The 72,089-nt window shown below is 33.4% G+C and overlaps 7 protein-coding genes across 8 annotated transcripts in view; 4 read left to right on the top strand and 3 right to left on the bottom strand.

The window, feature by feature from the left end:
• LOC136200627 (dirigent protein 22-like) overlaps positions 1–108 on the bottom strand; it is a 745-nt gene extending 637 nt beyond the window's left edge. Inside the window, exon 1 of the mRNA XM_065991035.1 lies at positions 1–108. This exon is cut by the window's left edge and continues 637 nt beyond it. Coding sequence (XP_065847107.1) covers positions 1–17 — 17 coding nt within the window. The 5' untranslated portion in view covers positions 18–108.
• Positions 109–2,241: 2,133 nt separating this feature from the next.
• LOC136200626 (probable carboxylesterase 18) lies at positions 2,242–3,420 on the top strand. Its single transcript, XM_065991034.1, has one exon. The coding sequence runs from the start codon at positions 2,322–2,324 to the stop codon at positions 3,372–3,374; it is 1,053 nt and encodes a 350-aa protein (XP_065847106.1). The 5' UTR covers positions 2,242–2,321; the 3' UTR covers positions 3,375–3,420.
• Positions 3,421–8,802: 5,382 nt separating this feature from the next.
• On the bottom strand, positions 8,803–10,777 carry LOC136235509 (2-methylpropanoate--CoA ligase CCL4-like). Its single transcript, XM_066025220.1, has one exon. The coding sequence runs from the start codon at positions 10,662–10,664 to the stop codon at positions 9,006–9,008; it is 1,659 nt and encodes a 552-aa protein (XP_065881292.1). The 5' UTR covers positions 10,665–10,777; the 3' UTR covers positions 8,803–9,005.
• A 17,096-nt stretch (positions 10,778–27,873) lies between these two features.
• Positions 27,874–36,126, top strand: LOC136235581 (sucrose-phosphate synthase 4). The gene is made up of 14 exons (XM_066025367.1): positions 27,874–28,210; positions 29,809–29,898; positions 31,137–31,360; positions 31,518–31,581; positions 31,665–31,864; positions 31,940–32,420; positions 32,639–32,764; positions 32,897–33,028; positions 33,113–33,289; positions 33,527–33,580; positions 33,663–33,725; positions 34,297–35,139; positions 35,470–35,597; positions 35,697–36,126. The coding sequence occupies exons 1-14, from the start codon at positions 27,998–28,000 to the stop codon at positions 35,974–35,976; spliced, it is 3,075 nt and encodes a 1,024-aa protein (XP_065881439.1). The 5' UTR covers positions 27,874–27,997; the 3' UTR covers positions 35,977–36,126.
• A 429-nt stretch (positions 36,127–36,555) lies between these two features.
• On the bottom strand, positions 36,556–42,943 carry LOC136235060 (uncharacterized). 2 transcript variants are annotated; one of them, XM_066024580.1, is made up of 12 exons: positions 42,720–42,943; positions 42,462–42,548; positions 41,114–41,247; positions 40,261–40,319; positions 40,123–40,177; positions 39,982–40,026; positions 38,881–38,920; positions 38,592–38,629; positions 38,413–38,520; positions 37,798–37,845; positions 37,387–37,506; positions 36,556–36,906 (listed from the first exon to the last, which is right to left on the bottom strand). In XM_066024580.1, exons 1-12 carry the CDS (start codon positions 42,766–42,768, stop codon positions 36,838–36,840), a joined length of 852 nt encoding a protein of 283 aa, XP_065880652.1. In that variant the 5' UTR covers positions 42,769–42,943; the 3' UTR covers positions 36,556–36,837. The 2 variants fall into 2 exon arrangements, with proteins under 2 accessions (XP_065880652.1, XP_065880651.1); XM_066024579.1 differs by having other exon boundaries at positions 38,413–38,517.
• A 4,216-nt stretch (positions 42,944–47,159) lies between these two features.
• LOC136234861 (glycerophosphodiester phosphodiesterase GDPD4) lies at positions 47,160–52,478 on the top strand. Its single transcript, XM_066024349.1, has 9 exons — positions 47,160–47,487; positions 47,575–47,661; positions 47,741–47,838; positions 48,722–48,782; positions 49,624–49,704; positions 49,919–50,011; positions 51,663–51,752; positions 51,843–51,970; positions 52,059–52,478. The coding sequence occupies exons 1-9, from the start codon at positions 47,278–47,280 to the stop codon at positions 52,228–52,230; spliced, it is 1,020 nt and encodes a 339-aa protein (XP_065880421.1). The 5' UTR covers positions 47,160–47,277; the 3' UTR covers positions 52,231–52,478.
• An 8,420-nt stretch (positions 52,479–60,898) lies between these two features.
• On the top strand, positions 60,899–67,167 carry LOC136235651 (uncharacterized). The gene is made up of 5 exons (XM_066025486.1): positions 60,899–61,345; positions 62,172–62,242; positions 66,204–66,309; positions 66,429–66,561; positions 66,736–67,167. The coding sequence occupies exons 1-5, from the start codon at positions 61,269–61,271 to the stop codon at positions 66,910–66,912; spliced, it is 564 nt and encodes a 187-aa protein (XP_065881558.1). The 5' UTR covers positions 60,899–61,268; the 3' UTR covers positions 66,913–67,167.
• Positions 67,168–72,089: the final 4,922 nt, after the last annotated feature.

Genomic DNA, 72,089 nt, shown 5'->3' with positions numbered 1-72,089 from the left:
TGGACTGATTTCTCCATTGTGGCTGTGGCTCAGCTTCTCCCCCTTCTCTTTTTTTCCCCCTTTTCTGAAAATCCCCTTTCTCCTTTTGAGAGGCGTGCGTATGCAATATAATTATAACATATATATAAGGTAAAGTTATACAAAATAAATAAATAAATAATGTCGATTAAAGGAATTGTGACTATACAACTCATAGTTACTTCCTCCACTCCACATCGTATGTCTTTCTATAGAGAATAAGCATCCATTTTGACAATTTGGGCATCTTTTATAGTGTGCGTTAGAAATCGAATTTAAGATCTAATTCAAACAATTAAAAACCTTTAACCACGCAAATCAATTTTAATTTATTATATACTATAATATTTAATTATCACAAATATAGTAGTGAAATTCTTAGTCTAGTGGTTGAGAGTATATATATTAATAGGGAAATCATAGGTTCGAACCCCATGGGCTAGGGTAAGGATTTAAAGATCTGGATTATCAAGTTACCTCTTGTATCTTAGATACACATTAATGTTATTAATGGTGACGTTCACCTAGGACGGACCGAACAGTCTAACAAAATAGACTGAAATGAAATATCCAATAAAAAATAGATTGTACAGTCTGCCTAGGGCAGACTAAATAGTCCAGTAAAGTCTTCAATCACTAAAGCAATCGGTGAAAAACTCAAGCAATCACTTTCGAGTTTAGAGTTACCAATCTCGAGCCCGTTTAAGCACTAAAAATCAAAAGCATTTGAAACTTTATCATTAAAAGTCTTGAGATCTTCTTAACTAACGAACGTAGAAAAAATATATGCAAATGAATAGAATAAACTATTTGAAGAGAATAACCCTAGAAGACAAGAGAAAAAACTATTTTAAAAAATAAGAGAAGAAGTGATTTTAGAAGAGAAGAGAATAATTGATTTCATAAGAGAATATAAAAAATCCATAAGAACAGAACAGAAGAGAATAAACGCAATAAATAGTTATAGTTGTTGTTTAAAGATTTAAGAGTTTCGAAGAAACATTGGAGATTTCATAATTTAAACGGCTATATGTAGAGATTTAAATATAAAACGTCATTCTTTCTAATATGTTAGATGAAAGAAACATGTACGTTTGTTATATGCTCAATGCCACATCAGACTCATGGATTAATTGAGACTATCGATACAACTTGAAAGTTCAGAAGGTTAATAAAAGATTTTGGACAAATTAAGACTATGTTTTAAACAAGTTAAAGAATTATTGAAACAACATGAAAATTTAAGATTTAATCAAACTTTTTAAATAAATTTATTAAGAAAAAAAACTATTTAATTAACAATATTTCTCATTGCATCAAATTAATATATCACATCACGAAATCATACCTAACACATAAGAAAAAAGTTTTTACACCAACAAAATCAACAAATCAACCAACCAACCTATAATATTATTAAAGTCATTATGTCATGTTATTAAAACCAACACTACATTTTTCAACTTCCCATTTATTTTCAGAAACAAAATTAAAACTTGTTACAATATTCCAATTTATTTATCATTATTAGGAGGGTAAATTACATACATTGCCACTAAATTTTATCCATTTTCACATTATGGCCACTGAACTTTATTTCTTCTCGGTATGGCCATTGAACTTCACACTTTTTAACACTGATGGCCACTTAACGCCTCAAAATGACATTTGACGGCTAAAAATAAAAAATCCAAAGCGTTAATTCTTGAAATTTTTCGTTCTGAGGTCATTTAGGTGTTATTTGGTTAGGAGAGAGAAAGTGAATTTTTAAAGAGAAAATTCCAAAAAATGTGATTTTCGAAAATAAAAAATGTGGTTTTATGATAAATGTTGTTCTGAACAACTTTAATTTTTGAATATTTTCACTTTGAGATCGTTAACGGTCATTTTGAGAAATTGGTTAAAATTGAGTGGCCACCAGTATTAAAAAGTGTAAAATTCAGCGACCATAACGGGAAGAAATGAAGTTGAATAACCATAACGTGAAAATGAGTAAAGTTCAATGGCCATGGTTGTAATTTACCCATTATTATTATTTAAGGAAAAGAAAGAAAGGTGATCACATAAAATTCTAAAATTGAGGAGACCCACATAAGTAGGAATTCTATTTTGGCTTATAGACATTTAGACAAAACTTAACTATACTCAACGACAACAACAAATTGAATCCATCGAATTTCCAGCCAAACATAATCAAATTACAACTAATCCATCAAAATTCAATTCAAAAACTTCATAATTAAATTAACACAAAATTACAAATTAAGAACAAACAATCATCATCATCTTCTCCGCATGTATGAATGCTATCAATCTGTTGCCCAAAAATGTCAAAGAAATACACAGCCCCTCGTCTTCCATTGAAAACCCGGCTAATGCTCGCCGCTTTCTCAATCGCCGCCGCCACCTCCCGCCGTTCCAATTTCACCATTAATCGCAGTTTCATGAAGCTTTTCGATCCCAAAACACCTCCCTCTCTTAAACCTATACACAACGTCTCTTCTTTCGATATCCCAATCGACCCTACGCAAAAGCTCTGGTTCCGTCTCTACATTCCGATAACCACAACTTCCGTTACTCCCTACAGTCTCCCCCTCATCGTTTACTTCCACGGCGGAGGTTTCTGTTTTCTCACGGCGGATTCGAAGCAGACCGACCAGTATTGCCGGAGACTCGCTCGTGAAATCCCCTCTGCTGTGATCTCCGTTAATTACCGCCTCGCACCGGAGAATAAGTATCCGTGTCAATACGAGGATGGATTCGACGCGTTGAAATTCATCGATGGAATGAATTTCGATAATTTCTCCGCGAAAGTTGATCTCGAATGGTGTTTTGTCGCCGGTGGATGCGCCGGAGGGAATCTAGCGCATAATGTAGTGCTTAAAGCGATTGATTATAAGTTCACGAATTTGGATATAATCGGATTGATTACGATCCAACCGTTTTTCGGAGGGGAAGAGAGGACGGAATCGGAGATCTGGCTGGCCGGAGTTACGGGGTTATCGGTGGACCTAGCGGATTGGTATTGGAAGGCGTTTTTGCCGGAGGGGGCGGATCGGAACCATCCGGTGGTGAATGTGTTTGGGCCGAATGCGGTGGATATAACGGGGGTGGATTTTCCGGCGACGTTGATATGTATAGGAGGGTATGATGTATTGCAGGATTGGCAAAAGAGGTATTATGAAGGATTGAAGGAAAGTGGGACAGAAGTTTATTTGGTAGAATATCCAAAAGTGATTCATGGATTCTATGGAATCCCTGAATTACCAGAATCTTCTTTGTTGATTCATGAGATGAGAAAATTTATTAAAAAACAAACTGCTAATTTATTGAATTGTCACACTCACATAGACTAATGTAATTCCAATATTCAATTTACCAGATTATTAGAATTTTAGATTAAATTCTGTCCTTTACTGAAAAAAATATATGAAAGTACATAATTTCTTAAATTTCTCCTTTTTCCTTTTTTTTTTTTCTCATACTCGAATTATAGATTTTATATTGTTTAACACAACACGTTATCGTGTGTTAACGTATAATTATTAACATATGATTATTAAAATTGAATTGATTAATGTCATGAAAAGTTAAGGATTACGAACTAAAGGTTCAACCCGAGTTGAATCAAAGTTGAACGTGTTTACTATATATAAATATATTAATTTATACTTATAAGTAATTAATACTTTATAGATATACATTTTATATTTTATGTAAGCAATATTATAACTTTTAAAATTTTGGGGTATCTTGTCGGGTTAAGGCTGGCGGAATAGTTGGGCATTAGAAAATTACAGATTGAGTCAGACACCGTTGAAGCTGTGAGATTGTTATCTGATATGAGAAGTGAATGCTTGGCAAGCCGGATTTTGGTAAAGACGATTAAGAGAATTTGGTTATCATTTATGGAAATCCAAATTGTCCATGTCTTTAGGGAGCAAAACCGGATGGCGGACCACCTTGCGTTGGAAGGACATGCTCGGGAACTAGGAGTAACTATGTTTTCCTCTCTTCCGGTGTTCATTTTACCTTTGTTATTTGATGACAATGTAGGAGTTAGCTTTCCTAAACTTGTCCTTGGTTAATGACTCTTGCCTTGCCGTTGTTCTGGTTTTTTTTTTTTTTCCCTTAGTGTTTGTGCTTTTGGAAGCTGTGAAGCATGCGGATGTAGAAATGTTATTCTATGAAAATCAAAGGCGTTGGGATGAAGCTCTTATCCGTATAACTTTTAGTAATGAGGATTCCAATAGCATTTTGACTATTCCTCTATATACCAATAAAGAGACAGAATTTTGATTCTAGATTCTGGAGCATAACGAGGAATATACGTTAAATGATGGATACAATCCGAGCCTAAATTAGAGTGCATAACAACCAATTAGTTTTTCAAAAACACTTTAGGAGTTGAAGGTGTCGAGCAAGATGCCAAATCTCCTGTGGCGAGCTTGCAAATGTATTCTCCTTACGGTTGATAACTTAATTTTAAGGCGAATTGCGACTGATCTGATTTGCAACCTATGTAGGATAAGATATGAACCTCTCTTCAATATATTTAATGAATGTTCTTATGTTGTAGCAATGTGGAACAGTGTATCGTTGAACTATTTAAATGTTCCCCATATTGAATCTTTTCAAGACTGGATGAAAAACGTTTTGGATGTTTTCAATGTTGATAAATATTGTGTTTGGGTAGCAGTAATTTGAGGTATGTGGTACGGTAAAAATTGTGCATTTTGGAATGATAATGTTGTTGTTGCGGAAAGTATCATTAAATTATGTGTTTCGGTCCTAAAGAATTTGCAAGATGCTTAGGCGAGTTTGAAGGTAATTAGGTTGGGAACTGCTGAGTTGTAGGCTTGGTCGTGTCCCCGCCAAATGCGTTAAAACTGAATGTAGATGCCTCAATTTTTCCTGGAACGAGTTTCATTGGTATCGGGACAGTGCTACACGATTTCTATGAGAATTTCTATAGTGCTTTTGCATGTAGGAAATTTGAGAATTTTTTGCCAAATGATGATGAAGTTATAAGTATTCGTGAGAAACTCAGTTGGTTAAAATGCAAGGGGTTGGATGGGGTTAGAGTGGAATCTGATGTGTTAGTTGTGGTTGATCACCTCCAGCAAACTAGCTTTCCCTTGGCTTATGAGATTATTGTTGACGAGTATAGGGCCCTTTGTGATTCTTTTAATGATGTAACTATAAGTTTTATACGTCGTTATGCAAATAGTGTGGTTTATATGTTAACTCGCACAACCCTTTCTTTTTCAAAATTCTCGGAATGGAATGTATTCCTCCGAATTTTATTGTATTCGAATTTCCATTAATGAATATGTTATTTGTTTCAAAATTTTTTTATATAAATAATATAATAATATAATTGTTTTTGGAAGGATATAATAATACGATATTAGGGGGCGTTTGGTTTGGGGTCTTTAGGAATGGGAATGAGAATGAGAATGGGAGGGTTTCATTTCCTTTGTTCTTGTTTGTTTACAAAAAAAAAAAAAAAACTCATTCCCTTTACCCACTTTAGGTTAAGCCATTATCCCACTTTAGGTTAAACCATTACCCCCATGCCCTCTAGGGAATTGGATTTCCTTTACCCCATTCCCTTTCCTAAACATATCCAAACACATAGGGGAATTAATGGTTATTCCATTCCTTTCTTTTAGTTTTCCTTTCTTGATTCCTTTTCCTTTACCCCTTATGAACCAAACGCCCCCTTAGTGTTGTAAAATAATACATATAAATATAATATATAACAAATGAATTTTCATAGGTGATTGGCCATATTTCATCTGTAATCGATATTATTAACGGCTTACAAACAAATTCTATTCCGCTGGTAAAAAGGTTGCCAGTATAGCATATCGACCACAAATTTTTGTACGCTGGAGATTTATTCCGATTCAAAATGGGTCAGAGGAATCTGCTAGTAAATTTGAAATACCATCCACTTATTTTCGATACCGACATATATTTACTAGCACATTGCGACAGTAGTTGATATTCTACAACTTTCGTGATTCTTTACAAAGGTTTGACATGAATTGATATTCTAAACTCTAAATTGATCGAGTTTTCACAACTTATTTCACTATCTATTATCCATTTTTGTATAATTTTCATATAGCCTTTTAATGTTTAATCAAAAGTAATCTTACAGATGAAATTACAACTATGAACTATAATTAATTTTTTTTACATTAACATTTTTAAACCAAAAGAGACTGAATTAAGAGTTTGAATTGCAATTATAATATAAACATTAAATAACTCAAATAACTCACCAACCCATCCAAGAAATAATAAATATTACTTTTCTTATGTTGGGTCAAGTCAATAGAAAAATAAGATAACTCATTTATAATTTAGGGTGTTATTATACTAATTTAGGTGCCTAAATTAACTTGAGTATGACAAAATTATTGTCTTTTTTCTTATTCAAATTATGGTCAAATACTACTTATTTGACCCTTCTCATTTTGTTAATGTTTTAATAATTTTTGAGCTATAAGTCATATTTTCTATGTTCATAAAGTAATTGCTTGCTTGTTGGCAAGTGAACTTTATCTACGCTAGATAATTTAGGCATTGTTCTTTTGTAGAACAAGAGGAAATTAAAGTTCTTCAAAAATTAAGTGAAGAAAGTGGTAGAGATAATGAATTTTAAACCACAGCCAGACGTATTGGAAAATACTAGTCTTTGTAATTTCAATTACTATATATAAATTAGTTTGTAACGAGAATAATTAATATGGATGTAGGTTATTTTCCTAGTGTCCCTTGCCCCTATCAATGATATTGCTGCATATACTTTCATAAATTTCTTCAATACTGATTTGAACTTAATCAAGTACTTTCAATTATGAATAGAGCTTGAAAAATAAGTTCAATTACTGGAATACAAAATGATGAGAAATATGAGGCAAGTCTAATATACCTATTTCTAAGTCAAGCTCACGGACAATCAAGAACCATACATACAACACCATTAGTAAAGAGGGAAACCGCATTCTCTCTCTATCTTACAGTATCTTCACCTCTTTGCAATAATTAACTTGATCGTCAAAGTATCCTTATGGACCATTTGTGGTATATGAGGAGAATCAGGTGATGCAGCCGTTCCAAAGTCCCACTTCCTTATTATTTGGTGCGGTGATCATGGAGTAACAAACTACTCCCATCATCATTGACTACGATCTCTCTTCAACTGCAGCAAAAACGCACTAAAATGGCTGATTAGCAGGCAATGGCCACCCTAATTAAAGAAGTATTAAGCACCCCGATCGGAGCCTCAAGCTCCAAGCAGGAAGAAGCCCAACTAAGTCCAAAAGGACTATCGTAAAATCTCGTCCCTTTGTTTATAAAGGTCGGTTCTGATGAAGAGGCTTTTGGACCCTCAACGTAGCTCATTAGCGTGAACAGACGTTTCCAAACAACTCAAGCAGTTCAAACAGTGGCTCAAATGAAAATCATTGAGCAACAACGAACCTTCTAAGGAAAAAACACCAATATCTGAGAATTCCTTAAAGCCCAAACGAGGTCACAGCAGCAGCCTACAATATCGACTCCCCAAGCACCAACAATAGTAATCCCAACCTTGCATGTTAAAGTCACTCCACTTGCGGCGCATCTCATCTAGTCTCCCTCGATGACACTACAGCCCACCAACCTAACCCTCTCAAGCTATGGAGTCGCAACCAATTCTGGCATCAGTTGCCATGGCCCCGTAAGACGTCGAGGACTTATTAGAATCCAAGATTCAGAGGTTCCTCAACAAGCGAGCTTTAATCAGAGTTATGGGAGGAAACATAACGTCTAACAAAAGTCCTCTCGTGCATCGCATTATTGACACTTGATTTCCCATGGATTGGAAAACTCCTCTTTGATTGAGGACTCCAACGACCATATTGCCTTGTTTATGATACCATAAATACTAAAACATCAAAACATAAATAAAACATAACTAAAAAACACAATGAAGAAGTGACTAAAATAAAAATAATCCTAAATTAAACTAAAAATAACGATCAAAATAGATGATAACAAGGCGTGAGATGCATATTAGTTGGTAGCCTTCGAACTCGGGGTGAATTAAAGTGAACAATGATGATACTAGTAATGGCAATCTAGGTCTCGCCTCTATAGGGCCTTCTTCGCGATACACATGGTATGTGGTTAGGAGGTTTTGCGGTTAATATTGGAGTTTGTAGGGATTTGGAGATTTTATTTTAGGTTAAAGGTCCCGTGGAGCAAAGGGTGTAGAAGAGTGGCTTTTGAGCTCGACCCTCAAGTGGTGCTTCGGTCGGTCTGTAAGTAGTATTTAACCCGACATCGTTTTTATTAGTTTATTTTCAAATGTGAAGAGCTTCTCAAGTGAGAGTGGGAAGTTAATCTTGTTCATATTTACTGCGACAATAAGCGTGTTGCAGACTGAATGACTATTTCACAAAACGTTTGTTTTTGAATCGTTGCAAATGTGATGTGCCTCTTACAGTTATCTAAGTGGTTTTAGTTTTAATTTTTATTTTTGTTTGGTTTGGAGGCTTTTCCCCATATATAACAAAAAATATCTATTTATCAATTTTTAAAACTCTATTTAGAAATTATTCAAACTACAAATTTTATTTTTATATTTTTCCTTAAATATAATTAACTTAATAAGTTTTTAAATAATTAGATGTACAACTCCTTTCATTTGTACATAGAAGCCATGATACTCATTTTACTCTCCCTAAATTTAAGGGATCAAAATCAAGTCCTTCAACTAGTTAAAAATCATCAATTAAACTTCATCAATTTCAATTTCAAATTGTCTTCTCCAAACTCAACATGAAGAATTAATGACCTTTGCTTAGTTTAGAGAACTGATTGAACATCTTAATTTATTTTTCTAACTTGAAGTTTGGTACCCAAACTTATGTAATGCCTACATTTAAAAAGTTGTAAATCATTAATACAACAACTCGGCCGATTCAATTCTACATTCGACTCACCCTAGAAGATCCCATTGCCTTGGTAATTTCTCTAAGCACAAACTTCTGAATCTTCCCGGTTGAAGTCTTCGGCAATTCATCTTTAAACACCACCGTTTTTGGCACCATATAGTGAGGCATCTTCTCTCTGCAGAAATCAATTATGTCCTTCTCACTCGGTTTCTCACTCAACCCATTTTTCAAACTCACAAACGCACACGGCGTTTCCCCCCAAAATTCATCCGATCGCGCCACCACCGCCGCCTCATTCACCGCCGGATTAGTGTACAACACAGATTCAATCTCCACACTGCTAATATTCTCTCCTCCGCTGATAATCACATCTTTAGATCGGTCTTTAATCTCTATATATCCATCTGGATGCATAACCCCAACATCTCCGGTATAAAACCACCCATCGGCTTTCATACACTTCGCTGTTCCGATTGGATCTTTCAGATAACCAAGCATCACACAACCGCCTCTCAATACAACTTCTCCGATTGCTAATCCATCTCGTTTCACGCTCACTCCTGTGTTTGGATCCACAACATCTATCTCTGTAAATCCAGCAATCTTCACGCCTTGTCTTGCTTTCAATCTCGCTCTTTCACTCGCCGGGAATAGATTCCACTTCCGCTTCCACGCGCAGGAGACCACCAATCCTGCCGTTTCGGTCAATCCATACCCGTGGCTAACCACAAAACCGAGTGATTCAGTGCGGGAAAGCACCGCCGCTGGCGGTGGAGCTCCGGCTGTTAAGATGTGCACGGGGTTTTTGAGAGGTTCATTGCTGGGGGTGTTTGTTAACATGTTTAGTACCACCGGTGCACCACACATGTGAGTGATACTGTGCCGTTTGATCAAGTCGTAGATAGTTGATGCTTCGAATCTACGGATGCAAATGTTGGTCCCACCAAGAGCGGCGATTCCCCACGGGTAGCTCCATCCATTAGCGTGGAAGATCGGCAGTGTCCATAGATAAACAGGCTGTTTAGGAACTCCCCAATCAATCAATGATCCAACGGTGATGATGAAAATTCCTCTGTGGCAATGTACAACTCCTTTCGGAGATGAAGTTGTGCCTGATGTGTAGTTTAGCACCATCGGCTCCCACTCACTTCTCGGCTGGACCCACTTAAACTCTGGATCCCCTCTCTCCACCATACTCTCGTAAGTGCACCAAAAATCACCGGTCAACGATGATGATTCCGGTGCCTCATCATCGTCAGCGATGAGGATCAGAATCGGACGTTTACAATCAGGCGGAAACAGAGAGATAGCTTCGAGGATGAGATCACGTAAGAGGCAATCGACGAAGACGAGCTTTGATTCACTGTGTCGCAAGAGAACGGAGACAGTACGTGCATCAAGACGTGTATTGATGTTGTTGAGGACGGCGCCGGACATAGGAACGGCGAACTGAAGTTCATACATGGGAGGGGTATTGGGAGCGAGAACGGAAACGACGTCGCCGTGGGTGAAACCGTGGGATGACAAAGAAGAAGCCAGCTGGAGACATCGACGGTGAGTTTGAGACCACGTGTAAGTGGCGTGATTGTAGATGATGGACAGGCAATCACCGTAGACGGTTGCTGATCTTTCTAGAAAGCTTAACGGAGTTAGCGGGGAGGAATTTGCTGGCCGGGGTTTAAGTTCATCCATTGTTGGTTTGCTTCAGCACAAGTAAACAAACAGAATGGTATAAATGGAGATAAGTATACTTTTTTTAATTATTTGTTTATGGTTTATCTTATTAATTATTGGACAGAGGTTTGGTCTTATGGAGTAACTTCTTCAACTTTTAATTTAAAACAAGTGGTTGGAATTTTTAATTTCCAAAGGGATAACAATAAATGAGTTGGCATGTTTATGGTATTTTTTTTTTTGGCCTAATACACAAATGATCCCACAACTTGTCCAAATGTTGCAAGTGTCCCACTCAACTTTCAATTGTAACAACTTACCCCTTAAACTTGTCCAATTGTAAAATATAACCCCAAATTGGAAAAAAAATTATCCCTTATTTGAAGCAACTGTAAAAAAGTTTCTCCGGATTCGTATTACGCCAAAAATCTAATTATCATACTCCACGAGCGTTGCAGATTTTGTATTTCACGTGTTTCTTCAATTGCAGTCCATGTCAGCAATTTGGGGTTGTGTTTTACAATTGAACAAGTTTATTTGTATTTAATGTGGATATAGGATTTAGTCTTTTTGACATAGCCTGACCCAATTGGAACCTAAGCCTTTATTACTCCGGTATAGATTGGTCCATGGAAATAGGATTTTAGTGTTAAAGCCGAATTGGGCTGAGAATAAAACTAATTGAGGCCGGCTATGAATGAATAAGTCTACTGTCACAACCTCCTGTCACGTCAAAAATTACATTTATTATCAATATACGAAATTATTTGAAAAATAATATGAAAATATTAAAGTTAAATAAATTTTAGGGTTAAGGTGTAAAAATATCCCTAACGTTTTGGACCAGGAGCAATTTTACCCTTAACGTCTAAAATAGTGTAATTCTACCCCTAACGTTGGAAGATAGGAATAATTTTACCCCTAACGTTGATAAATTGTGTCAATTTTAGACACTATTATAAAACATATATTTTTGTTTATTATTCTGCACCAATTGCATAATAATTTGTTCTAAAAAAATGATTTCATGTTTTTTATAATTTAATAATAAATTTGAGACTAATATTTATAAATTCGGTGGTTTTTTTGAATTTTTTTGTCTAATCCGTACAAAAAGACAGTATATTTTTTTATTTTTTTTTATTTTTTTCACATCCCAACGAATGTTTGTGATTTGTTACTGATAAAATGACACAAATATGAAGTGTAAATAACAAGATTTATGACCGAGAAGACAGTTTGATGAATTATTTCTCAAATTGACCCAATTTATTAATGTTAGGAGTAAAATTGCTCTTGGCTTCCATCGTTAGAGGTAAAATTGCATCATTTTAGACGTTAGGGTCTAATGTTTATATTTAGTATATGGCTAAAAAATTGTTTAAGACGGGTCTGGGTTGGTCTAATAAAAAAGATTTGAATGTTTAAGTCAGTGACCTTGTTCGGCAAATAGAGTTTAACCGTTAGCTGATTACTTTTTTATTTAGCTGATTTGATTAGCGGTTTGTGTAAATCTGTTTGGCAACACTTAGTAAATTATTAATAGTTGTTTTTGTAAAAATGCCTCTAAAGTTTACAGTCAGGAGTAATTTTACCTCTAATATTTAAAATAGTACAATTTTATCCCTAACATTGGCAATCAAAAGCAATTTTACCTTGAGAAATAATTCTCAAACTATTTTCTCGGTCATGAATCTTGTCATTTACACTTCATGTGTATCATTTTTATCACTAATTAGTAAAATATCACTAGCATACAGTTAGATGTGGAAAAAAACTATAAAAAAATACTGTATTTACGAGTTGGACAAAAAAAAAATTCAAATATTTCATCAAATTTAAAAATATTAATCTCTAATTCTATTATTAAATCATAAAAAATATGAAATCTTTTTTTTAGAAACAATGATATTGAATTGATACAGAATAAGGAACAAAATATATGTCTGAAATTAACCAAACTTGTCAACTTTAGGGGTAAAATTCCTCTTGGATGCCAAGTTTAATGGTAAAATTACACCATTTTAGACGTTAGGAGGAAAATTGCTCCTGACCATAAACGTTAGAGGTATTTTTGAACCTTATTCCAATGACAAATAAAGTCATTTATATTTTATGACTATTATTTTCTTTTTTAATAATTTATATTTTTAATCAGGTTTAATACATCACGAGTCTCTGAATTTGTTCAAAAGCTTGATTGACACCCTAAACTTACATGATGTCTCATTAGCTCCCATAAACTTGTTTAAAAGAACCTATTTAGTCATCTGAATTTGTTTAAAGTGAACTATTGGTTCTATGAACTTGCTTACAATGATCAATTTGCTCACTAAATTTATTTAAAATGATATACATTTCAATTTGTCTAAATCGATAAAAAAAATCAAAAAAATAAAAAATCAAGGCGTAATTCGTGATTCTAAATCTTTAAAACAAAATAATTTTCTATTTTTTTACATCTTTATGACGTTTTTATAGTTTTATGGACTTAATCATGATGCTTTAAGCAAGTTTAGGGAGCTAATGAAACACCATGTAAGTTCAAAGAGGTCAATCAAGCTTTTTTTTGAACAAGTTCAGAGGGCTCTTGATGTATTAAGCCTTTTAATCACCTTCTAAAAAAATCTGATATACACTTGTTATAACTTAGATCTTTATAATACATAAAAATATATTTAACCATTGAAATTATTCTCAGGATTTCACTAATAAAAGTGAAATCTTCATATATGATCATAAATGTTTGATCAAGAACATTAGATTTGTTAATTTGTTAATTTTAAAAAAATAGATTTGTATTGCTAATTGTATATTGAATATTATATAATATATTATACTATATATTTTTTAATATATACCAATTAATTTATAATTTTACATTTTACTAAAATAAATATCTAATATTATTATATTCTTTTTAAAGTTTTCAATAACATTTGTTAGTTTGATTGTTACTTTCGTCCATATAATTTTGAATAGAAATACAATTCTAATTAACAAATACCACTGAAATGTAGCTAGACAAATATATTTATCAGATTATTAGACTATTTTTTTTTTATAAAAGAACAAAACAATATTTGTTTAGGAATGAGTGGTAATTAGGGATTAAAATGTCTTAAAGAAATATAATAATAAGCTAATTTTTTTAAAAGAAAACAATAAACTAATTAAAAAAAAATTCATAATACCAACTTTCAAAATTAAAGATTAACCTAGAAAGCTATTTGAAATATTTTCATCATTAAAGGTTTGATTAATTAGTTAAAATTTCTAATTTTGCACCACACATTTTATGGGCACAAGTCGTATTTAGTGGCTTAAGTGCCTTTATACAGACGGTAGAGTCATAATCTGGATAAGTCTTGATTTAGAGCTCCAATATTAATTCTAGCTTTTCAGATTTTTGGAGAATAAAGTATTGGACTCGAGTATTTTGGGGTAAATATATATGGGCCATCAGAAAGCCCATGGACTATTTGAAAAAGGGAAAGGGAAAATTACACAGAAATTCATATTTTAAAAATTATTTATAACTATGTCAAGTCATAATTTTGGATTATTTCAAACTAGTAAAATCAGTATTTTTAATATATTTTAAGGAGTAGAATTTATAAATTAGAAGTCTAGAATATATTTTATAGAGTTTATGATTTATGAATTGTGGTCTTGAATTTTTAAATTATGATATAAAATCATAATATATAGAGGATAATGACATATTGAGAATTAAGTTTGGTGATATGAACTAGTTGTAATTTTGTATCTAATTATGATTTTAATGTATTTTAAGGATTAGAATTTATAAAATAGGAGTCTATAATATATTTTCTATATGATTTATAAATTGGGGTGTATAATTTTTAAATTATGGTGTAAAATCATATTTTATTTGTAATATATAGAAAATAATGACATATTAAGAATTAAGTTTGATAATATGATTTAGTTGTAATTTTGTACTTAATTATGATATTCATGTATTTGACCCCAAAAAAATACCGTATAAAAGAGCTTCTACATACCATGTTCTCTTTTCGGAAATTTACATAGAAATTCACTTTTGAAAAACTATTTACAACTATGTCAAATCATAATTTTGAATTATGTCAAACTAATAAAATCATTATTTTTAAAGATTAAAGTTTATAAAGTAGGAGTCTAGAATATATTATCAAGAGTTTGAGATTTATGAATTGGAGTTTAAAATTTTTAAATTAGGTGTAAAATCATATTTTATTTGGTATATACAGAAAAATACGACATATTGAGAATTAAGTTTGATGATGATTTAGTTGTAACTTTACAGTCAATTATAATATTTATGTAAAAAACTCTTCTCTTTTAGTATAAACTAAAACACACCATTCGATTCTTGATCTATCCAAAATTAGTATGTTTGGCCCCTGACCTATTATTTAGTCACATTTGATCCCTCACTTACCCGAATTAGTAAAATTAAACCCAAAATGGATGAAAAGTTAATTGAAGTTGATTGTGTTAGCACGTAGACAATTTTTTGTGTCATTAATAAAAATTTAAAAAGCTAGTCGAGTCTAAAACGATATTTTACATCCCAACCTTCGTCTTCTGCGATTCCTTCAGCACGATTCCTCCGTGCCGCCCCTGATGTCTCTCTACTACAATTCCTTCGTTCCCATCGCTCCCGTAATGAGCATCATCTTAATTTCCAGCACTTCATTCAAATTGGAGGAAAAGTAATTGGACAGACCGGTGAATAAGAAGCAGGATAGTGTCGGCATCGCTTCTCCATGAAAACGTACAAGGAGAAGGAACTAATGATCTGAAAGAAAATGTTTTTAATTGATGATTAGGAAATCGAACTTGTAATTGTATTCAATGAATAATCACAAAACCATGGAAACCTGTATAAAGAAAAAAAGGAAAAGATGAAAAATTTGGGTAATAGAGATTTTGAAATCTTGAAGAAGGTGATTGCAAAGAAGAGGGAAATTGGAAAGTGAAAGAGCATCTGGGAAAAAGATTGATTGAAGAAAATCGGAAAGTATGTCAAAAAGGAGACGTCGGCGAACAAAGGAATAGTAGAAGACGATGGCGAGGACTCAATTGGGTTGGGACAAAAAATATCATTTTAGACACATGAGGTTTTGGAATTTCTAATAATGGCACAATAGATTGTCTAGTTAACTTTCCATCCATTGTGGGTTTGATTTTACTAATTCGGATAGGCGAAATGCCAAATATGACCAAATAATAGGTTAAGGGCCAAAAACATAAATTTTGGATAGATCATGGACCAAATAATGCGTTTTGACTATAAACTAGTATGAAATATATATATATATATAAGGGAAAAGTACAAAAATAAACCTTGTGGTTATACATGTTTTCGATCGACACCATTGTGGTTTAAAAGTTTGCAAAATGGTGCTTTAAGGTTCATTCCGTTAGCAAACACAGGCCAAATTGACTAACGGTGTTAAAAGTCAAACGAAAAAGAGTTAATTTAGTCCTTATATTTATTTATTTTATAAATTAATTCCCCTAATTATTTAATTATCACAAACAAACCCCAAAATAAAAAATCAAAATCAAAAACACCATCTTCTCCATCTCTCTTTAAATTTTTTTCTTTTCTTTTTCTTCTCTCTCATCTTTATTAATTTCTCTCTCTAAAAACAATTGAATTTCCATCTCCTTCTAAATCTAATCACACTCTAACCAAATCCAAATATAACCAGACAAACCAACAATTCATTTGCACAATTTTTTCATGTTCTCTTCTTTTATTATTTCCTAATAAATAACTATATACAATATTATAAAAAAAACAATTATGTACAGCTTTTGTAGTTCATTGACGGCACATTTTGCTAACCGCGTCGAAACACCGAGTCACCACCGTTCACCTCGTCAACGGACTCGGTTACTGCTAATGGTGACCAGACTTTTCTCAAGTCACCAACCGTTAATCTTCCGGTGACGTCATTTCGAACGTATACCTTCGCAAGACTGCCACGGATTCCTACGATTTTTCCCAATTTAGGTCTCCACTCCACCAGTATCCCCGACAGCCCACCGCCTATGCGCGTGTCCCATACCTTCAGTAAATTCCCGGATACATTGGTCTCAGAAGAAACAATCACTGCCCGCGATGAGGACGATATCGATACGGCTGGAATCTGAGACTCTTCGCGGAAAATTGATAACAGGTTTCGATCAGAGTTCGTTTCATATACAGAAATGTGATTTCTCCACTCATTTCCGCTGTTAAATCTTAATCATAATCCTAGATTATCCCATAGTTTCACTACGCTCTTTCCATTTGTAAGCTCAGAAAACAAGTCTTCAATGCTGCAATTTCTACGTTTCCTTAAACAAGTCTTCAATGCTTCAATTAGTTTCAGAAAAAATCTGAAAAAAGCCTTCAATATCAGAATGTCCCAGCAAACTTTTCCACTCATATGTATATTACTGCTGCTGTCAACGAATTCCATTTGAAGAGTTGGGAGCAAAGATAGAATGAAGAGATGAAGATTCATTTTGATTTTAGAGAGAGAAATTAATAAAGAAGAGAGAGAAAGAAGAAAAAAGATAAGAAATTAGAAAGAGACGGAGAAGAAGGTGTATTTGATTTTTATTTTAAATTTTGGGGTTTGTTTATGATAATTGGATAATAATAGGAATTAATTTATAAATTAAATAAATATAAGGACCAAATTAACTCTTTTCCATTTGACTTTTAACACCGTTATTCAATTTGGTATGTGTTTGCTAACGGAATGAAGTACATGGTACCATTTTACAAACTTTTAAACCACAAGACTGTTTTCGAAAATAGGTGTAACCACAATGTTTATTTTTGTACTTTTCCCTATATACAATGGATGCGTAAATATTGGGGAAACATACGATAAAAAGAGGGAAGGTGGTTTACAGGCTGATATTGAGGGAGCATGAAGGAGCAGTTGAGAGAGAAAGTGGTGTTTTGCAGTTAGACAATTTTCAAGTAGCCTAGAATAACAACAATTGAATAGAAAAATAAAATAAAAAATAGTCAAAAAATTCACAAAATGAGACATCAGCAAAATGTAAGCTGCTTTAAGTATTTTTTACAGCTATATCAATCCTTTCTAAACACAGTTACACAACAAAGTAATGGAAGAAACCTAAAAACCAAAATTGAGCAAATGTTAAGAAAATTATTCAATGAGCCAGATCTCTGCACAAAAGAAATATGAAAACTAAGATTAGAAACCAAGATAGGGAACCTTTTTCATGAGTGTAGTATTATATATACACCAATGCAATTATGAGAAGCTAGAAACAAACAACTCGTAAACATTCTCCATATATAAATTAACCAGATCAGTTTCCATCATGTACAACTCTAAAAATATGTTGCAGGTTTGAAATTGTATGTAGAGTATGGTATACCAATCAACCAATTTCATTATATATTCCTAAGATATGAGTTTCCTCTTTATTCATTTAGATGATTTGGATATGAAATTGATTCGTTAGAGTAAACTAATAAATATTTCAGTGTAAGTTATAATTGCTGAGTAAACAGAATAACAGTCTCCTAGTATCCTATTTACCTTTCCAATTGGGTTCATTCTAAGATATTCAAGCGCCTTCTTTGATACATCCATCTTTAAGTTTTTGACCAATTCAACATGGATGCCCGTATACTCTGCTACAATGGGTGCTTTGAAAGCATTTTTGTTCGTTTTACCTGTGAGCGAGACTTGAAAGTAGAAAAACAAATAAATTAGACAAAGATAGACATTCTATATATATTTCAAGACATCATATGCTCAATTATGAAAACAAATAGACTGAAAGGAATCAAATAGAATACGCATTAGTCAGAAGAAAGCTGCAAACAACTTATCGTATAAAAGAAGAGGAAAACGTATGGCTATAGAGGAGAAAAGAAGCCATTAATCAACCAATTTTTCAACTAAGAACCCTAAATTAAAGTTTATAACTTGGTAGCCATTGCCTATCTCTGTTTATCTATGCAATTAATTCAAATTATTTGTAGCTGCCGAAAGAGAAGAGATGGTTATCTGATAAATGTCGCAAAGAGATAGATTGCCAGATTGGCCTCTATAGGTAAAACTAATACTAAAGAAACAATGCAAGAGGTAAGAAAATCAAAATTCGTTTGAAATGCATGAAAAAAGGAAAAGGATAGAAAAAAAAATAGTAACCATACCCCAGAGACAGACCGAAGAAGGAAATCCAGATGAGTTGAAGGAGTTGGAAAGTTAATTAGGAGAGAGGCAGTTGAGGGAATAAGTTAAAAAGAGGCAGTTGTAATTGAGAGAGAGCATGGAATGAGAGAGTGGGGGAAGAACAGTTAGAGGGGTAATACCATAATATGCAAAATGTGAAAAGTAAATTACGGTGGAGAAAAAGAAAAATAATTTTGAAAATAATGTGGTAGTGACATGTCAGCAAAATGTAAGCTTCTTTAAGTATATAGATAGATTAAAGGGAAATTTACATTCACATTCAATTTTTATACATTAAAGGAAAATTTACATTCACATTCAATTTTTAAAAAATATCTACAACTATGTAAGAAAATAATCTCAATCTTATCAAGTTAAAAAACCTATCATTTTTTTAAAACAAATTACATAACAATCCTAAAATCTTAAAAGGTAGGAATTTTGAAATTGATAACTACAAAATCCAGTTGAGGGTACATTTTCAAAATCCAGTCCGGTGGAATTGTTCGTGACTCGCATGGCTTATGGGAAGGTGGGTTTGTGGTGAATTTGGGGGTTTGTACCTCAACGTTAGCAGAAATTTGGGATCTTTTCTTCGGGCTACAATTTGCCTAGGATAAAGGTTATCGACAGGTTGTGATGGAACTCGACTCCCTTATGGCCGTCAATTTTATGAATGATCCCATTAGTGTTCATCATCCCTACTTCTGGATTTTGCTTCCCTGCCATGAGTTCAAAGTTTGAAATTGGGATTTGCAAGTTATTCGCATGTTGAGAGAAGGGAATAAAGCAGCTGACTGGATGACGAATTTCGCAGACTCTTATACTTTGGCTTTCACAAGTATATTGTGCCTCCTGTGGGCATTCAATCTATTCTTTCTGATGATGAGTGTCACACTTTGTTTCCTAGACTGGTGACTAGATAGCGCTATGGTTCTTGTTTTCTTGTTTTCTATTTTTTCTGCTGTTTTTTCTTTTGTTGTTTCGGGCATTTAGCATTCCTTTGCCTACCAAAAAAATATAAAATAATTTGCTAAAAGTAATCCCTAAAATCAAACAGAAAATAAAATGTAAACAATAACCTCGTTGTTACCCTATTGTAATTAGAGGTAGCAATTTCGTGTTTCGTGTCAAAGTTGTGTTATCTCATTTATATGTTCCATATGGTTTTATATACTATAAATGCTAGAAAAATGATTTTCGTGTCAATCCTATCGTGTCAATCGGGTTGTTTCTGTAAATCGTGTTTTCATGTTAGAAATTGTCACCCCTAATTGTAATTGTCTTTTGAAATTTCCTTTCCCTCAGCCTCTTTCATCTTCTTCTACAAACCACGATTGCATTTCAACATTTAACTAGAGTCGGAGAATCAAACCACCAAAAGCAACCACATGCACTGACATCAGTCCATATTTGGCACAACTAGAGAACCTCCTACCTGAATTTACATTAGTCAACGGAACTTTGAGAACATATGCTTCTCCACATTGACAGATAGGAGCACAATTTCGAAATTGAGGTTTGATGATCCATCTCGTAATCAATTTTTTTCCATTAATCAGCTTCAATCGAGAGAGATAGAAAAAAACGAAATTAAAGAATAGAAAAGAAATTAAGAGAAGATGAAGAAGACGAAGATGAAGGAGGTAGAGAACGACATGGAGAAGAATGAGGTATGAAGAGAGAAAGTTTCAATCCCACATCAATGTCCATGAGAGAGAAAGAGAGCCTGGGAGAAAAATTAGGAGGAGAAGAAGATGTTTCAATCCCATCAATATCGGAGAGAAGAGAGACAAAGAGCTTTTGTTATTTATGTTTAAGGGGTGTTTGATTGCTCATTTTAGGTGTTTGGTTAGTAAACTTCTGTTTGCCTTTTACATCTTATAAGGAGCATTATTAGGTGTTTGGTTAGTGGCCTCGTGTTTACTTTTTACAACCAAAAAACAGCATTTTACAAAAGCAGTTTTTTCCAACGGCAACAGCAAATAGCAATAACAAATAGCAACAGCAAACAGTAGGTAAAACAAACGAATTGAGTTTACAACTGTAACTTTTTAAAAGAAACGCGCTTCAGTTTCTCTCTCCTCCACATCAGTTGCCAATTCAGCGAAAGAGTGTCAAACGATATTATTAAGGATAGAGAAAGAATAATTTCTATTTAAGTGTCCTTTTGTGTCTTTTCATATCAAGTTAGTTATTTAGTTTTGTCTGTAGTGTTGTTGGTTCCTTTATATGTCATGTAACGGTACCATTTTGGACAAGAGAATAATATACAAAACTTTTAGTGTCATCTTCTCTTCTTCTCTTTTTCTGCAAATTCTTCATCCCTCTGCATTCAGGTTTTGGGTAACTTGCTCTTCATGGTATCAGAGCATCCGGTGTGCAAAGAGGGATGAAAACCCTAAATCCAACTTTCTAAACCTATTTCTCAAATATCAAATCTTATTTCTTATTTTCCTGTTCTACTCTCTAATCCTTCTTCTTCAAACCCAGCATGTCGAACCCTAAACTTTCTTTTCAAGATATGCTTAACCCTCTGTTCCTACATCCATCAGATGGAGCTACTTCCATTCAAATCGAAAAATTACAAGGTTCTGCAGACTACAGAGCCTGGAAAAGAACCATGGAGATAAACCTTGCATCTAAGCGGAAGCTCGGATTTGTGACAGGAAAAGTGGAGAAATCCACGGATGATGATACGAAAGCTGAGATGTGGGACACCTGCAATAATATGGTAATTTCCTGGATAACTCATAACGTTTCATCTACTATCAGTAAATCTGTAATGTATATGAATACTGCCCATGAGATCTGGTCAAATCTGGAAAAACGATTTTCCTTGACCAATGGATCTAGAAAATATAAGTTAAACAAAGAGTTATTCGAGGAAAGGCAAAACTCAATGTCTGTAAATGAGTATTACACCATTATGAAAACCATGTGGGAAGAGCTAGACTCATTGAATGTTTTACCAAAAATTTCTGAGCCAAATGCAGAAGTCACTGCTCTGTTGAAGGCGATAGAACTCCAACGTGAAGAAGCAAGGTTATTTCTGTTCTTAAATGGGTTACATGAGTCTTATAATCCTCAGAGGAGTCAATTGTTGTTGATGTCCCCTTTGCCCTCAGTTGAGACAGCTTCAGCTGCCCTGCAACAGGAAGAAGCTCAGAGAGACCTGTTGCATTTCTCTAGAATGGATACAGAGATGTCTGCAATGTATAGCAAATCTCAACCAGAGAAGATTCAAATATGCTCTGTCTGTGATGGTAAGGGACATAGTGGAGAACGTTGCTGGTCAGTGATAGGTTACCCTAAGTGGCACTCTAAACACAAATCAAACCCACAAAACAAATCAAAAACTTCCAACTCTCACAGGTGGAGTTCTGGTTCCAGTTCTGGTTCCAAATCCTCACCCAAAATGGCTGCCAACGCTCTAAGCAATGTGAATTCTACTTCAGACAGCCCTGGCATTCTTTTCACTCCTCAACAATTGGAGCAATTAGCCAAATTGGTGCCACAACTTCAAATGAATCAAAGGGTAACCGACAACACAGATGATGAAATTGACAACCACTTCTCTGGCATGATATATTCATCAACTATCTCTTGCAACTTTGCAGCTGGTCACTCAAATGATTGGATCATCGATTCAAGGGCATCAGATCACATGACGCCCAGTCTTGAAAAACTTGTCAATGTGATTGCTCTGAAGGGAGATACTAAGATCAACCTTCCCACTGGAGATACTGCAATTGTTTCACATGTGGGCACAGTTATCATGGAGTCAGGATTGAAGTTGAAGAATGTGTTATGTGTTCCTAAATTCAAGCATCACCTGCTATCTGTGCAGAAACTTATCAGAGACAACAACTGTGAGGTATCATTTCTTCCTACCAAATGCTTAATTACTGATTGTGATTCCAAGGAAACTGTTGGTATTGGTGCATTTGCGAATGGTCTTTACTATCTGCAACCTATCTCTGCTAATGTGTTATCTAAACATGTTAATGTTTCATGTCTCACTGCTACCAATTCTCATAACACAACTGATCTAGAACTCTGGCATCATAGAATGGGTCATGCTCCCATAAAAAACTTCAATATATCCCTTGTGTCAAACCTCACATAGGTTCCAATAGACATGTGTGTCTCACTTGTCCCTTATCCAAATTCACCAAACTTCCGTTTACGGTAAGTGAGTCTAAAGCCCCTAAACCTTTTCACCTTATTCATATAGACATTTGGGGACCTTATAAGGTTTGCACTAGAGGGAAATTCAAGTTCTTCCTCACTATTGTAGATGATCACACCAGGTTCACATGGGTTTACCTACTCAAACACAAATCTGATTCCTTGATTACCCTAGAAACATTCATTCAATATGTCAGTAATCATTTTGAGAAGAGTGTTAAATATCTGAGATCAGATAATGCCCTAGAGTTTGATGATGTAGCTTGCAAATCTTTATTCAGCAAACTTGGCATAGTTCACCAAACCTCTTGTGTCAAACGACCACAACAAAATGCAAGGGTGGAAAGGAAACACAGGCATATACTAGAGATAGCTAGAGCATTGAGATTTCAATCATGCTTACCTCTGTCATATTGGGGAGATTGTGTTTTAACTGCTGTACACATTATTAACAGGCTTCCAACACCAGTTTTACAAAACCAAACACCATACACTACATTACATACAACACCTACCCCTTATGAACATATGAAAGTCTTTGGTTGTTTGGCATTTGCTTGCAATCCTACCTTTTCCACAGACAAATTCTCTCCACGAGGAGTTCCCTGTGTCTTTTTGGGATACCCACCCACTCAAAAAGGTTACAGGCTTCTCAACTTGCTCAATATGCAAGTCTTTATCTCAAGAGATGTAAAGTTTCGTGAACAGATATTCCCTTTTCAAGCTTCCTCTATGCAAAACTACATGAATCCCATTCCAACCATTACAACTAACTCCACCATACCTTCCTCCATTGATGATCTACTAGTCTACAATCCTAATGCCAATTCACCTATGGCACCTGGACATTCTCCCAGTTCATCTCAAATTTCCCAAAGCCCAAATTCTCCCAGTTCATCTCAAATTTCCCAAACCCCTCTTACTCAGCACATTTCTCCTAATGTAAGAAGATCCACAAGAACTCATCACCCACCAAATTGGCATCAAGATTATGATCTAAGTTCTGAAAGCCCCCCTGCTATTTCCAATCTAGCTCTCACTCATACAAACCCCGAATATTTCTGCTTGTTAAGCACATTATCCAAGAACCCTGATCCTACTCATTTCAAAGAAGCAGTTAAACACTCCCAATGGGTTCAAGCTATGAACACAGAACTTGAAGCTTTAGAGGTTAACAATACCTGGATTGTCACCACACTTCCACCTGGGAAGAGATCCATAGGCTGCAGATGGCTTTTCAAAACCAAGTATAACCTTGATGGGTCACTTGAAAGATACAAAGCAAGACTTGTCATACTTGGCTACAAGCAGAAGGAAGGGGAAGACTATTCAGAGACTTTTGCTCCTGTAGCCAAGATGACAACAGTAAGGACTCTACTTGCAGTGGCAGCTATTTTGGACTGGCATACCATTCAAATGGATGTAACAAACGCTTTTCTACATGGTGATTTGCTGGAAAATGTGTATATGACAATGCCACAGGGATACACTCAACAGGGCTGCAGGATTTCTCAAGTTGGAAATCCCAATACCTACACTGCTACATCTACTGACCTGGTATGTAAACTTCAAAAGTCCCTTTACGGACTTAAACAAGCACCTAGACAATGGTTTTCCAAATTGTCATCTACTCTGCTTGAATTGGGGTATCAACAGTCCAAATCTGACTACAGCTTGTTTACTTTGCATACTTCAAATACTATAACTATGGTATTAATCTATGTGGATGATCTTCTTATTTGTGGAAACTGTGCACCAAGTATAGAACACTTGAAAACCATGCTTTCTAAGACTTTTCATATGAAAGATCTGGGAAACCTGAGATACTTCCTGGGAATAGAAATCGACAGATCCAGTTTGGGATTTTTCTTATCGCAGAGAAAGTACACCCTTGACATACTTAAAGAGAATGACATGGCTCTGGCTAAACCAGTCAAACTACCTATGGACAGTCACCTAAAACTCACTCCTGACAAGGGAGATTTACTCTCTAAACCTCAATCCTATCAAAGGCTCATCGGACAACTCATCTATTTAACCATTACAAGACCTGACTTATGCTTCCCAGTTCAAATACTCACCCAATTTATGCATTCTCCTACAACTGTTCACATGCAAGCTGCAAAGAGACTCCTTAGATACCTTGTTGGCACTTCTGCTCAAGGAATACTTCTTGCGTCCAAGTCTGCAGCTCGATTAACGGCTTACTGTGACAGCGATTGGGCAAGTTGCCCTATGACACGCAAATCCACTACAGGTTTCTGCATATTTCTTGGTGATTCTCCTATTTCTTGGAAAGCGAAGAAACAGATAGTAGTAGCTCGTTCATCTGCAGAGGCAGAATACAGAGCAATGGCTCTTACAACCTGTGAGGTGACTTGGTTATCTAATCTGTTGAAAGATCTTGGTCTCACTTCCTTGCCTCCGACTCTACTGAAATGTGACAATCAGGCAGCGTTGGCCATTGCTGCAAATCCTGTTTTACATGAAAGAACTAAGCATGTTGAGATAGACTGTCATTATGTTCATGATCAACTGAAATCAGGTCATCTACAAACTAGCTATGTTTCTACTCGAGACCAGGTGGTTGACATTTTCACTAAAGTTCTTCCGGTTCATCAACATATGCAGCACTTAAGCAAGTTGAGCAGTTCCCCTGTTTCTCCTACTCAACTTGAAGGGAAGTATTAAGGATAGAGAAAGAATAATTTCTATTTAAGTGTCCTTTTGTGTCTTTTCATATCAAGTTAGTTATTTAGTTTTGTCTGTAGTGTTGTTGGTTCCTTTATATGTCATGTAACGGTACCATTTTGGACAAGAGAATAATATACAAAACTTTCAGTGTCATCTTCTCTTCTTCTCTTTTTCTGCAAATTCTTCATCCCTCTGCATTCAGGTTTTGGGTAACTTGCTCTTCAGATATGCCCCTTTTAATCACTTAAGGGGACATTTCGAAGCTTTTATTAGTTTAGAACATCAATCTAAGTTTTAAATAAAGTTTAAACCCGCATGTTAATCTAAATGATGTCTCTGTATGGAGGTACATACTTTTTATTTTCTTGATAAAAATTTGACTATAAATGGCATTCTTCTTCTTCTTTTTATTATTCTAGATAACAACTCTCTTCATCATGTTGCACTTCATATAAAAAAAAAATTAGTTAAAATTCTGTACCAAAAAAATTCGAGAATAAAGGGAAAATTCTGTCAAACTCTTGAGCATCTAATGAACTGCATGAATTATATGTGGAAAAAGGATTCTCTACGCATTAAGTATTAATTAATTTAAGAATAAGGATGTTCCGAGTAATATGCCAATGAAGGAATATGGGGTCAAATATATATATGACTCCTCAACTTTTATTACCGTCCTGCTTCAATACTGAACATAATAACTTTAGATTTTACTAATGACTATTTTGAATGAACCACATTCAGACCATCAATAATAATCTCAAAATAAAAAAAAAAATGTTTGCGAACCATAGGAAATATGGAACCATAAATTTTTATTTTTCAAATCACAACTTTTGAATGTTTTTCTATGTAAACAACACTTTTCTCTATTCTAACCAAACAACACTCAAATGACTTCAAAATCAAAAAATTCAAAAGATAAAGTTACTCAGTCTATTATTCTACCAGTTCTATAAAGGAGGGTTACTTCTTATTTGAGTGATTATGTTAATTAACGTTAAAATGGACCATTATGTTAATAAAGTATAAAATTCAATGGCTATAATATTCGGTTTTAAAGTTAATGATCCATAATAAAAATAAGTATAAAGTTCATAAACAATCACTTTTTCTCCCTACGTAACAACACCTCAATGATCTCAAAATATATAAAAAATCAAGAATTAAAGTTGCACAGAATATCAATTCTATAATAGAGGGTTACCTACTATTGGAGTGGTCATATTGATCAACGTTCAAATAAGGTCTCTATGCTAATAAAGTGTAAAGCTCAAGGTTCATAATGTTCGATTTTGAAATTCATGAGCCATAATAAAAATAAGTTAAAGTTCAAGAGCCATAGATGTAATTTACCCAAGAAACAGGCAACCTAGACCACCCAAACCAAGTTGTTCAATTATATTTTATCACATCTTAAAACTTTGAAAAAAAAAAATATCACAAAATAAATAAAATAATAAACAATTCCTTTTTCTCCCCTCTCTCCTAACCAAATAACACCTGAACGACCTCGCCATAAAAAAAATCATCAATTAAAGTTGTTCAGAATATAATTGAAACAACACCTGAATGACTTCAAAATAAAAAGAAAAATTAAGAATTAAAGTAGTTCAAAATATCATTTCTACAAGTTCTATAATGGAGTGTAGACCTGGCAATTATCGTGTCAAAATCGTGTTATCTCATATTTATGTTCCATATGGTTTTATATGTTATAAATGCTAGAAAAATGATTTTCGTGTTAATCGTGTCGTGTCAGTCGGATTGGCTCTGTAATCGTGTTTTCGTGTCAGAAATTGCCACCTCTAATGGAGTGGTCATATTGATCAATGTTAAAATGAGTTATTATGTTCGTAAAGTGTAAAGTTCAAATGTCATAATGTTCAGTTTTAAAGTCTATAAACTATAATGAAAATAAATGCAAAGTTCAGGGACCATGGATGTAATTTACCCAAAGAATATGCAATATTAACCACCCAAACCAAGTTGATTTAATTATATTTTATCATATCTTAAAAATTGAAAAAAAAACACAGATCACAAAATAAATAAAATAATAAAAAAGAGAATTCTTGGCCTTATTATAAATAGATTGCCTTGCTTACGTCTAACTTGGTTTCAAAGTGCAAAAAAAGCTAGCCTTTGAAAACCATCTTCTCTCCCTCCAATTCATCATCTCTGAAACATTTTTCTTTCTTTTCTTACCCAAAAATTTAGTTTCTTATTTTTGTTGAAATGGCAGGAAATGATTGGATAAATGGATACTTAGAGGCAATATTAGATGTGGGGAACAGTTTAAGAGCAAGAAATGATGGGAAATTGAAGGCTGTTAAGTTTGAAGAAAACTTGGAAAAGGAGGACAAGACTGCTTTTAATCCTACTAAGTATTTTGTTGAAGAAGTTGTTAATAGCTTTGATGAATCTGATCTCCACAGGACTTGGGTTAAGGTAATTACATAATTAATCCTTTCTTTATTCTTATATTACTATATCATCTACTAATTATACTTCTTTCTTATGTCAATCATTCATTTAGAAAAAAAAAATATTTGGATTAGTTTTGAAGGAGAAAAATGATCGGTGTATGAACCTTTCATATTTATTTGGTCTTAAGTTTTGCTTATTAAATTAGTTAGTTATAAACATCTAATTTAATTAAAGATGTATTATTTGTTTAATCTGTATTAGAAATTATATTTTTTATAATTTGAAATAAGGTTTTTACAATTTCCTTTACGCCACATTACACGTTAAAAACTATTTTTAAACTGTGAAAAATATAAATTTCAAATGCAGATAAAATGAAAAACACTCTGTAAACCCAATTTTGTATATTATTTTTTTTTTTGTTCGTAGGACAAAAAAGTTAGGAACTAATGAACTGAAAAATAAAAAATTGGGGGCTCGGGATATTTTTTCCTAGTAAATTTTGATTATATATTAAATAATTGGATGATATTCTATTTTTAGGGTCCTTTTTTTTTTAATGATATTTTTAGGGTCCTTGATATTTGAGGAATATGAAAGAAGTAAAAAGCAATAAAAATGTTGACAACCATCAATCTAATTTAATTTATGATGGGAAAAAAAGGTTAGGATATTATATTGGCATGCATGTTCAGATTATCATTTTAGTTCCAAAAGAAAATGAAGTTTGTGAATTTGGTTCTACATCAAGATTCGGTTCTTTCTACGGACCCACACTTGATCTTTTCTTTCTTTTCTTTCCCTTTTTTCTCTCATTATTATATTTGGTATATTGAGAAAAACATAAACAGGAAATATAAAACTTGAATTTGTAAAAACATTTTCGGTGGTTTAAAAATTCTCAAATAGAAGTGATTTGTTTTGTACAATTTATAAATTCAGCCATTTCACTAAAAAATTGTTATGGTAGTTATTTATATATAAAAAAAGCATTTGGATGAATTAAAAAGATTGACTTTATAAATTAATTAAACAATAAGTATTATTTGACCTAAAAAATGACTCGCATATACTTTATTTGTAATTTTTCTTATTTATAAACTTTTAAACTACAAAAACTATCATTACAAATCGATCAAACCACACGATTTATTTTTGTAAATCTTATCATTTTAGCTCCATAACTAAAGGGGTGTTTATTTGCTCCTTTTCAGGCTTCTTTTTACATTTTCATTTCAAAAGGAGAGTTTTAGGTGTTTGGTTAGTGACTTTCTGTTTGCTTTTACATCTGAAAAGCAGTATTAGGTGTTTGGTTAGTGATCTCATGTTTGCCTTTTACACCCGAAGAACATACTTTTTCAAAAGCAGAGAATCTCTGCTTTTTGGAAAAACAACTTTTTCCAATAGCAAACCGTAACAGCAACAACAAACAGTAGATAAAACAAACGAGTCCTAAATTAGAAAGCATATTCAATTATAAGTAGCGGAAGTTATGGATTGTAACTTACAGGGTCGGTTTCAGGAAAGGCAATTTAAATAATAAAAATTGAGTGGTGGGTGTTGAATGAAAAAATTAAAATAGTAGTGGTAAAGTGTGAATAACAATATTTTGTGGGCAGGTGATAGCAACAAGGAATACTCGTGAAAGGAGTAATAGGCTTGAGAATATGTGCTGGCGAATTTGGCATCTTGCCCGTAAAAAGAAAAAGGTCATTTTCTTTCCCCTCTTCTTATTCTATTTTTACTTTTTTCTTCACAACACATGTTCTCTATGATTCCTTTATTTTACATTTATCTTCATTTATTGGATGAGTTACCAATTTCAACTATCGTTTCCATAAATACAATATGGACCTAACAATAAATAAAAAAGAAGCTTATTACTAGCTTTTAAATGTATCTTTTTTCCTACCCATGTGCTCTAATTGGACAAGCTAGCAAATTACACTTTCTTTTTTTAAATAAATTTATGTGATAATAAGAAAGGACGAAACGAAACTAATGTTTTAATAACGTCCAAGAAAAAAAAGGAAGAAACGAAATTAGTTAAGATTAATAACGTCAGGAAAAAAAAATTAATGTTTTAGGATATTCCCAAACAATGTAAGGTATAAGGACAAGTATACCTTATCTCAAATGACAACATGGTTAGGTATTAATACCTAAACTAATGAAAAATATATCAATCACAAATATTGTTATAGTGCAAGTGTGTGATATGACATTCCTTAATTATAACATGACAGTCACATGGCAACAACGTGTTGAAAAAAAAAGTAAAAAATTTATTTTTTAATTACCATTTTAAAGTTTTAAACAATTGAATTTAGTAAATAACAAATATATTATTATTTTTAACCATATGATTATTCAAGTAATTTTTTCTATCTTAAGTAATCCGAATAACTTTATTGAAATCAAAAGAAAACTTCAATGATTCCATAACAAAATGAAATCCAATGACATTTTTAAACTAACTTTAAATTGATCTAGTCATTTCTATTATGTAATTACTTTATAAATTGTAATTGCAGCCTAGCCTTGCATTGTACTGCCAATGTCAATAGAATTTTAATCTCACTATGTCACATATATCCTTAAAGTTGTACCAACAACGTTTTAATAACAATTCAATAAATAATATAATTGGCCAAATTTTATATCATATTAGGTAAACAGCTAGAAAATGCAATTAAAAAAAATATTAAAAAATAATAAACACAGTTCACCAGCAATCATAAAATTATAATAACAAAACAAAAACATTTTTTTTTGTTTAGTTCACTACCTAGGCGCCGTCCAAGAGGCTGAATCGGAGAAAATCATATCGGCTTCTCGATTTCAGGCACTTGTGCGGTGCCTAGACAGGCTACTGGTAATAAGAAGAAAACAGGTTTGCACTGAAAAAAGAAAAATATGGAAACAAGATTATGTTATGTATATGCAGTTAGCAAGGGACGATGCACAAAGACTAGCAAAAAGACGATTGGAGCGAGAGCAAGGGAGAAATGATGCTGATGATGATCTTTCTGAGCTATCTGAGGGTGAAAAGGAAAAGGGTGATGTCAATGTTTCTGAAACTGTCAAGGAATTGGTCAGAATTAACTCAGATATGCATATGTGGTCTGATGAAGAAGAAAAGCCTAGGAACTTATACATTGTGCTTATCAGGTTTTCTTCATCTTCATATCTTCTAAGATGCAAACATTGACCCATGAAATGAAAAAGAAACTCACAAAATAAGAAAGCATCACAAAAATGCAATAACAAAGTTTCTAGCAATGAAGATTGCTACAACTGATTCACATTTGTTATATAATGCTCGTAGTATACACGGGTTGGTACGTGGAGAAAATATGGAACTCGGAAGAGATTCTGATACTGGGGGTCAGGTAATTATGCCACATCATACCTAATAGAATGAATGAATGATGCAAAGATCATAGAATTAAACTAAATTCTGTTGTAACTACAGGTGAAATATATCGTTGAACTTGCTCGAGCTCTATCTAACACGAAAGGGGTTTATCGTGTCGATCTTTTGACAAGACAAATCACCTCACCTGAGATAGACTTTAGCTATGGTGAGCCGACTGAAATGCTGGAATGCCCGCCTGAGAGCAGTGGTAGTAGTGGAGCCTACATCATTCGCATTCCTTGTGGCCCTCGTGACAAGTAATCCGTGTTTTATTCTTCATTACAGGTCTAATTTGTTTCAAGTAATTTTTGACTGTTAAGTGTACACTTCAGGTATATACCGAAAGAATCACTCTGGCCTTACATACCAGAATTTGTTGACGGAGCCTTAAGCCACATCGTCAACATGGCTAGAGGTCTCGGTGAACAAGTGAACGCAGGAAAGCCGAATTGGCCATATGTGATTCATGGACATTATGCTGATGCTGGAGAGGTGGCATCGCACCTTTCCGGGGCCTTGAATGTGCCGATGGTGCTCACAGGACACTCACTGGGAAGGAATAAGTTTGAGCAATTGCTTAAGCAAGGCAGGCTCACTAAGGAAGATATCAATGCAACATATAAGATAATGAGAAGGATTGAAGCTGAAGAACTGGGATTGGATACAGCCGAGATGGTGGTCACTAGCACAAAACAAGAAATTGAAGAACAATGGGGATTATATGATGGGTTTGATCTTAAGTTGGAGAGAAAGCTTCGGGTTAGAAAACGTCGTGGAGTCAGCTGCTATGGAAGACACATGCCAAGGATGGTGGTAAGAATGCCTTCTGATTCTCTACACTCCGTCTTAACAATTTCAAGATAGGATTATAGAAGAAGATAACTGCCTTGCCAGTTTCTTCCAGTAATCACCGTAGTTTTCAACAAGAAAACTTCTATCTATGGTTCTAAGTATGAAATGGACATAACTAAGAATGTGAACCCTGATTCGTATCCCGCATCTAAAAGTATTTTAAAAACTGTATGCATCAGGTAATTCCTCCAGGCATGGACTTCAGCTACGTAACAACAGAAGATTCAATCGAAGGTGATCTCAAGTCATTAATTGGGCCAGACAGAACCCCAAAAAAAAGGAATCTACCTCCCATTTGGTCTGAGGTAAATGAACTCTCCTGTACTGCCTAATCTGTTTTAAATGGCCAAAAAATGACCTTCCTATATTGAATAATGAGAAACCGAACATCAAGTATCATCCTCACTAATTATTTATTTGGAATATTGTAAATGAAGGTTATGAGGTTCTTCTCAAATCCTCATAAACCCACTATACTTGCATTGTCTCGTCCTGACCCAAAGAAGAATGTCACTACATTGCTCAAGGCTTTTGGGGAGAATCAACGTCTCCGAGAGCTAGCCAACTTGGTAAATTCTGTTTCATTTGAGGCAATTTCAGTACAATTAACTCTGCAGAAACCAATATACCCAACTTTGATGGCCTTTTTGCAGACACTAATATTAGGTAACCGAGATGACATTGAAGAGATGCCCAACAGTGGCTCAGCTGTTCTTACAACTGTAATCAAGCTGATTGACAAGTATGATTTATATGGTCAAGTTGCCTATCCCAAGCATCACAAGCAATCTGATGTTCCAGACATTTATCGTCTTGCTGCAAAAACAAAGGTACATCATATTTTATAAAAGAGCTGATATTTATCCCACCTTTCCCTTACCATAATTGCTAATCGCCTCAGCTCATATATCACAGTGATTGAAGCATTTTCATGTAATAGTAGAGCTCATAATCCATGAGTCAATCTTATTGCATACTATCTACTTTCACCATAATTCCTTTGGTTTCTCTCTGCAACATTTGAACTGCTAAAAGTAATACTTCTATGGTGGCTTTGTCTCTTGAAGGGAGTTTTCATCAATCCAGCTTTGGTGGAACCATTTGGTCTGACAATTATAGAGGTAATTTTGTGGCTTCATATTCATAGAAGTGCATTTAACATAAGATAAAATGTCTCTTTCAATTCCACAATGTGTCTTGTAGGCAGCGGCTTATGGTTTACCAGTTGTTGCTACCAAAAATGGTGGACCAGTGGACATTTTGAAGGTAACATCCAAAATTCTATTCCCACAGTTGGATTTCAAGGCTTTGTTTTTGTTCTTTCATTAAGAGCCATTTAGAGACTTATCAATCCTTCCCTAAAATCTTACTTACAAATCGTCCTAAAATCTTACCTACAAATCCTAACGCATAGTGAAGTTCTTCAGCAATTCTGCTGCTATGAAGTCCAGTAACTTCTGTTATCCCAAAAACCAATTCTAGCTTCTATACGAAGTTGTTACGCAAAAGGCATTTTTTGTGCTGTGCTGTTTGAAAGTAACTTATTACGGCCATACCCTCTTCCAGTTTGATCAGGCAGTTCTAAATTTCAAAAGGTCTTCGCCCTGCTTTTCAAACTGTCCATACAAAAATGCACTTCATTTTTTATTCTATTTCACAGGAAACTAGACGACTTTATTCTCTATTTCTTTTTTCTCCCCTTTTTTGTTGAGATGCCAATGAAAAGAATACCAATATGCACCATAACTAGGCCTTTTCTTAGCTACTTGTCAATAATTGCTGAGTCCAAATGCAAGGATGTATTCCAGCCACCTCACAGAAGATTTCTTTCTACCAGGTTCTAACTAATGGCCTTTTAGTCGATCCTCATGATCAGAAAGCAATTGCGGATGCACTTCTAAAGCTTGTTGCTGACAAAAATCTCTGGACAGAATGCCGGAAAAATGGGCTAAAAAACATCCACCGTTTTTCTTGGCCAGAACACTGTCGCAACTATCTCTCCCATGTTGAAAATTCAAGGAACCGCCACCGAACAACCCGCCTTGAGATTACACCAATTCCTGAAGAACCAATGAGTGACTCCCTAAAAGACGTTGAAGACCTGTCTTTGAGATTCTCCATCGATGGGGATATAAAGCTTAACAGTGAGCTAGATGCAGCAACTAGACAGAAGAAACTAATTGAAGCCATTACACAAGTGGCTCCTTCCTATAGAAATGTTACTGTTACTTACAGTCCTGGCAGAAGACAGATGCTATTTGTGATAGCTGTTGATTGTTATGACTGCAATGGGAAAAGCACAGAAAACTTGCAAGAAATTATCAAGAATGTAATGAAAGCTGCAGGCTTGCGCCTAGGGCTTGGCAGGATAGGCTTTGTACTCTTGACAGGCTCAACTTTGCAAGAGACAACGGAAGCTTTAAAATATTGCCAAGTCAATATAGAGGACTTTGACGCAATAATATGTAATAGTGGAAGTGCAATGTACTACCCATGGAGGGATATGGTGGCTGATATGGACTATGAAACACATGTGGAGTACAGGTGGCCTGGTGAGAATATTAGGTCTATTGTACCTAGAATAGCTAAGGAAGAAAATGGAGCTGAAGATGATGTCCTTGAGTGTGTTCAAGCATGTAGTTCTAGGTGCTACTCTTATAACATCAAACCAGAAGCCAAGGTAAGAGATTTATTATGTTGAAGAAAATTATCAGTTATTAATGGAAGGTAATAAGAGGGCGAGCCTTGGCGCAACGGTAAAACGTTGTTGCCGTGTGACCTGAGGTCACGGGTTCGAGTCTTAGGAGCGGCCTCTTGCCAATTAAATTGGCAAGGGAAGGCTTGCCCCCAATACACCCTTGTGGTGGGACCCCTCCCCGGACCCTCGCTCAGCGGGGACGCGTAATGCGACCGGGCTGCCCTTTTTTTTTTTTTTATTAATGGAAGGTAATACTGTGAAATGTATAATATTGAACAAGTGCTAATGTATCTTCCTGTATATGATTTCCAGATTCGAAAGGTAGATGACATTCGTCAAAGGCTTCGTATGAGAGCCTTCCGATGCAACCTTGTCTACACACGTGCAGCATCAAGGCTAAACGTGATTCCATTATTTGCATCAAGAAAACAATCCCTAAGGTATCGCATTCTTCATACGACATTGCAGAAAAAATTGAATAGAGCCCTCTGAATTAATAATCAAACAAGGCTAAAATTACATGTTTGCTTCTTCTGCAGGTATCTTTCAGTTAGATGGGGAATTGATCTCTCTAGAGTAGTTGTCTTTGTTGGCGAAAGAGGGGACACAGATTATTATGAACTACTGGCTGGCCTCAATAAGACCATCATCATACGAGGCTCTGTGGGGTATGGAAGTGAGAAGAATCTCCGCGGAGTAGACAGTTTTAAAAGAGAAGACATAGTCCCTGATAAAACTCCTAACTTGGGCTTTGTGGACGAGAATTATGAAGTTCATGATATCTCAGTGGCTTTAGAGGCTCTAGGAGTCAAGATTTAAATAAATATGTGCCTTCTTTTTCCTTTTTTCCCCCTTTTATTGAAGCAATTAATTGTGCTATACTCTTATGGGTTATGCAAAGCAAAAGATACATTTACAATGTACATTTTATATACATGACAAATGTAAACTTGTAGGATTTTATGATTACCTAATTGCCCTTGAACTATCCAAAACCCCTTCACCTTTTATTTCATCACATTTTCCCCTGACCTATCCATTTTGACTATGTTTGCACCCATTAAGACAGAATCTGTTAACTCCGTCTAAATTGAATGGAAAACGGATTCTATCTTAGTTGGTGCAAACATAGTCAATTTGGATTGGTAAGAGAACAAAGGTGACAAAATAAAAGGTTAGGGGAAAATGTGAAAATTTGGATAGGCCAAATAGATTGTTACATCTTAGTAATATAAATCATTCTTGGTCTCATTCCTAGGAAATTAAAACTGCATCACTTTCATGTATCCCTTGTCTATGCATGGTGAGAAATATACCTGTAGGGTGAGTGATTTATGTGCAGCTGTGTATGAAAGGATGGATGACTCTACGATTGAGTAACATTTGTGGCAAGCCAAGTGAAAAAAATAACACAACTATGTAAAAATACTTCAGGACAATTTCCAGTCAAATTCAAAAAATATCAAGGCATTATCATGTAATATTCATTTCACAAGCTAAAAATGCAATCATTCTGTCATCTCATTATATTCCGCCAACTAAATTCCTCCTGAGATACTGCAGTAATAGTTAATCATGTAAAGTTGCAAGCTTACCTGAATGTCTCAGTCCTGATAACAGTCTACAGACAATATCATTAGCCTCCTATCCCTATCTCACAGATTCATATCCATATTGCTGTCATGCGCAGAGATCCATTGCTATCTTGTATTCCTTTCCACATGCACATTTAATCATATCAGAAATACCCTGTAAATAGAAGAGAAGAATGAATAAGTGGAACAGCGCATTTTTTAACAGGAGAAGAAAAAAAGACTGGAGTCTCCCTAGATTTCAAGATATTCAGTAGCAAAAATTTCTTTATGTTGATAGAGAATAGTCTAGTCCATAGTAGGAATATTCTGAGGTGTATGGGATAAGGGCATTTCGGGTATAAGATATTAGTACATGTATTTAGGGTATGAGTTATGAGTATATAAGGAGGGTTATTGAGAAGGAAAGGGGAGTCATTTTCAGAATATTCCTACTATGGACTAGACTATTCTCTATCATATGTTCAGATCGTGAATTGTCTATGTATTAGCACAACATTTTTTTGTGCACATATTCTACTTGTTAATTCCTACGGAAAAAGCTAGCTTTTGCAGCCATCTCTATAGGATATTGACCGAGTCAACATATGCTCCTTGGACAACACATTTTTGAGGAATAGTAGAGCAAAGCTGATACCTTGAGTTCCTCAATCTGGCTTTGCAGAAGTTGTAAATACTCCAATACTTGAGCTTTGTCAGATAAAAGGGCTTCGTATTCTTCTTCAAGGGATTTGATGTTCATTGCAAGTAATTCAGCCTGCAATACACCCAAAACTTTCATAAATAAAAATTTACTAACAAAAAGATATGACATCATAGTAACTCAAAGCCACTTGTCATCAGGTCCAGAAATTCAGTGTTATATGTGGATCCTAGTTGATGAATTATTTACAGCTGCACTTTTGGGGTAGTAGAGACAGTGATTCAATTGACAAAGACAATGCCAACGGCTAAGAACTGTATTTGCGCATCATTCATCAAATTAAGGCATCAGTATGCACAAACATAGTTATGCTTACATGCAGAAGCATTATGGGTAATAACTTACCATAAACGCTTTCGCCTTGCACCTCACTTCCTGGATCAAATGCTTCACCTGGATTGATAAAAGTTCATTAGTCATTCAACAGACATGAATGTCAAACCAGTGTATGTGTGCGTGTGTGTATTATTAGCTTTCCTCTTGGCATGCAGGGGACAAGTGTGAAGAAAATGTGAGTACGGAGGTGTATATGGGTACAATAGATATTATCTTACATGCTCTGGCCAACATTCAGATGTCATAATTTGTTTTCCCCAACAGTCAAACAAAATTGACTTAGCATAAAAATGCATTTAGTTTAACTTCGATTTAGCATGATTAGAATGGGTATTAATCATGTAATCAGAACTATTTAGAAGCTAAAAGTAATGAATTCAAGAAAGTAAAATGCTACACTTGGTCTAAGAAGTAGAAATCATTGCACAGAATAAGAAGATAAAAAATTAAATCAACCAAGGTATATAGATAAACAACACTATGAAGGAATTACATAAAGTCCAATTTCACATGAGAAAAGAAATCTAAGAGTGAATGAAGACCCAAAATTTCACATACAAGTATATTCTTATTAGAGATATGTAGCATATGTGATATATTCAGTGCATAAGTAAAATGAACAACCTTACTGTTCTCTTCAGCTAGTTGGGAGTTCATCTCTGTAACTTCATTAAGCTTCTTTTTGGCAGAGTCCACATCAGCCATTAGGTTTTTCCTTGAATTACTCCTCTGCTATTCCAACATTTACCAAGAATGTGATAATACATATTTATAGATGAACTGATGAGGTGAACTGAATTTACCAAGCTCTCCATCATGATATGGTTAACTGTAGACCGTCCTACAATAGAATACTGATATGAGATGGAAAAAAGAGAAATACTATTAGTTCCCAAATTTACACTGCAACAATTTCATACAACACATATGCACGACATATATCATTCTTCCTCACAAAATCCAACAACCAAACGGTTTCTGCAGTAAACTGGGGCATGGCTTACCAAAAACTATGCCGCATGTAATAAAACCTAATAATAACATATCAAAAAGTAGAGTGCTCTTTTTTCTCTCATTTATAAAAACCAATACCTCTTGTTTCAGTTGATGCCTCACCGTTGTTATCCTTGACCTGTAGAGTTTTATGTCAGAGTTGTTGTAGTAATACCATCTACATTCTCAAAGATCATGTGAAAATAACTGTTAAGAAATTCATCTGAAAAAATTTACAGCTACATATTGACAAGAAAAGTCACCGTGGAAAGTCTAGCTCAAGCCTATCCCAATAGCAGGTATGATTAAACACAAAAAGAAAAATACAAGACATTGACAAGATCTACATATCCTCAAATAGAAAAGAACTCAGAGCAATATGAGAATTTATCCTTCTCTAGGAATAGAAACAAAAACACTAAGATTCCATATTTCCAGCCAAGCACATTGAATCACATGTACGAAGGAGCAATTATGGTAGACTGACATGACAAGAACCACCCCATACAGGAAAAGCAGAGGCAGCGCTATTAGTGTTATTATCTTGAACCAATTGTGTGTATATGCTGCATGTTTGTGAAATATATATTGATATTGGAGAATGATAGAATTTTCAAGGATCAAGGAAGTTCAGCAACTTATACAGAAAGTATCAGTTGATATATATCATAGTCTTTAACAGAATTTAGAGAAAAACAATTCTAATTAACAACCAAGTAATAGTTTCATCCCTCACAACCACCAAGAGGCCTTATTTATAATTATTATAAGCACCACAAAAAATAAGACAAGGGAAACATGGAAAGAGTAAAATAGAGGCAAATATTCTCTATATTTATAGCTTTTACTTCTTTTGATGTTCAATTGGTAGTGTTGCCTCACAATTTGAGACAAAGTGTTGGAATGTAGCTTATTCAATGAGTGCAGATGACTATGCCTTGTAGTCTCATCTCATGGGGGAGATCAAATCAAACTATCAAAGATCTTGACACTGAAAGTACAAGATGTAAATGTTGTGAGCATATCTTTAATGTTTAGAATATAAGAAATGTCATGCAAGGTTCACTACAAGTTATGTCTTTGATGCATGTTTCACAATAATACTTATTACTAAGGCATTCAATTAGTAAAGTGCAATTCCATATAAGAAGAACAAAAAAAGAAAAATAAAAAAGAAAATGTAGAAGAAAATAGCCGTGCATTATCTTCCATATCTAAGCTATTTCCATGAGATTTGGTCCAGTCCTGCCCAAAGAAAAGGTAGAGTGTAACTTGCTGCTCAAAATAATAGAGCATAGGATATAGAACTTTATATGTAACACCATTTTTCAGAAATCAAACCTTTTGCTGCTGTAGTTTGGATTGAAGATCTTCTGCAACTTTCATATAGTACGCACTGTTGTATCGAATACATCAAAATACACTCAGTATCATCACATACAAATGCAATTTAGACATTGCAGGTTGTACTTTCAATACCTCTTCTCTATGAGTTTGGAAGATAAGCTAACTCGTTCTTGCTGAATAAGCTCAAGTGTCTGTAAAGTCACAATATCAGAGGCTCAAATAATAATAAAGAATACAAATACAACATGCATGTTTCTTGACATATTAGATTCAACCAAATTAACCATTTCTAAATAAAATTGGCAATACTCATACACATGATGTCCCTGTAATTAATGAATAACATGCCTAAAGCTGTTGAAGGGCTGCTGGAGCATGCTTAGGCTGCTTGTAGGGTCAATATGTCTCCTTGACTTTAGGGATATTATCTGTAGCTAGTTGTATATATATGTGTGTGCATGTAATACAGAAAGATTAAGAGAAATACCAATGTAGAGAATTACAATCCCCAACTATACCTTCATGAAACCAATGTTCCTAAAACATTTCAAGCAAAAATCTTGTAATATTATGACATCAATGAGAATGATGTAATAATATATGTATGCTAAATGTATCTCGCAAATGAAGAAATCAAGTGGCCAAATTATTCATTTCCTTAATACCAAATAAAATTATCAGGCACATGATAACTCTTCATGTGCAGCCTATCTCTATCTCGAAGCGCTCAGTAATTATAGATAGTTTAATCAATAATTTCATGTGAATCTGATGCACTTCTGAGTTCTCCTAGTACTCCTCTCATGCTCTATCGGACAGTATTACTCCAGATTTATTTCATTTTCTGGACTTCATAACTTCTAATCAAAGGGACTTTGAACTTATAGTGTGCATAACATATATATATATATATATATATAGCATTTCCTTTTTTTTCTGTCTTGAAAGTACTTTTCTGTGCACCTTCAAGATCTCCTGAGTGTACCTGTGTAAGAGTGCAGGAATCAGATTCGGAAGAAGCAATCTTTCTCTGTTTTTCTAATATCTGTGTGCATATACGCCCTTTTTCCTGTATCATCTGCTCAGCCTCTTCTTTTAGTTTCTTTCTTTCATGTATAGCTGCAGAAGCAGTCACAATGGTACTGTGAATGTTAATAAACACAAATCATCGCATAAGCCAAGCCAAAGAACCTGAATAAGAGTACCATGCCTGACAAAGCCAAAATCAAGGCTCAATGTTCAAAACCAGATCCTCTCTAATACTAAGAAAACTATGGAGGGCCAATTAAACCTTTCATATTATCTTCATCAGTCTAGAGCCATAATGCTTGGTGAAACGTTAAAGTCACTTCCTGTCCTAACTTTCTACTGAATTGAGGTTTCAGTATGCTAACAAATGAACTGACATTGATATAGAAGCATTCAGGTGTTTTGTTGTCTGGTAAGTCATGAACGTGGATCTTGAGCACTTCATTCCAACTTCTATATGTTCAATTTCATTCATAACAAGCATTTATACACATGCAATCTATTTGTACTTGCTCATATGTGCTCAAAGTGATTGAACATTTTCATAATGAATACCGGTATACCTATTAGGCATTCACCTTTCTGTTTAGAAACAGATTCAGTCATCAGCAGAAAATTTCAAGCACCAAAGTGAAAGAAATTTGTGAATCATAATAAATTAAATTTGAAAATATGATAACATCTACTAAGATTAGTTCCAACTCTCTCATGGTCACCTCTTCACACAACAGATGCCTTATAACCTATTCTTTCAAGCTCACAGCAGTTCCAAAAATCATAACTAATATTCAATATTTTCTTCCTAAATTAGACTATGCATAGAAACATTGTGTTAGTCATCCAAATTCTATTCATATCTTCCATATATAAAAGAAAAAATTTGATAAAACAAACTGTTAACCAGGGGTCATAATAAAATATAATGCTTCTGCTGAGAATATTTATAATCCGAATCTTACTAGATAAGAAAAAATAAAACATTTATACGTATTTGGAAAATGTAACTTTCTAGTGGACTTAAAGATATCATCCTACAATTATTTTTCAAATACATCATACATTGTACACCATAAACTTGCTTTAAGTAATTCAGACAACAACTCAATTTAAATCAAGTCCCCAAATATGAACTATCCAAATTCCAAAAGTGCAGGTTCAATCTCTTATCCAAGTTTGTGTAAGCTGAAGTAAAAAAAGCAACAGAAAACTTCTAAGAACAACAAATTACACTAATAATTTCGAAAGAAATACTTAACCGTGCACAAGTCTGCTAATCTAGAAGAAAAAAAAATAAAAAGCCGAACCAGAATTGACGTCAGATTCCATGGTTTGAATGGTGGTGATTAACATGTGCTCTTCAACAGATGTCTTGGTAGCCTGATCTTCCACATCTAGCAAAAACAGATCATGACATTCCATTCATATCGTAACCACTGTTGCGCAAATACTTACATTCGTAGATATGGTTCCTGAGCTAGGTTTAAGATAAATGATAATGGCAATAACCTTTTTTTTCAGAAATCAAGAGAAAATACATTTGAGAGGGAGAAAAAGTGAGATACCGTTCATATGAGAGCGCAGAGTCCTCATATACTGCAAGTAGTCGTCCATCTTGAACTTCAAATTCTTGAAATCGCTAATTACGCCTGTATTCAAATTCTGAGAAAACCAATGATGCGATATCAGCCTTTACAGAGATGAAGAGAAATATATAGTGGGCAGAAAAGAAAAAGGCAGGTTTTGGAGGGAAATGAAAGAAAGAGAAAGGGGCCACTGGTTAGAGGACTTTCTATCCGTAACCGTATCTCTATTTTATTTTAATCCTTTGTCTTCATAAATGTTTCAACTGTTTTTTTTTTTTTTTTGTTTTTTTTTTTTTGAATCCATGATTTTTATCGGAGAAAATTACACAGAAATTTATTTTTTAAAAACTATTTATACTTATATCAAGTCATAATTTTTTTATTATGTCAAACTAATAAAATCATTACTTTTAATATATATTAAGGATTAGAATTTATCAATTAGAAGTTTGAATATATTTTTTAAGGTTTATTCTAAATTTTTTAAATTATGATATAAAATCATTATATATTATTATATAGAGAATAATGATATATTAAGAATTAAGTTTGGTAATATGATTTAATTGTAATTTTATATTTAATTATGATATGGTAAAGGCTAAGCTTACTTTGTTTTTGACAAAGTAAGTCTTACTTTGTATGTTTTCACTATTGGATTAATTTTATACTTCATCATCCAATGATAAAAACACACAAAATAATGATACTTTGTTAAAAACAAAGTAACAATAGAAGACATCTTATGATATTCATATATTTAACCTTTTTATTACTAACTAAAATATAAACCCACCTACTTTACTAACCATTCAAAACAAAATAAAGAAAACAACAAAATAAAAAGTTAAACAAGCAAGATTAAGTAAACTTATACTGAGAGATGTCTAAAATGTCATCTGACTCAAAGATTACAAAAATTAGGGATAATATCCCACCATATTAAATGATCAGCAGAGAAACCATATTAAGCAAGAGTATCAACGATCCGATTATCTTCTTTATAAATATGTGAGACCATGACAATTATCAGCGAGCAGAGGTGAAGATATACCTACCAATTTATAATACAATTTTTTTTTACAATAATGATAAACATTTATGAGTATGAAACCTTCATTATATTTTAATATATTAGTTTTTTTATTGTAACATCTAGTTTAGAATAATTTGAAATTTTCCATATTTTTTATTATAGTTATAATTATTATTATTTATTAAACTATTTTAATAAATATTATATTTATTCCAATTCTAATTATTAAAGAACTAAATAGTTTCAAAGAGAATCGGATTCAGATTTCAAATTGAACCAAACATAATAGATAAATAATCATTTCGATTCTGATTCTGCTACATTCCGTTTCCGGTTTCGAAATTTAAACCAAATGTCCCCTTAATATTATTTTAAGAATTTCTAAGCTCCAACAAAAGTTGATAAAACTGTATCATCACCAAATTTATTCAAGTCTTTCCATATTTATTTTAAAGTCTAACAAAACCCACACGTTACGGTATCATATCATATTTAACTATTTTGATAATTAGTTATTTATTAGTATATTATAATTATTGTAATTTTTTATTATTTTATTATTTTTTTAATAACAATGTATGGGTTATTATAAAAAAACGTTATTATTATTTGACACTGTTTTTTTTTTTTAAGCTAAATATCATGTTTTTAATATAATATATAAAAAAATAAAAAGTACACGTGAAAAAATAAATATATTTATAATAATAAAACAATAATAAAATACTCATATTTTTAATTTAAAAAATTTATAACATGTATCATGTTTATTCGTATAAACGAATACTAGACGTAATAGATTTTTCATAATGCCAATATGCATGAATTATTGGTATATCAACTGAGCAATAATGCAGTGAACGCAACCACAGTCTTATAAAACCTAATACCAAATGAACAACAATTATGATTTTTTTATCAAGAGAAGTATCAAATCCATTATAATTTGATTTTAAAAGTAGTATAAGACTGCATATGACGTATTTCTATATCATACACACATCAATAACTTTTGTAGGAGTTTGTGTTTTCCGACCATGAGTAACGTCTACTATTTTTGAATCTCAGTCATAACATGTGATTGTTATTTTCAAATATTTTAAACTTAGGTGGAGTATGTTATAAGGTTTTTTTTGGTCTTCTATACTACTTATTTTATAGATGTATGATGAATTTGGTAAAATCTCGTTAAAAGCTCAGCTCAGTCAACCCTCGTCAAAGCTCAATTCGAGAGGGCTCAACTCGAGATATTAACGAGCTAATACCGAATCTATGTAGGTTTGGGCTCGGTTTGACTCATTTACACCCTAGTTAAAATGAGCATTACAGTTGGAAATGTCCTTAGAATAAATATGAGAAACAAAATCCCTTAAAAAATAGAGTAAGACTCTCTTCTTTTTTACTGAAATTAAGTAAATTGAACTGAATTCTACTGAAATTGAAATAATAATACAATCATTTATAAATAGCAATAATTAAAATAAAAACTTATAAAAACAATAATGGTTATAATAATAAATAATTATAATTATAATAAGTAATAATAAATTACTAAACTAGACTAAACTGAATGCTACTGAATTGAACTGAAATTACTGATACTGAAATTAAGTGATAAAGAGCAGAGCCCAATTTAACGTGTTTAGTTAATTAAGTGTAAAAAAAAATGGAAGGGATGAATTGTTGATGTGGTAGTCCTAAGCAGGGGCGAATCCAGGATTTCTCCCCCATGGGGGCAAACAATACAACTAAAATAATTTTTATCCAAAAAAATAATAATTAATAAAAACTAAAGAACAAAGCTCAAGTTCAAGTAAAATAGTAGCAAAAATATAAAATCAAAATTTAAGTAGGAACAAAAAAATATCAAAGCAGAGAGACAAAGATCGGAGATAAAATGTCGTACCAATGACAACGATCCGACTACGGAGGGATTGGCTGCCGATTTTGATTTAGTCTTAGTTAGGATTAAGGATTTTAATTTAGGCTTAAGAAGAAAGAGAAATTTAGGAAGAAGAACTAAAGAGATTAAAGAGAGTAAGAGAGACTGATGGTTTGTTTTAGGACCTATTTAGTTTTATATTTAAATATTTGCTTTTTATTTTTTATTTTTGTTGTAAACAAAACGACGTAGTTCTAATTAAATAAAACGACGTCGTTTTGCTTTAAAACATAATTAAAAAAATAAAAATAAAATATTAAATTTAAAATCATTCTTCATCCTCAATTATAGAACCAATAAATCCTAAACCTCCACTGATGAAGGGGGGCAAAACTCTAAAACTTCAAAATTAATACATGAGTTTTTAAAAAATACAAATGTCCGTGGGGGCAACTGCTCCCAGTATCCTGGATTCCCCCCGGGTCCTAAGCCCACCTCCTCCTCCTCTGCTCTCTGCTTTCTTCTTTATTCCATTTTTTTTTCCTTATCCAAATTTGATTTTTACAACCTTAAACTAGAACAAAGCAACCAGATCTAGTCGGAGGAGGGAGAAGGAAGCTTGTCTTCCTTCTTCCTCCTTCCATCTATAGCTGTATTTCTGTTTTTCTAGCTTGTTAGTGTTTTCCTTTTGTTTTTGTTTTTTGTTTTCAGTTGAAAACCCATACCTTTCATCGGATTTTCTCCATCTGATTCGCATCTGTTAGCTATAGCTCTGTCGTTTACGTTTTTTTTCAGTTTTAGCAAGAGCGGAAACGTGTTGTTTTATATGTAGATATACAGATCTACGGGGTTGCACCAGTAAAAATGATTCAGATCCAGGTAGTCCAGTTGGTCGGAAGAAATTAAATGATGACGATTGGCTTGCAGTGACATTCATGTGGAGTTGGATTCGGAAGAAATATGAGTTTTGTTATTTTACTGTTTTATTGGTACCTTTTATGGTTATTTTTACTCTTTGTAGTCCTTATATTTCTTTTGTAGATATTGTATTATCTTTATCAAAATAAATAAATAAATAGGGTAGTGAATTTTTTTTACTATAAGCCTCGGTGCATCATACCATTTATGCACTCAAATAATAATTTGATATCACCTCTAAATTTTAAAATTTAAAATTTATAATAAGATTTTGAATTTATATTTTTTAGTTCGTAAATATATTCATTACTGACAGTAATGGATATTTATTTTCGCAGATAGTTTGTATCTCCATGGATGAAATTGCTGGCCACAGAAAGATTTTTTGAATTTATATTTCAAAATCTAAAATTTTATATAAAAAAGTTTAACTAAAAGTTACTTAATTAATTAATTACATAATATTGATATTTTATTAATTAAGGGATAATATTTAATGAAATTATTGATTCGGTTTACATTTCGTATTTTTAGCTAAAAAAAGTTTTAGGTAACTTCCAAAACAGAAGGAAGGCCCAGCGGGTAACCCGACGCTTAACAAGGCGAAATGGATCCATCGAAGTGGATACTGATGCTTCAATTGAAGAATTCCACCTGCTACTTGCCTTTTCATCTTTGCATTCTCTTTAGCATCGTGCTATATGGGCACCTCCGGCGGACCACTTGAAAGGAGACGGCTAGCACCACTGCTACGGCGGCGCACTGCAATTCTCCGTGGCAGCACCAGTAATCTATTCCGTTTTAGACTCCCCTCTTCTCGCAGAACTTTCCGTTTGATCATAATCAGTCTTGCTCTCATTGCTCTCTTTCCACCTATTTTCTTCCACTTCAGGCTTCGCCACTTCCAACAGGTACGCTGTACCCGTTCTCTCTAGCTTTGAGCGCACAATTTGATCAAATTTTCCAAATCTTCATAATTTCATTTGGTTGATTTACAGAGGCAACTGAAAAAGTGCGGTTGGCTGAATAATCCTCCTCTTGTTTGTGCTCATGGCGGTGATTCAACTAATGCCTTCCCTAACACAGTAAGGATCACATTATCTCGCTTTTACTGTTTCTTTCTCTCTTTATGTCTTCATCAACACTTTATGTTGAACTTCACAGATGGCTGCATATCATTTGGCACTTCGTTCTCGAGCAGATTGTATTGAGATTGATGTTTCTCGTTCTTTAGATGGAGTTTTGTTTGCTCTCCATGATAGGTATATTTGGACTCTCTTCTTTATATGATTACATGGCATTTGTCTAATTGTATTTTTCTTCCATCAATTGGTTTTCGTTTTTGTAGAGCTATAGTCATTGTCATATTAAATTAGATGCTGTTCTTTTAAAAGGAAAGCTGATTTGATCTGTTTTGTTCAGTATTGCATAATAAATTCCAGGCTTCTTATATATTCATTTCCTTTGTAACCTATATATGATATAAACAAGCAATGCAGTTGCTTCATTGATTTTCTGACTGTGCGAGCTCCACAAAAACTTTACAAGAAACTCTGTAAATATATCTCAGTTTATGTCGATCTATCTGTTCTTTCAAATGTCTGAAAAGAACCTATCTTGTAAGAGTGCTTGAACCTTTTTTCAAATATATAATGTCAGGGGGTGAATATTTATCTTTCTTCTTACCTTCAGAAATTGTTTTGATCATTTATTGATGAGCCCTTCAGCCCTATAAGTTTGGAAGATTTATATTTCGTCTTATTTTTCAGATTTGTTCTCATTGTTTATCTGAACCTTTTGTTGAGGATGAGTTAGCTCATGGGTTTGCAGGTCCATCGGATGCATATCATATGGTTATAGCAATCTATATATGTTTGCCTCAAGGATTGCACTTGTTGCTGTACATGCATAGAAGTTCTATTATGTCCGAGTCAAATCTTTTTAATATTGTTACTGCCTATTCATAGTAGTCATGTTTGAATGGAACCTTTATCAAAAAAAATTTCCTCAAATCAAGGGATACATATTTATTATCTTTCAAACAGACAAGTAAATACTTCAAAGTGGCACATATTGTCTTTGGAGTGCAATAGTTCTGGGTTTTCTGTTACTGCTTGAGGCTTGATTTGCACATGACACAGGCAGGGATTTGCAGAAGATATCTGGTAATGCTACAACTAAAGTTGGGCACTTGACAATGAAAGAGGTAAGAATCACTGACTTCAGTATATTATCAGCTGCGTCCAAAGAATATCCTCCAATTTCCATGATAGTAAAGAGTCATTTGCTGTAAATAACTAATGGTTTAAATCTGGACATGCACTCTATTAAGTATTAACTTGATGGATTGTCTTGCGTGGATAACATTATAAATTAGTCCTGCCATTCCATTATAATGTCTTCCCAAACATCCTGTTTTTCATATATTTATTTAAAATTTTGCTTCCACAGATCCATAATTTCCTTGGCATCGCCTAGCAATACAAGTAATTTATACTTCATGGGATGGCATATTCTTTGGTTTTGCTGAGATAAATGTAAAACCCACGTCTTATGAATTACATCTATGTCAACAATATAAACTTCTGAAGCATGTTTATAATTCTTTCGCGATTCTGCTTTTCCATCGTATGGGTTAATTACAATGCATTTTTCTATTTATTTTTATGAAATACGTATATCTTAACCTCAATTTAGGGGGGTTACTTTTTTTTTTTGTTTTTTTGTTAATTCTAATATTAGTGGGCGAGCCTTGGCGCAACGGTAAACGTTGTTGTCGTGTGACCAAGAGGTCATGGGTTCGAGTCTTAGGAGCGGCCTCTTACCAAATAAATTGGCAGGGGAAGGCTTGCCCCCTGTACACCCTTGTGGTGGGACCCCTCCCCGGACCCTCGCTCAGCGGGGACGCGTAGTGCACCGGGCCGCCCTAATATTAGTGAGAAAACTTATTGGTATCTTTAGAAGGAAACCTATACAATTATCTCGTTTGTGTTTGGCATTTTGTAACTTGATGTTGATTGAGACTATATGTTAGTTTGTGGTTGTAGATTAAAGAACTGTATGTACCTCAGCAGTCTATAGAGGATCTTCATGATCGAACAATTCCCACCATTGAAGATGCTTTGAAGGTAATTTTAGAAGACGTCTCTCTTATATTTTAGTTCTGATGGAGATGCTTCAGTAATCCTTCTGGCACATCTGGTGTGACTATTTTTGATGTTGGTTAAATCAAATGTTACACCTAGTGAATTGTAATTATTATATGGGTTCTCCTTATTGTGTACTCTTGTCAAAGCTATAGTGTAGGTTGCTAACTCACTACTAGCTTACACATTCTTTCAGTTTGTTTCAAGTTCGGTACAACAGATCGTCCTAGATGCAAAGGTTGGTCCTCCATCATATGAAAAGGGTCTTGCAAAGGACATTCTTTCAGTTGTGAGTTTTTCCCTTATTACATTTCCTTGAATTACCATTCTTTACCTCTTCTCTTTTTGTTTATTTATTTCGAGCAAATAATTTAGAAAAAACGATGTATTTCATTCTATGGAAGGAAGCACCAAACTTCTAGGAGGTTAACGTACGACACTCGACACTCCGCGGACACACACCTGACACTCCAAAATAAGTGTCCCCTCCTTTTCTTTTCTTTTTTAATAGGGACACCTCGGGAACACTTCTAGGACACTTCTGGGACACTTTGGGGACACGGATTCTAAATAAATTAAGTAGAATATAGGGCTATTTTTTTTAATAATTTTTCAAAAAAGAGGGGTTAATATATACAAAATTAAAATAAAATCCTAATATAAAAGAAGAAACCAAAATCTAATGAAAAGAATATAGCAGCTGCCTCTCTTTTTTGTAGTTTAAATAGTTGAAAGTATTAAATGTTTCTTTTTGATGAATGAATGACTTATTATGGATGTTATTTATGGTTTATAATCACTAATGGATGTTATATATATATGCGTCCCCGCCGTACCTGTTTCTTATATTTTTTTAAAATGCGGTTTGCAGCACCCTACCCGTGTCGATGCTTCCTTGGATGGATAGCTTGCACTAACTAATCCTGCCATGACTTCATAACTAACAAAAAGAAAAAAGAAAAATAATTTCAGAACATGAAAATAGCCATGCAGCTATGGTAGCTAGATGATAGGAGGCAGTTTAGCCAATTGGAGATCTGCATCGCTGAAACGTTAAATTTTCACATGTCTGGAAGATTACTCAATACTGAAATAGTCAGTCACTTTGGATAGATAAATAAATACACTTATGAAGCAGAGACAGCAAGGATAGGTGACAAGGGATGTTGAACAAGGGAAAATGTCATCTTCCATTTTCATAAGCATTTTTTTTTCTTTTGAAACTCTTTGATTTGGTAGAAGTATTAGACAGACAAAAATATCCAGTTATGCTTTCTAGAACTTAAAAGATTTCCTGCCTTTTCCTTTTCTTGGTTACATCAGATATTAGGAATGATCATATTGATTAGTGGACAGTATTAGTGAATGAACATGCATCGTTAGTTAGTGGCACAGATTGTATGCTGAAGAAACTGATCCCGATAAATTTACGCATGATTTAAATTTTTTGTCCTTATTTTGTTGGCTATATATCAGCTCAGTTTTCTTATTGTCGTCAGACTAAGTATTTTCTAAACTGAACATGCTTTTTTACTCTCCTCATCTTTTCTGTTGTGGTCTTCATTAGAACTCTAGTACAAGCATTTTTGGCATCTTTTTAGTTATGAAGATTGCTCCATTATCATGGAAAGCATTATTTTACATATTTCAAAAGCTGCAGAGTACTTGAAAAATATACATTAGTGAGTTGTTAAAAACATTGTGAAGTGCTTTAATTTGATGAATCAAGAACATGGCTCTGGCAGCAGGAGATAGAACTGCAAACTGAATAATATCCTTGTATAGAACAGCCAATTTATATGCTTGAACTATACACTATAAATAAGGATTGAAGTTTCACCCCATTATTTCTCAAGAGAATTTCAAATTTCATTCTTGTCATATTATACTCTAAGTTATGTAATCTATATCCTTTACAATTGGATTTTGCAATTTTTCAGGTCGACATAGCACAATGCAAGAATTGCCTTGTTTGGGCAAAAAGCGACACCTTAGCTAGGGATGTTATCAGACTATCATCAGATACTACCGTAAGTCAGTTTTGCTGCTTTATCAAACTATCATCAGATTTTAGAACTTGGTGATATTGGTTAATGTTTTTTATTTTATTTTAAATGCAGGTGGGGTATATTGTTATGGTGGACCCTAATACAGGCAATAGAATGAACTTGTTAAGAATGAAGGGAGCTGAAGTAGTTGGTGTTTACCATCCATTGGTTGATGAAACACTAGTGAGAATTGTGCATAGGTATGAAGTTGCAGCAATGAAATATATGTGAAAGTTCTTCAAATAACTATGATTAATAGGTTGATATGTGGATGTGGTTATTTAACAGGAGGAATAGAAAGGTATATGCATGGACTGTTGATGATGTGGATTCGATGCGAAGAATGTTATTTGAGCGCGTAGATGCGGTTGTGACGAGTAACCCCAGCCTAATGCACCAGCTGGTGCAAGATATTACAAGTCAATGCCGAGAAGAAGGTTTTTCTATGCCAAGAAGGTGACACTATTTTCCCTTCTGAATTCAAACTTTTCATCAACTATTCTTTTCAATTTGTGATTCTTGCCTAGAAATTGCTAGCTATATAACGCCTTGATCGAATGGATCATTACTTGGTTTCGTTACATAAAATTTCCCCATGATTTGGGAGAGTATTTCCTGGGCTGATTTGTTGTTGTTGATACGCACTTTTGTAAGCAAACGAATATGTATTTTTTGTTGCAAAAAGAACCGCACTTTTGTGATTAAAAATATTTGACTGATACAGTTTAACTTTGCCGATGTGGTGATTGACACATCATCAAGATAACATTTTTTGCTGTGCCGGCTGCCTAGGCGTCCACTTAGGGCCTCCAATTTAGGGGCTTCCAATCCAAAATTTATTCTATTACAATTAGGGGTACTAACGAGCTGATGAACCGATGATAGCAAACCTAGGTTTTTAGTGAAGTGTCAATTTAGCTCTAACGTACAAAATGTTACCATTCTCACATCAATATTTATGAAATGGTGCAATGAAATGGCACTGTAATTTTCATATTAACTGGTCTCTAGCCACTTTTGCATAACCTGCTCACATCCCACTATATATGGATGTGTATCTTTCGAAGAAATTTATATTGCAAAGTTGCGTAAAATATCATGCATTCTGAGACTACCATCGAGCAACAAAAACGATTTCTGTAGTTTATGAATGATCGATTCAACTCTATCTTTTGCATCCGCATGCTTTCCACATTTTCAAACAATTGTAACCCCTTCCCATAATAGACCAAATATTCAACTGGAACATTATTGATCTTCGGGAAACAAGCAACATAGATGAAAACATGATTGAGCTTTGTCATCATTAACGAGATCATAACTCGACCGAATTCTAGAATACCCTTAGAGATTCGACTTCTGTAGCTTTAGGAGCGAGACATTCCGTGTAGCTTTTACCTCGTATTTCAAAGCAGTCACAAGAGTTACAATGATAATAGGTAAACCGCCACATTCATCTGCGATATATCTTACATTGTCATACAGCTTCAAATAAATGATCTCTTTCAATTCTCTGAATAAGCTTCTTTGCCAATGTGATTTTACCCGTTCCTCCCATGCCACAAATGCTACACATCCTCACCTTCTCATCCTTTACCGCCTCCCGAACTTTGTTCACAAGTGATGCGCTCAACTCAAATTTCGTATAACCTGTGAGTTATCATAAAAGAAGCATAACTAAATAAAAATTACAAACTATTTTTTGTAGAAAAGTAAATAACAATCTGTCATTTTAGCTAAAGTTCCCAATCTGTAAGATGAATTTAGCTCCTAAGTTTGGTGGTGGACGATCAAAGGTAGTACCAAAATCTGGTGCAGTTTGGACCTGTATTTGAATCTCCAGAACCAACTCACAGGCATGCTTAAACGTGACCATGGATGTATTATTTAATCTCCCACAAAGTCTTTAAATTGCAAGATCTGAAACACAAATTCTTTAGTATAAAGTTAATGGGGTTTTTGGTAACCAAATTAAGTACTTGAAATTAATATATTAAGTGTTTATTAATTTTTAATTTGTTTGATAACATTAAGTTTAAAAAAAATCACTTATTCTAGTAAAGTAAAAATATTTAAATTAAAATTTTAAGTTGAACATTATCGACTAATATTTTAAACTTTTAAGTCGAACATTATCAACACTTAAGATCAATATTTATTTTTTCAACACCTAGCTTTTAGTTTTATCAAATAACATTTAAGTTAGTTCATAAAAACATGTCAAATAGTTTATCATTGGAAAAAAAAACATGAGATTCTTGATCATTCAGATTTTTGGTGGATTGATCCCCTAATCTTACAGTACAACATATTAAGAGCTTGACCTTTTTTTTTGTCACATTAAGCCACTGGTGACTAGAAAATACATCTTTGAATATAAAACTCGGTTAATAAAGCATTATTAATTTCATTTGCATTTCAAATCTACAACTTGAAAGTAATTTTTTTATATACAATTTCAAATACAGATGAAATTCTTTTAACTGAATTAGATGTTAACAATTAACTAATTTTGCAAGAGAGGGCTTAATGTGATCAAACATAAATTATTTGGGGTTGGTGTGTCAAAATAAAAGATTAGAGACTTAATCCACCAAAATCGGAATGATAAGAGACCTCTAGACGTGGTTTGCCTTTATTCTTCCCATTGATGATTTTTATTAATCGAAGCTGAGACCGAGAAATTAAAGCTCTGAGCATCCCAACTAGGTTGGCATCCTTAGAAACCCTAAAAACAACCGGGCCCAAATATTATTAAAAGAAGGATAAAAGGGGCAAAGTCTAAAAAATAATCAACCTTAAAACATGCAAAACGAAACTGGAAAAACAAACAATCCAAAATCAAGCAATTAAGTAAACCTATTGACTCAACTAGCAAATATCATCATTAATACCTCAGTACAAAAATCCAAAGCCAACGTCTGTGAATTGCATGAGCTCTCAATCGTTAGTATCAGAGCCAATAAGATAGAAGTATGATTCGTTAAATTAAAAAGTATAGAGGGAAGATCATCTAATCATGGAAATACCTTCAACCTCTACTTCTACTCTCCCATCCAACTTTCTTCTTCTCTTCATATTCCATCTTCCTTTAGACAAACCAGGATCTCAAAGATTGAAAATCTTGTGGAATACTCTTATGTTACAGAAGATGCTCAAATACACTCCACTAATTTGCCCTTTATTAATCCTTACAACACATATAGACGTGATTCTTCCATCACAAGAAGTATCAGGTCTTTGATCTCTAGCAGAAGACCACATGCTAAAGAATATGTCCAAATTTCAAAGATGGACCAATGCTTTCTTAAGGCCACCAGTACAGAACAATATGTCACCTTATAGATTCCTACTTCTTTCATTTCCAAAAGGAGGCAAGAAGGATACTCTCATTTCCATCTTGGAGCAATACAAGTTATTCTGTCTCTTCATGGTAGGAAGTGTCTTCCAATTACAACAAGAGTAAGCTTGTTAGACACCAAATTTCTTAAGTTCAAACATGTTGTCATTGGCACAGTTTTAAAAACATTGAATGATTGCAATATTGTTTTAACCTTTTCCCAAATTTCAACCTTTCACTACATGATCCTAATCTTCCTTACACATTTAAGTTCCAAGTGCAATTAAGTGGTATTAAAAAAATCCCTACAACTATTGCAGCAACAGTTCATCACCAACTAATTTATCGACTTTAAAATCATGCTATCGACATGCCAACACATGGTACTTCATCTGAAGCATTGTTCTTGATTGCTGAAGTAGAAGATAATCCAACGATGTTTCAAATTCCTTGATAGATCTTCAGAGATGAGATTGTTCAGTCGATGCCCCTTGAATGACTTACTACATATGAGAAATTACATCAAATTTCTCAGTCGGTCCAAACCACTCCTTCCTTTTTCAAAAATAGAGAGAATGAGCTGGTAAAGATAGTTTTTCAACCTCCAAAAAACTTTTTACACCAAGCCATGATGATCTCTCCAACTTATTTTCCCAGGGAGAATAAAATTACTATCCATAGTTTTGAGCTTGATGGTCGCACATTTATGTTTCCCACATAAATGGTTATTTTTATCTAGGATATCCCTGATAGTGGGATGTGTGATCTATCATGTACATGTTTAGAAGATCTTAACTCTGATGAAGATTTTTTATTGATCACTCTCGCAGGAAAACAACAAAACCTTCCAAGAAATGAGTTTGTCACTCGTCTTCAACTAGACCTCCAAATAAGCCTGATGGTGACGATCCTCCCTAAATCGACATACGTCCCAAGAAAGATACTATTCTAGAACCTCAATATAAGTCCATTATAGCCTATTTGAAGCCTCTTGGCATCTATCAAAAAGAGTTTGAAATCCTTGCAAAGTTGGAAAGATGATGTAACCCTTCTCCGCTTATTCATCCTCTAATACAACCACCTCTCGTACAACCCTGCATGATGAATACCACTTTTATCCCAGAGGATTTCCCTCCCCTGACCAAACAAATCAATACTCAATCCAAAATAATATATTTTCCTTATGTAACTTCCAGCACTGTTACTCACACCGATCACTTTGAGGAACCTAAACCATTTGAATATGTGCTAAACTGATAATGTCATAGCTCAAATTAGACATCTCCAGAAGATTGATCAGAAATTGGACCATATGGTTTCCTCTCAAAACCATATATCCTAAAAAGTTGATTCATTAACAAAGTTTGCCCAAAAAACACAACATGATCTAACCCAACAGATCTAAAAGGTTGACAATACTATTCAGACTTTGATTTCTCAGTGAAGATTTGGCCAGGAATTCAACCAAAAGGAAACATAAATTAGGAGGTTGAAAAGATCAATTAGCCCAAGTGGAAGCAGATTTAGCAAAAGGTCAATCTCGATTATCAACTTCTCCTCCAGATTTTGCTGATACATTTTTTAGGCCTTCTCATCATTTTTCACATTTTCCGCCTCCAATACAAGCCTATAATCCTTTTTAGTTAATCCATGAACAACTTTAAGCTCCACCTACAAAAGTTTTATCTTCTTTCGGCTCATTTGAGGAAGATTCTCCCAAACCAAAACATCATAGGCCCTCAAAAGATAAACAACCTATATTCTCTAATATGACCTCCACCATTAACAATTTCACTCCTGCCCCCATAATATTTTTCAGACTCTTGAGAAGGAATGTCTGAGGATGTTTCTTCAAAACCTATTGTTGACATGGCCGATATTACCTAAATACATATGGCTGATGATAAACATTCTTCTAAACCAACCCTTGGTGTAACAAAGCCCACAATTGAAGAGCTAGTTGATGAGGATTTTATGTTTTACGAGGAACCCAGAACTACTAAACTAACATCTGGTCACTGGTTCACAATTGATCATCTCCCTCTCTATCGATGGAGCGACAATCTCCATGAAATGGCAACATGGATAGATCTATAGATTACTAAACCAGACATTACCATGAAGGGGGTGCTCAATGAATTTTTTTTTTTCCGATTTACAGGTACTCTATAGGGATGGTACCAAAGTCTTGGACTATACAAATGGTAGCTTTTCTCAATCTTCCAACTGTTAGTAATGCTCTTAGAGAGATTCATTAATAGTTCATTTGTTATCCCAAAAAGTATCACATCGAGATGAAAATAAGAGCTCTTTGATATGAAATATTGTTCTCTGAAGAAAAAGGATATTGATTTTCACTGTCAAAGAATGGTGAAGAGATATTACATGGTAAATATGTATAATGATCTGAATCTTTGGTATAAACTCTAATACCAACAACTGGGAGCTCCTATAATTCACACTGAAATGAAGGCCTCTTATACTTATAATGGCCACAACGTGGTTCTTTTATTGCAAGGAGACTAGAAACTAGGATCATTATTTAAGACATGATATGATTAAATGAAATTAAGAAAGTATTTTGGAAAGAGAGAAGGATTTAGAAAGCCATAACTTTTATTATACGAATGGTTTTTTATAATGGAAACTCAAGATGATTCGTGGACTCACCGAAAGTTGGGATAAAAGTAAGCCCCACGATATTATGGGAGCATGTGTGATGTTTCACAACATGATTGTTGAAGAAGAGCGACACACATACTTGAGAACCTATCCTGAAGAAGTATTTGCTCTAGACGTTAGGGAAGACCTTGAACATGAACATGTTCAAGATTTTCGGAGTATTTCGCACAAGATTTAGGCATCAGTGATAAAGCGAACCACAAGAGATTCAAATATGATTTTGTGGCGTAGACGTGACAACATTTCAAAATAATAATTGATCATCGCAAAATGTTATATTTATTTTATCATATGTAATCTCATTCTTTCGATTATACATGTTAAGCCTTTTATTTCCGTAATGTATTGTTTCAATTAATACTCCTTTTGTTTTTTTTTTATTATATGACGTCTTTGGTTTTTTAAATTGTTCTTTTTTATATGTCATTTTGTATTTCTAATGCACTTTTAGAAATATTTTCTCAATTTTGTCCTTATTTATAGTAAGAGAAAATTTTAGTATTAATACAAATAATCCTAATTAAATCATAAAGATTAAGAAGAGAGAGAATTTTTGCATAGGAAATTGAAATTTAGAAAGATGTATTAAGAGTAAATTAATTATTTTAATTGTGTAATTAATGTTGCATTGGTGTTCATGAAAAACTTTAAACGATATAAAAAAGAACAAAAGAAGTAATAATTATACATGTTAGGTTTTTATTGCTTTTTTATTCAATTAATAATGCATTCAATAAATTTTATTCGATTAATAATATTAATCAACATCATTTTTAGTAAATTCAAACAATTTATTCAATTAGCCGTTTTTTCAAATAATAATAAATATTGAATTAATATTTTATTGGAAAATGCGATTACCGTTGTCAAGAAGACGGAGCAGGTTGTTCGTGAATGGAGAGAAGCTCGATCCTGTTCGAGACAGCAAAGCAGGGTTGCTGCTGGTGTTGATGTTGTTTGATAGCAGGCACTGTCTATGGGTAGGGAGAAGTGTAATGTGGATTCTTCTATCTTCAATGAGACGGGTCGACTTGGAGCATTTGGCTTGCTTTAGCTGTTACGGTTAGGGGCAAGTTTCTGCTTCATTAGCTGAAGCGTTGGCAATCAGACAAGCGTTAGGCTATTTTAATGTTTAATTCGAGTCTGATGCAAAATTAATTACAGAAAGGATTGAGTCATTCTCTATTGGATCATTCTAAGGTAGGGGTGTGATTCGTATTCGGAAAATTATGATTGAACGTCCAGATTTTTCTGTGACTTTTGTTCATATACTAGCGAATGGTGCAGCTCATGCTATGGCACGACATGCACGTTCCAATGTTAGTTTTTTTCCAGTGATTTTTCTTTACCAAGTTAGGGTCTGTTTGGTTTAGCTATTCGCTAATAGCTGTTGCGGTTGCTGTTAGCTGTTTGCAGTATGCTGTTAACTGTTGCTGTTAGCTGTTTGTTATTTGTTGTTTAATTACCAGTGTGGTAAAATTATATTGAACTGTTCCTGTTCGGATTTAAAATGTCTAAAATGGACACGTTCTAAATTAATCAAAAATGAAATTATAAAAGGGAAAATATGAAAAAAGACCTATAACGTTTACAACTATGAATAATTTTACTCTTAACGTCTAAAATTATGTAATTTTACCTATAACGCTACCAGCTAAGAGCAATTTTACCCCTAATATTGATAAGTTTGGTTGATTTCAGATATTATTAGAAAACATAGATATTTTATTTCCTATTCTACATCAATTGCACATATCAGTAGTTCTAAAAAAGAGATTTCATATTTTTTTTTGTGATTTAATAATAAAATTTAAAATTAATATTTATAAATTCGTTAAAATATTTGATTTTTTTTGTTTAACTCGTACAAAAGCCAATATACTTCTTTTATTTTCTTAATTTTTTTTACTTCTAATCTATGTTTGTGATTTGTTACTAACGATGATAAAATGGTAGGCATGTGAACTGAAGACAGTTTGATAAATTATTTCTCAAATAATTGCTCCTAGCTGTAAATGTTAGATGTATTTTTTCACCTTATCCTATTATAAAATAAAAAATGTGTTACACAAATTAATAAAAATAATCTATATAAAAAATAAAAAAATTATTGAACGTAATGAAACTTTGTTCTTCTAGTAATTATGTTGTAAAAATATAAATAATGTTAAAAAATAAACATATTTTGTGGAAATAATATTGATAATTTTGTCAATAACAAATAATTACAAACAGTTGTTTATGAAACGCTCCAGAAAACTGCAGGTTCTAGAGAAAATGCTAAACGCTGCGGTTATATAAACATAACCAAACACCATATTTTCTACGGTTTGGAATGAAACGTTTAACGCTCATCCGAAAAGCTGAAATAAACACCCTCTTACTTGGTACCAATTCTTTATAATGACTCTATTTTAGTTTAATGGAAGCTATCTCGTTTCAAAAAAATTTATTATATTGGATAAAATTAATTATTAAATATAGATAATGAATTATAGTGTTTTATTACAAGTAAATGCCTCAAGATAAATGGTACAAGGAGTGTACCTAATGGTAGTTGTAACTAATGCTCTTACATAGATAAAAGGCAAAAAGCATCATTGGACCCCTGATCTTTCATTTTTTGGTTTATTAAACCCTTAATCTTTTATTTGGACACATTAAGCCCCTGATCATTTATTTTTGGTATCATTAAGCCCTTCATTACCAAATTAGTAAGTTGTGAACATCTAATTCGGCTAACAAACTGTTATTTATTGTACCTACATTCGAAATTTGTATTTTTTCACTATTTGAAAGCAGTTTTGGATGTGTAATGCGGTTATAGGAAAATCGTAAAAACCTTAATTCAAACTGTAAAAAATATATTTTTTAATAATATCAAATACAAATGAAGTTAATAACATATTTTTAACAGAATTAGATGTTTACAACTTATTAATTTGGTTATGAAGGGCTTGATGATACCAAAAATAAATGATCAGGGGCTTAATGTGTCCAAATAAAAGATTAAGGACTTAATGAATCAAAAAATGAAAGATCAAGGGCCTAATGATACTTTTTGCCTAGATAAAATTAAAATCCTGTGCCAGAATTGGTACGCCACGTTAACCATATCTTCCATCGGTAGCGAGTATTGAAGGAGAAAGAGGCGAAACCGTCCTCTCTGCGTGCTCTAATCATACTTCTTTCTTTCCTTATCTGCAACACCACAGAATAACTTCCAAACTGCTTTTCCTTTCCTTCCTCGTGCTTTTTTCTGAACCCGAGAAAGGAATCTCTGATCTCTGTCTGTGTTGAGGACGCAATCAAGCAGACACATTCAATTGGAATAGTTTATGGGTTCTGTCCTTTTTTGAATTGGATCCCGAATTGATTCGTTTCTGATTGAAATTTGAGTTTCAAAGAAGGGTTGGAGAGAGGGAATTAGTAAACCGGGGAAGTTGCTTGAATTTCTTTTGAAGAGAGCGAAGAGAATGCCTGTATCTGTGATTGGGTTGAGTTCTTGGTTTAAGACTAAGATCCTCGATCCTCTCTACCTTATTCTCAGCAGGTTTTAGTTATTTCGTCTTCCTGTTCCTTCGATCTATTTATTGATTTTGATTTTGATGTATGCATTTCAAGTGTTTGAGTGTGGATTTTCTTACTCGATTTGACTGTCCTTGAACTTATGTCTCGTCAGCTTCTTAATTATCGAGGTAGTTCTTTGGTTTAGTTCAATTTGAATTATACATTTTGTTTTTGAAATCATATGTTCCAAAAAAAAAGGACTTTATTCATTTTAAGGGGTCGTGGTTCTTCTGAGTTCTGGATATTGTTATATATCTCAACCTTTTTTTTAATTTGTTTTTGGTTGACTTGATGACTATGTTGCAATGAATGTGTGGTCATACGAGAAAGAATCTGTTGAGGAATGAAATAATTAGAACGAAAGTAGGGGTTACATCTAACTTGGAAGAGGGTGATTGAAGATGGTGATTGAGAGTGATATGAGTTTAATGGGGATTTAGGAAAATATGGCAGCGGATAGGACTGAGTGGAAGAAGAGAATTTATTTCGTGACTAAAGCTTTGTTGTTGTTGTTTTTGGTTGACTTGATTTGAATTTTCTTCAAAGGATCAATCATAAAGCTAAAAGAAATTATTAAGATTTTTCTACCCCGTGTAGAACTATCTGTCACTTTCTAATCTTTTCAATATTAAGTCCTAGGTCAATTAGAAAGTCTGTTCTATTATTTATTCTATCACTTGCTGGTCAGGTGATGCTTTACAAGGTTGGGTTTTATTCTTTTTTATATGTTGGTGGCTGCTAATTGTGATTTATTTTATTAAGGAAGTTGTGGATTTATTAGTATGTGCTTTTCTTTTTCCTCTTTGCAGGGGTACAGAACCTAAACAATTGGCTTTCTCTGCAGCCCTTGGAATTACTATGGGAATATTTCCTATATGTGGTATGAAGTTTCTTAATTAGTTGTATTTTATTAACCTTAAAATCAATTAAACAGTTTGAAATACATGTTGCTAAGGTTAGAACTACTGAACTGACTATACATTTATTTCCTTTCTCTTCTCTTCTGGGTGGTGGACTAGTTACACAGACATATCACTGAATGATTTTGTTACCCATGGAGCTCTGTATTAAGTTGCATTGTACGAATAGAAACTCTCTTGATTGTGGTCATGTTGGATGAGTAACTAGCTTCAGGAGACTTAAACATTGAAAATTGGCTAGATTTAGTCTATAGGAGTGATAGCAGCAGTTGCACTTAACTCACGTGGTAGTTTGAAGTTTCATTGCATAGGTTTAAACTTTTTTATTCGCTTTATAATTGCTATTTGAATCACGATATATTAAAACCATTATAACCCTCTATCTTATATATCTCACTCTTTTTTTAGATTAAAGAGTTGAATTGGAAATTGGCATTGAGTTCCCAAACTGAAGGAAGGAAATTAGAAGTAGGAATCAGGGCTAGAGAACTAAGTCATGGTGTAATTTCCGTAGGAATCCTTGGTAAAGGAAGATGAACTAGCATATCAAAAGGAATAAAAGATTGGGGAAAGTGGGATTCTAGTCAGAGGACCAGCATGTGCTAAGATTTTCTATAAAACTGAAAATTAAGTGTTGAATATTATAAGTGCTATTATATGATGTAAAATTTTAGTTGAAAATGTTTAACTTAAAGTGTTAAGTTAAATATTTTGACTTATCAAAATAAGTGATTTTAACTTAATTGACTAACTTAAGTGGTGGAAAAATAACCTTTATCAAACACACAAGTGCTTAACATTTTAATTTAAGTGATTAAATGAGTTATCAAACATAAAAGTTTGCCTTTGGAATTGAAGTTTAATTTGGTAGCCCCCTGTGCTTGTATGTTGGACATTAATGATTATTGCCACTTTGAACTTTGATCAGTTCCTTTCCTTTCTTCTATGCCATTGATGCGAGCGATCTATGTTTCCATGATATGTGCAACCATGGGCTTTCTTTTCACATAATTAAGCTACTCCTCGCTGTAATTTTGGTTCATTTTCGCGAGCTTGCTTCTTTGCTATTTAGTTAAACTCGGCTTCTTTGGACTTCCATAGCTGGAAGTCTTTGAATAAACTTAGCAAGAAAGTAGACACTTCCTGAGAGTAACTTTTAGGCTTTAAGTGCCTTAAAAAAGTAAGTTATAGTGTATGGGTAAAAGTCTAGGTTCTGTATCATAACATTTTTCATGATAAACAAGGAAAGACAAAAAAAATTCTGGCATGTTGTAGGTGCAAAAGTTATCCTCCCTGGATGTCTTCTATAAATTTGATAACCATACTGAGTCTATGATAATAACACAATTTGATGTCTAGAAAATATCCATATGCTTAGGAATATTCATTCATTACTGGTTAAATAAAATAGCCTGTTCAAAGTAGTTATTCTTTTTTATGTGATTCTGTTTGGACTTTGAAGCAACTTTAAGAAATCATTTGCTCTAGAAGATATTTTATTTCTTAATTGGAGTAGCTAAATGAGCTATTGAGTATCTTGATGTGACCAGACCAAGTTAGTTGTAAAGAAAGCTCTTGGGTAAAAGAGTTAACTTTTCCAGATACTTAGTTGTGTTTACTGTAAAAAGAAAATGAAAACTGTATGTACTCAACTAGATTTCTATCTGCATCTTCTAGCATGAATTGTGATTATTCTTGAAGTCCCTATTTACTCTAGGATTTTCCGTCTTCATTTGTTGCTGAAACTGACTATATTTGAGATTCTGTCTTTTGAAATCTGCTGGCTTAATTGCAAACCGATCTATTCAGTTCATTTTGCAAGGCTATTCTTTGTGTAATGGCTGTTTTGCAAAGTTGAGAGACAGTGGTCATATGTATGATTGGGTGAGATTTTGTGCTGTATGTTGCAGGCAGTAGCTTGAATTGCAAGGTGAATAACTAGAAAAAGGTATTGGCTGAAAGTTGCATAATACAGTTAGGCCTGGTTACGGTTCATGAACTGTTGGGTCAGGTTAGAAAAATTTTGGAACCAGAAACCGGAGCCGAGCTGCCAAAAGGACGGTTCATGAATTGTTAGTTCTGGTTTTCTTATGGTGCTGAATCTTAATTGAAAAATTAATTTATTTTAGGGGAAAGTACAAAAAAAGAAAGTTTGCAGTTTGGCTGATTTGCAAATGCAGATCGGTGGTTTTAAAAGTTTGCAAACTCTGGTCTATGTTTGTGTAATTTGCAGCTGTGAGTCAATCTCTGAGTCAAAAACACTTGTTTGTAAACTTTTAAACCACAGGTGCGTCCTTGCAAATCGACCAAACCACACCTTTTTTTGTAAAATGTTTAGTTTAGAAAACAAAATTTTTTAGAATAAAAATGGCATGAACTTAATCTTTTAGAAAAATTTGATGCCTACAGTACATATAGAGTTGAGTTCAATCATTGATTACAATAATTTAAGTGATAAAGAAGATTGAGTTTCACTAAATTTATTACTTCTCCGCAACTAAACTTTATGTTATTATGGATAATATTAACTTGTTTTTAATTTACAAAATTCAATTTATGCAAAAATTATTATCATAATTATAAGTTTATAATTCAGTGTAATATTATTATGAACTTATCAATCAATTTTTAATATCATGAAATAAAATTAGTCTCAACTATTTATTTATTAAGTAGAGTTTTAATAGTAATATAAATTTTAGAATTCATCTTCAAAATAATATTTCATTTTTATTTAATTAATTTCTAAATATCACGGTTCAAAACCAGACTCAGAAGTCTAAACCAGAACTGCCAGTTTCAGCGGGCTAAAATATGGAACCTGAACCAAATGGCTTAACATGGTTCTAGCATAGTTCAGGTTCTGTTCAGGGTTTAACCTGTCTGGTTATAGTCACTCCTATGTGCAGTCAATTTTGGTATTGTGTGACTGTAAATATCGTGTCAGGGAAAAAGGGGACTAGTGATTTTACAGATTCATAATAATTGATTATGTTTTTATTTAGGTATTGTGCCACTGGAAGTAAATATATTATTGAACTATAGGATTAGTGATTTTACAGATTCTTAATAATGTAATATAAAGTGATTTCGAGTCTTAGGAGCGGCCTCTTGCCCAAAAAATTGGCAGGGGGGCCCCAATACACCTTTTGGTGGGACCCCTCCCCGGACCTTCGCTTAGCAGGGACGCGTCGTGCACCGGGCCGCCCTTTTTTTATTGTGCAACGGAAAGTAAATATATTATTCAGCTATGCGATAAATAAGCAGAAACATCCTAGAAGACACTGACGATTGCTGTAATTCAATTTGTAATCATAGTTTTATGCTTCTGATTAGGGTAAAGAATAAAAAAACACCTGTGGATTGTCCGAGTTGCAAACTCAGTCCCGTGGTTTAAAAGTTTGCAAACACATGTACTTGGTTTGTGCAGTTTGCAAACTCTCCGTCAAAAAATGTTATCGTGGTTATTTACTCCAAAAGGCAGCAATCTGGAGAATGTATAATGACCGATTTTGCAAATTACCTTATATATAAGGCCTGATTTAGCAAATTAAATAAACAAGTATTTTTCAACCGACAGATTGACTCACAGATCCTTTAACAGCAACCTGCATAAACTACAGACTTGTGTTTGCGAAGTTTTAAATCACGGGACTGAGTTTACAAATCAGGCAAACCACAAGTATTTTCTGTTGTACTTTACCCTTCTCATTATGTGGGGTTTCCATATTTTCTTTATAACATTTTGGCTGTTTAGATTAAGTGAGTCTATTAACTATTTTCATGGGTTGGCTAATAATACCTATTAAATACATGCCAGCTGCAATTATCTGTGGCTTCTGCTATCGAATTTTTAATGTTTAGAGAAGATAAGACGAAATAAATTGGACTTCTTTCTTGAACTAATGTTGTCATTTTCAGGAGTTACTGTCTTGCTATGTGGGGTGGCTATTGCATTGCTTGGGTCTTTCTGTCATGCTCCAACTGTAATGTTAGCTAATCTTGTTGCAACGCCCATAGAGTTGAGGTATTTTTGCTTTCTTCTTCATTATTTTGCATTTACTTTTAACTTTGATAACTTAATTTTGATTTTACTATGGGTTGGCTAATCATTTTTATAATTGATTTCATGTTTTTCCTTTTAAGTCTTATAATACCCTTCTTGCGCTTTGGTGAATTCATCACTGGTGGGTCGCATTTTCCATTGACATCTGATGCTTTAAAGAAGGTTCTGACTGGTCACGCTTCAGATGAAGTCTTATTAAGCATTGCCCATGCGGTATGTACCTGAATTGATGCCTTTTAAGTTCATTTTGCTTGCTCTTATCATATATTTTACATATTCAAGCGTGTGTGTTTTTCGCATCACATCACTGCACAAAGTTGTTAATTTTGTTTGCTGAAAAGAATACCTTGATGCTTGTTGAAAACAATGAATGCAACCTTTTCGCAGTTGATGGGATGGTTTGTGGCGGCTCCTGTTATTTTGGCTGGTCTGTATGTAATATTTTTGCCGTGCTTCAAGGTGTTGGTTCGCAAGTTCAGCTCTACTCCAGGAAGCCCGATTAAATCCCCCAAGTCGGTTAAATCACCCAAGTCGGAAGTGAGGCTTAAGGTAAGAGATGTTTGATTGACGTAATTTTCTCTGCTTAAGAAAAGAAAAGAAATTAACATAATGATATCCACACGTATGTATATATAGAGCTCATCGACAAGTGGTTTGTATATAACGGTAGATGAGCACCTATGATGTATGATTGATTCCTCAATTTTCTGGGAAGGAATCCAAAAAACTAGTGTTTATGTTTCTCATCATCATTCAATGAATGTAATTTGTACTTCAAGGAACTGAGTTCTTTATAAGGAGATTGAAAAGTTTATTAAATTTGGGTTGAATTTATTTTCATTATGTGAATGATTAGAGGAAACTGAATTTGTTTTTGTTGAAATTGTGAATAGGGAAAGTGATGATTCATTTCTAGTCCAGTTTGGTGTTCTTTCTAGTGTTATTGTCTATACTAATGCTTACAAATAGATAGATCAATTGTCAAATGCTATGTAAATGTTTTAAAGTGATGATTCAGTTTTCATTATATTTTAAACACCTTCTTGAGCTGTCTCAGTTTGTTAGAAGCTCGTATTTAAAAATGTGTTCAGAATTGGACAAGATATTCAGCCGGATTTATATTTGAGTTATTGGTCATTTGGTTCAATCAAATAACTCGGGTTGGTCAGATCAGATGATGTAGTAAAAAAAGTAGCTTAGTTATAAAGCAGCTTCTTTTATATATATATATATAAAAGTTAGAAAGCAGTTTCACCTACACCCTGATGTTTACAAGAGACTTCTTTTATATAAATTGCAATTGTATTTTTTCTAACTGTAACTTAATAAGCTCTATGGATTCATCATCTATCATGTTTCAGTTTGATTATAATAATTTCTGATCAAACTAGTAGTATTTTAAAAATTAAGCTTTGCATTACTTAGGTTAAAAAAAGCTAAAAAAGCCAGTGACTTACAGAAGTAATGAAACATAAGATTCAACATTCCTTTAAAAGTAATAGTTTTTGTTTTCTTTTTAAAAACGAGGTCATCTCAGATCCTCATTGGAGAAATCACTTCAAACATAAGAAAAAAAAGACTTTACGCTCCAAGAGTTCATCAATCACATGCGAATAGAAGAAGCTAATCGGATGAAAGATAAACCTATAACTTTACCTTCTAATTCTGTTGATGCTAACATTATTGAAACTATTGATGTTCCTAGAAAGGCAAGAAATATCAAAAGGGTGGTCGTCCAAATAAGTCTTCAAGAATACCAATGAGAAGATACAAAAGATGCAATTAGTTGTTACTTCTGTGGGAAAATTGGGCATAAGGTGTACCAATGTTACCATAGGAAGAACCAAACTAATACAACTCAAAAACCAAATGTACAAGCTACACCACTGACAAACCTCTTGGAAAATCAGGAGATCGTTGTTACAGTAGTGACTAGTAGACCTGTTCACGGGTCCGGGTATCCGTCCAGACCCGTGTTCCTTGAGTCGAGTTTGGATATGAAAATTTATCGTTAGGTCCAAGCCCGTTAAAGCCCGTCTCTTTTTTGGACGGGGTTGGGATTTATAAAAAAATAGCACGGACCCAGTCCAGTCCGGTCTGACCCGTCTATTAATATTAATTAATAAAATTATATATTAATATTTATTTTTATATAACTTTAATTTTTTATAATTAAAAATTATACAAATATATTTAGGTGGGCTTGTATGGGTTAGGTTTGAGATTTGAGATTTGATTTTTGAACCCGAACCCGCCTAAATTAACAAATGGTTGGGCTGGGCTTGGACTGAGCATTTTTAGCTAAAAGCCCGATGGACCCGACCCAGCCCGACCCATGAACATGTCTGATTAGGCAAACTTAATGGAGAATAAAAATGATTGGGTGCTATATACTGGAGCAATAAGGCACTTCAGCTCAAACAAACATATTTCAGACTTTTGAAGAAAATTTGATGGAGATTGTGCTTACATAGGCAACACTGCTATGGTAAAGAAATAGTCTTATTTAATTTAATGTTTGGAAATAGTTTATCCTTCAATAATGTTTGTGTATGTGCTTAGATGGCATCAGATGTCAATAGAAAATATATAGACTGATACCATGTCGTAAAACCAATTGAACTAAAAACTCGAACTGATAGTTAAAGTTCAATCATATATCTTATATTAATATCTCATAGAGAAACACTTGTAATTAGCTGCAAAATTATTTAAAAAGCTTTTCAACTATATAACTAGTTGGACCTTTAACCAAAATGCAAGTAACAATTTCCAAAACTAACATACAAATTCATTTTCTTTATATTTATATTTGCAAAAACCAGGCTGTCCTTGGTATGGGGTAGCAGGGGCGCCTTTCCAAGCTCAAGAAAGGAAGAAGCCCAAAAATAATATTTTTTCAAGAAAAATATACGAAAATTAAATCTTAAAAGATGTGTTACGATTATTTGAATTATGTCTATTTAGAGTGGATTGCTATATTTCCTATTTTTATTTAAGGTAGATTATATTTTCTATTTTGATTCAAGGTAGGTTAGAATTAATAGGATAATTTAAGGTAAGATAGAATTATTAGAGCCATAAATTTAGGAGTCTAGCTACACTTTCCTTTTCCTTTTTCCCCTATTTAAGAGAATCACTCTATACCAATTGATTATCCAATTGTTTAATGAAATTTTTCTTTCTTTCTTCTAAATTCTTCTCTATTCTCTCTTTTCTTTTATCTCAACCTCTCTCTAACATTCTCTCTTCTTCCTCTATTCTTCTCTTCTCCTAATATCTTTTCTGCCCTAATCTTAGTGTCAGAAATCCTATTCCCGACAAGATGCAAAGGTTACGGTTTTAGATCTAAACAAATCGCAATACACGTGTAGGCACAAGGGAGGGAGGGTTGTTTTTTTTTATATATAAAAATAGAGAAATTAAATTCTCAAAAAATGAAATGATAATAAATATAATTTTTATGCCTAAACAATCACAACATACAAATTTATGATTATATTTTTTTATAATATTTTTTCACATGTTGATGTAGATGATGTTTTTTTCAGAAATGAAAGTGTTGCAAATTATTTTGTCAAAATTGTTGATGTCAGTATTTGAAATTATTGAGTTTGTCAAAAAATAGATATTCAATTACTTTTTGAATCTTTCTAATTATGTCAGTGACCGTTATATCCGCTGAAAGAATTTTTTTCGAAGTTAAAATTATTGAAAAACTATTTGAAATCATCAACATCACGAGAAAGGTTAAATGATTTAGTAATTTTATGTATTAAGATAAATATGTTAGAGCATATTGATGTAGACACTGTTTTTAGTGATTTTACATCTAGAAATCGTAGATAATGTTTTGTATGAGCAACTGAATATTTAATGCAAAATAAAATATTTTTTATATGAAATTTGATGTTTTTATTAGATCTATTGTTTTTTTAACGATATTAGATCTATTGTCACTACAAGAAAAAACGCTATCACCGACGGAAAATTCTGTCGGTGATAACGAAAAATGTGTCGGTGATCATCATCACCGACGGAAGACCGACAAAATCCACTGTGTCGGCGTTGACCTCCTAGGTAACCGATTACGACAGATTTTTTTGCTGGGTCGGTGATATCACCGATAAAAATGTATCGGTGATATGTGTAGGTGTTGCCGACCAATTTTTAGTTGGTGACTTTTGTCGGTCTTACCAACACCATCGCCGACACACAAATTGTAGGAATTTCCGACACAATTACCGAGCACTTTGTGTCGGTATACTATTTTTAGAAAATAAAACATGTTAAGTGTAATAAAAATGTGTCATTTCTAAGTATTTTTTTTATAGAATTGTTTTTTTTTTACTTTATTTATTTATTAGAGCCTCCATTTGCTAATTTGTCATTAAGCCTTTAGAATCTTAGGATCGGTACTGGCAACAACTTGTTTAGCAATATTTCGATTAAATGTGCACTAATGAGATGAAAGAAAAATTACCAAGATCTTTTTACCCATAAGTAAACAAATTGAAATCAATCAATCAATGTATATATATAAAAGTTTTGCTAAATTTTTAAAATCTAGAAAAGTCATTAAAAATCTATCTTGAAAATCTATCATTAAAAGTCATTTAAAATCTAGAAAAGTTAATATTTTTTACTATTAGTCTTACTATTTTGCACAATGGTTTTAACCATTCAATACGTAACGGTTATGTATTAATTTTTCTATAGTCTTTTGTGAATTTAAATCTTTGACTATTTTGTAACTTATCAATCTATAAATAGGAAAATGTATAGCTCATTTTAAATATCCATAAAAAAAATCGTATTCTGATAGTGATGTCTGATTTCTATAACTCACAAATTTCTTATTTTTCTTTAATAGATTCAATTGAACTGAATCTATACCAAGCTTTAATCTTCTTTGTGCCGATTTTCTTGGTTTTCATTCTCCTTTTCTTGTTTTACATGTTCTATCTTCATCGTATAAGGGTCGATCGGGGTTAATATAGATAACAATGATACCATTAGAGTAAGTTCTGAAATTAATGTCCACAATTTTCAAAATTTGGTCTTCTCTTCTTGTTGTATTGAATTGAAGTTATTGTTGTTTATTTGTGATTTTGAAGGTGGAATTGGGATTGAAGAGAGAGCTAAGAGAGATGTTACCCATTCTTATATACAAAAGAAAGCTCTGGTGTTAAGGGTATAGAGTAAGTATTATAATTAATTTATGGTAAATTAAACCAGGAATAAAAAAAATATTCAATCAAATAAAAGATAATATAATTGCATATACTAAAATATAATTTAAGAGTAATTAATAAATTATATTACTTACCAAAAACATTATATATAAACCACGAATAACAGTTGTACTTTCATGTTATTGTGTTCTATTATAAAATAAAACCCAACAAAGCTACAAATAATGACTGGGAAAAGTACAAAAATAAACTTTATGGTTTGGGTTATTTTCAAAAATAAACTATGTAGTTAAAATTTTGTAAATTGGTAACTTGTGGTTCATTCGGTTAGTAAAAGCAGTCTAAACTGACTAACAGTGTTAAAAAAAGAGTCAAAAGTCAAATGGTGAAGAGCTATTTTTATCTTTATATTTATTCTATAAATTAACCTCATTGTTATCTAATTATCACAAACAAACCCCAAAACAAAAACAAAATATCAAATTCATCATCGCCTCCTTCTCTCACATCTCTCTTTAATTTATTTTCATTCTCTCTCTAAACACA

The sequence above is a fragment of the Euphorbia lathyris genome, chromosome 7 (genome assembly GCF_963576675.1).
Source record: "Euphorbia lathyris chromosome 7, ddEupLath1.1, whole genome shotgun sequence".
Taxonomy (NCBI): domain Eukaryota; kingdom Viridiplantae; phylum Streptophyta; class Magnoliopsida; order Malpighiales; family Euphorbiaceae; genus Euphorbia; species Euphorbia lathyris.
The sequence above is the reverse complement of the archived record's forward strand: the minus strand, read 5'-3'. Positions and strand labels throughout refer to the sequence as shown.

Bases quoted from the DNA above. Each gene is read 5' to 3' on its own strand.
- LOC136200626 (XM_065991034.1), top strand. From the start codon at position 2,322: ATGCTATCAATCTGTTGCCCAAAAATGTCAAAGAAATACACAGCCCCT.
- LOC136235651 (XM_066025486.1), top strand. From the start codon at position 61,269: ATGCCTGTATCTGTGATTGGGTTGAGTTCTTGGTTTAAGACTAAGATC. The intron at 61,346-62,171 runs GTTTTAGTTATT...TCCTCTTTGCAG, and splicing joins CTCTACCTTATTCTCAGCAG to GGGTACAGAACCTAAACAAT. The intron at 62,243-66,203 runs GTATGAAGTTTC...TGTCATTTTCAG, and splicing joins GGGAATATTTCCTATATGTG to GAGTTACTGTCTTGCTATGT.
- LOC136235509 (XM_066025220.1), bottom strand. From the start codon at position 10,664: ATGGATGAACTTAAACCCCGGCCAGCAAATTCCTCCCCGCTAACTCCG.
- LOC136234861 (XM_066024349.1), top strand. From the start codon at position 47,278: ATGGGCACCTCCGGCGGACCACTTGAAAGGAGACGGCTAGCACCACTG. The intron at 47,839-48,721 runs GTATATTTGGAC...TGACACAGGCAG, and splicing joins TTGTTTGCTCTCCATGATAG to GGATTTGCAGAAGATATCTG. The intron at 48,783-49,623 runs GTAAGAATCACT...TTGTGGTTGTAG, and splicing joins GGCACTTGACAATGAAAGAG to ATTAAAGAACTGTATGTACC.
- LOC136235060 (XM_066024580.1), bottom strand. From the start codon at position 42,768: ATGGACGACTACTTGCAGTATATGAGGACTCTGCGCTCTCATATGAAC. The intron at 38,630-38,880 runs GTATTGGTTTTT...ATTCTATTGTAG, and splicing joins GGCATCAACTGAAACAAGAG to GACGGTCTACAGTTAACCAT. The intron at 36,907-37,386 runs GTATCAGCTTTG...TTCTATTTACAG, and splicing joins GCCAGATTGAGGAACTCAAG to GGTATTTCTGATATGATTAA.
- LOC136235581 (XM_066025367.1), top strand. From the start codon at position 27,998: ATGGCAGGAAATGATTGGATAAATGGATACTTAGAGGCAATATTAGAT. The intron at 32,421-32,638 runs GTAAGAATGCCT...TGTATGCATCAG, and splicing joins GACACATGCCAAGGATGGTG to GTAATTCCTCCAGGCATGGA. The intron at 33,726-34,296 runs GTAACATCCAAA...TCTTTCTACCAG, and splicing joins GACCAGTGGACATTTTGAAG to GTTCTAACTAATGGCCTTTT.